At 48.1% G+C, this 72089-nt stretch overlaps 1 protein-coding gene across 1 annotated transcript; it reads right to left on the bottom strand.

Moving 5' to 3' along the window:
• Window positions 1-33457: 33457 nt before the first annotated feature.
• On the bottom strand, window positions 33458-67395 carry LOC122537119 (LIM domain only protein 3-like). The gene is made up of 6 exons (XM_043670081.1): window positions 67384-67395; window positions 59485-59576; window positions 45500-45611; window positions 44922-45185; window positions 36485-36725; window positions 33458-35637 (listed from the first exon to the last, which is right to left on the bottom strand). The coding sequence occupies exons 3-6, from the start codon at window positions 45586-45588 to the stop codon at window positions 35482-35484; spliced, it is 750 nt and encodes a 249-aa protein (XP_043526016.1). The 5' UTR covers window positions 45589-45611; window positions 59485-59576; window positions 67384-67395; the 3' UTR covers window positions 33458-35481.
• Between the last annotated feature and the right edge of the window lie 4694 nt (window positions 67396-72089).

Here is a 72089-nt window from a genome sequence, read left to right as displayed (position 1 = left end):
ATACCGTATTCGAGATCTGTCGCGGTTATCGACGGCGACGTTTATTCAAATGTAATATCTCGTCCGCCAACGAAGATTACCTGCTTGGAAAATGTGTCCCACAGGTATCCATCGATTTTCCTTTTGCGCCGCGGCGAACGCGCCGCGCTTGTTTCGTTTCCCCGGCTCGCCTCCGTTTTTGATATACCTGTTCGAATTACCCTCTCCTGGACGAGCATTGATAAAAGCCGTGGCGTATCGACGGGTCTCCATCGGTCTCGTGGCTTTACATAACACGCGGATTCTTCGTAAAATACACACAGCACTCTCCGTGTTGGTCGGTGTCTATGGTTAACTGCTCAAGAACTGGAGGAGGAACATTCCGCAAGATTGCTCGCGGTTACACAATTGCTCGAACGCGCGAACAGAGAGAGAGAGAGAGAGAGAGAGAGAGAGAGAGAGAGAGAGAGAGACACACACACACACACAAAGAGGCTCGATAAGCACCAGGCATCTTGCCGATGAGGCTCCGAGGCTACCGATCTATTCGCGCTGTTATGTAAATCCACGGGTAGAGCCTTGTCACCTTTTATTTCGCGCCGCTTCCAAGCCCGTGGCTCTCCCTCTTTTCTGCCTCGTAATAGACGTTGTTCCTCTGAAGGGCTCGGCCACTCACACCGGCGTGTACACTCGCACACTAGCGTGCACAGTCACGCGCCAATGTGTCGGTACACACGAGCATACAGCCCCGGTGTTCGTCGTGCCTAGCACTTCTCGCGTTCCTTTCTCCCCCTTTCACCGCCCCGGTGTCCTACACACAGCAGTTCAAAAAGTTCTCTCGAGCCACTCTCGACGCAAGCTGTTTCACCAAGGATACTCGCGCCTTTTTCCAATTTCTTAAAGAGCCGCGACAATTTATGTGAAACGCGTTCATAAAGTACCCGCCAACCGCCGTCCCTCCACTCCGGTGTGAAACCTCGTGTTCCATCGAGTTCGAACGCCGCTGTGAAACCTGGAAACCGAGCAATCCTCCTCCCTTCTACCTTTTCGCCTCGCCCTTCCTTTTCTTCTTTCTTTTTCTTTTTTTTTTTTTTNTTTTTTTCTTCTCACGACGACGCGAGACTTCTTAAAAGTAACTTCGGCTCCGTGTTTCTTGATACTTATTAGCTCTGCCCCCGGCTCGATCGGCTTCTCGCACGTAGTCACCTTCGCACGTCCACGCGTTTTCGAGAAAGTTTCGCAATATAGAAGCGTGTGCGTCTGCGAACGCATGCGTCTACCATCCGCGTTACTTACTGGTTCTTTCAGAGTGTTGAGCGAAATTCCGAGGGGATAGGAACAGGGAATAATGAAACGAACGAACGACCGAATTCGAGTGAAATTTTCGTTTCCCTTGCGGGAAATCAGTACGATTAATACGGACTTGAATCCGTTTTCCTTCGTTTAGAGCGCGAAGGGTTTATGCCGAAGAATGACGATAACTGCACGACGACGACGTTTGTGCAGTTTGCACAAGAGCGAGGCAAAATTAAGAAACACGGTGATTCTCGGAGGGAAGATCGTGATCGTATGTGGATACTTTAGGAAATTGATTACGGGGGTGGTAAGGGGGTGGCTAGATGGTTTATTGTTCCTCCGCGACGTGGCAGCACCCGTGCCTTGCTACGACGGAATCCATTTTAAAACGATCCTTTAAGCAACTCGAACGTTTCGTTATCTACCTTTAAACAGTGAATATCAATTCCGACACCTCTCGTCCACCCTCTACTTTCGTCTCGCGTAAAACCACATTTATTCCGAACGAACTCGTTCCAACGCAAAACCATGATTTTCGATCGAGACAAATCCTCGAGGTGTGCAGTGTCGAAAATTAACAAAAATTAACAATTCACGAGCGCGAGAAAAGCAAAGAGGTTCCTTCGGGTGTCCCGATCGAGTCAATTCGACGAAACAGCCGAGGGTCGGTGGAAAAATGAACGAGGCAGGCGAAGTTGAGGCAGGGCCGATATCTCTGAATAGCTAATACCGTGATTTGCCTAAGAGATTCAGCAGATCGCGATTAATCGCGAGACTTAATGGGCGTGCTTCTGGCCGCGGGCTAACCCCGGTGAAATCCTCTCATTTGGAATTCCCTGGCAAACCAAGGAGAAATCTGCCACGGACACCGGAGGGACCGCGAATCACGCGCTGTTTCTACTGGTTTTCTCCTACTGGAATCGGAGGGAGGACGAGGAGAAGCCGGCTGTACGTTGGCTGTAGCCGCGTCAAGAACAAAACCGGACAAAACCACCCAACGGTTGGATGCGTCGGATTCGCAACGCACGCTTCTTGAACGCGAGCGCGTTTGCGGGCCGCAGGGTGCGCCGAATAGAGCCGGCAAGGAGGGTCTCTACTCCCTTCTTTTCCAATTAAAATTCAACGCCCGTCGGACAGGCCGCGTAATTGGCCGAGATCTCTTTAAGCGGGAAAATTACCCAGAAGGGCTTGTCGAGCGGCGAAGGTTTAACAGAGCGGCTGCAAGATGGAGAAAGATGGAACGAGTGAGAGAGAGAGAGAGAGAGAGAGAGGGATGAGGCCGGTCAGGCATCTGCCTCTCTCTCTCTCTCTCTCTTCCCGCCGACGACACCCTCGCCGAAGCAAAAATCCTGCCAATAAATAAATTTAAATACATGAATATCTAACCCATCCTCCCTCCAGCCTCTGCGGTGGCCTGATCGCGCGGGCTTTACGGGTTCATCCGGCAGATACCGATGGATCGGTGGCTCGATCGGCCTCGTTCGATCGGCCACCGTCAGTGACGCCGTTCCTCGCGGACTTTCTCACCTCTGTCTACCTGTCTTCTTCCGGTCGACGGACATTGTACGAACTCGGCTTCGGAATTTGCTCGGCGTTCGAACGAACGTCATTCGAGAGCACGCGCGCGACGACGATCGTTTCCATCGTCGGTTGAACGGCGACACGAGCGTTCCGCGCCGAGTAATTAGCGCCCGACGATTTCCCATCGACGTCGGGCGACGTGGTTTTTTCCGTGAAGGGAGCACGCAACATCACAGGGCGTCTCTGAGAACCAAACGCGTGCCTCGATTGACAAAGTGCGCGCCTCGTCTACGCTCGCGTCGTGTCGCGGAGCGAATGAAAAAGGGAAAAAGGGAAAAGAAAACGAGAAAGAAAAGGAGGAGAAAAAAAGAGTGGAGAGAAAGAGCCAAGAGAACAGAGGAGACCGGCGATAGAGGGGGAAGGGAAGGAAAGGGGATAGCGAGGAGAAAACAGGAAGAAGAAAGAAAGAACGAAAAAAAAAGAAAGAGAAAAAAACAAGTGGAAAAGAAAAAATTCCGCAACAACCCTTCCCACCGGAGTCGTGTTCGACTCCGATCCTCCCTTGCCGGAAGCTCAGCTTGCGCCGCTCGCCGCCACCGACGTCACAAACGTCTCTGAGCGTTTCTGTGCCGCCTCTCCCCTTCTGGACCCCCAACCCCCGCTTCACCCTTCCGGCTCCCCGGACACCGCTATAAAATCATGTAATTAGCTATATACCTCTTGTCCGTATTGCTCTGTCAGTGGTGCGGTGCGGTGCACTTTAGCGGCACGAGGAGGGGTGCAGAGACGCGAGGGTGGGTCGACGTACAGGAGAGCACACCGGTGGGACGGGGACGAAGAGGAGGAGGAGGAGGAGGAGGAAGAGGATGAGGTGGAGGAGGGGACGAGGGGGGTGGTGGCAGAGAGGAGAGGGTTTGGTCCGGGAAAGGGGCACGGGGTGGCTGGTGGGCTAGGCTGGGGCGGCGGAGACGGGAGGGGGCATGAAGTACCCGCTAATTAATACCCTTAATTGCACCGACCCCAGCCTACAGCGGCTGCCAGGGCTGTAGGTAGAGCTAGAATGCTCCACGGTGAACTCGTTTCAGCCGATCGTCGCTTCGCTTGTCGTCTTCGGTGGACTTTGTCGGTGTGGATGCGCTCCCACTCGAGGCCGGTTCAATTCTATTTGAGCCCCTGGCTTCGATCCGACCAGCCACCAGGGATAAGCTGGTTAGAATCTTGGCCGGATCGTGCCGCGCCGGATACGCCTAAACGATGTTCCCGCGATTCTTGCCGCCGGGTCGCTGTTTGCAAATTCTCGGCGATTCACGTTCCACGTGAAAATTCCACCGAGCGTTTCATATCTCGTTGACGGTGTTTAAGGACCGAGGGTCGAGAAGCAAAGATACTGTATAATTTATGGTATTTTATATCGTAATGTTGAACTTTAACGTTGGATTCAAATCAATCAGAGTATAGAGTTGGTTTCGTTCAGACAAAACGTTGTACAAACTACGAGCATGTTACGTACAAATGATTACAAATGAAACGAAACAGGTATACGTAATATTTCGATTTCAGTAAAACTGAGAATTCATTTTACCTGGTAATATTTTTGTCGTTTCCTTTGCATCCAATATCCACCACGACGAAGGTTCTTTCCGTTTGTTGTCGTAGCGGTGCGTGTCGACGGGAGCCTGTAAATCGGCGCGACATATTTCCATCGTTTCAGAAAAGTAGCGCGCGGAGCGACCCTTAAGTTTACGCTATCGCAGGTACGCGTTATGAAGGGACAGGGCTGAAATGTGGACGAAATCGAAAGAATGGTAGGGAAAAGAGTGAGAGAGTGAGAGAGAGAGAGAGATATGGAGAGACGAAGGAACGGTCGTCTCCCATATCGACGACGGCGTTAAGTTATGGCGCTATCGTGGCAACATGTCGCCGGGCTTGTTCGACAAACTTTTCAATGTCGATATATATTTTCCGCGGGCGCCCTTTTATGAGCTGTTGAGCTAGTCTTTCGAGCCGCTCAGCCGCCAGCAAACCGATTCAACGTATCGATCTTCCACGGAGAGCGGCTCTCTCTCTCTCTCTCTCTCTCTCTCTCTCTCTTTCCATGTCTCCCTCCCTCCAAACTCTTTTGTATCGTTTCGTTTCTTCCTCTCGCCTCGTAAATCGCCCATTGATTCGGCTAATACTTGGAGAAAACGTTTCAATTCTACCAGCCCTTTCATCTTCGGTAGGTGCGCGTGATGGCGCTGAATTTAAATATAAACGTTCGTCGATGATTTCTCGCGTTCGTTAATGGAGTGAAAAATTAAGACTCGAAGAAGTTCTATTTTCGATCCATCCAAATAAGTAATTCCAAAATTAAGCGCGAACGTTCCGTCGATTATTTCTGGCGTCGACGCGATCAAAATTAAAACACTGAATTTCTCAAGAATACCTGTGCATTCTTAATCCCAAAGTAATTTAGAAATCATTTAGAAAACGAATTTCACATTTTAAGGCGGTAATAAATATCTTCGACGCGGTCGTTACGAAGCGAAAAAACGGGTGTATCGGTTAAAATGGTTTGTCCATGGGGAAACAATGAGGGTAAGAGGGAGAGAGAGAGAGAGACAGACAGAAAAAAGGAGCGTTGCAACAGGGCGCATAAGTTGCAATTCGACAAACAACGCGGCACCGATATTATAGAGGCGGCGCGTTATGGGGCGTTTAACGAGTGCGGTTAACCAGCCCGCCGGAAAACACCGATGTCGTCCTCTAATATATACGGGTCGCGTTCGTGGCAAGCCTGTCTGAGCATATGTTGCCACCTTCCACTAGTCTTGGCGTCGTTCTTGCTTGCCGCTTTCACGCCGCGCCTCCTATTTCTCAAAGAAGATTCTAATAATCTCCGTTTCACTTGTCACGCGAGATAAATAATCCCCCGGTAATTGCGCGCTAATTAAACCGGAATTGGTTTTTTGTCTCGCGGCTGATATATCGCGGGCAAGCGTACAGCAAAGAAAAACGGGCGGTAAGAGCAAGAGTTGGTTATACTTGATTATATTTTTAAGGACGTGCAACATGCGAGAAGAACGTGACAGGTTGATTTTTATTAACTCCGAACCATTTGTTGTGCAAGTTTCTTTCAAAAATAAAACGATGAAACCCTGCGTGGAATTTTGCGAACGGTCAGCCGAGGCAGCATTTTTTGGATCGTTCGATGAATTAAAATGTTGGATAAATTTTTCCAAATTCTTCACGGGCACGCGGTTCGCGGATCCAACGAATCGCGCGTCGTTACGGTGAAAGAGTGAGCGGTTCGGCGGCGGTGGCCGATCGTTAGAGGATCCCTTTATTGGACGTGAATGTTCACCGACATTTTGATAAATTTGTGCGCGCACGCGTGCACGCGCACTCGCAGCAGACGCAATCAAATAGACACGATTAACGACGCGATCGTTAATTATCGTTCGGTAAATAACGAAAGCGATCGCATTGGCAAATTGTTCGAGGCGCTTTAATTGAACGCGAATTCATTTTCAAGTGCTTCGTTGGCCCGATTTTATTCTTTCCACGGCCAGTGTTTCACGTAATTGAATTTTTTACGGGGCGTACGTTCCCCGTACGTTCCCCTCCCGGCCCCTTCCACCGCCCCCCCCCCTCCCCCCGTGACGCTGCTTAACTTACGTGTGTGCTACCATTCTCTCCCTTAACCTCCTACGTATTCGACCAGAGGTGCTCGCACGCTTCAACCGGTGGGTGTTTCCTTCGACGACGTGGAACGACGTTACCCGGCGAACGTGAGACCGATTAAATTTCGCGTCGGTGCCCGACCGCGGCTTATTGTTCATGACCATGTGCGACGTTCCGTGTGCCCGACCACCGAGTTCCAATTTCTCGCCGCGACGAGACGACGCAGTGGTTGATTATTAATTAATCGTACGAAACGCGAGCCCGAGCCCGGTCAATTACGTCGCGGTCCATTGTCGGCGAAGAAAGATTCGAGTCGCGGAGAACGCAATTACCGCGAATCGATCGATGCCCGGTTGATTCGCCGATAGTTGGTAGCGGAGGCGTCGAGGCTCTGTAGGCCGCCTACGCGAGATTACCCCGGCAGTTCAGTTTCAACGTGCAAAGTGAATTCGATTTGCCGAGTTTCCGGCGTGAAAGCGAGCCACTGTAACTTCGCCTTCGTGTACATTATTAACATGTAATTGAATGGCGTAACTTGGCACTGAGTTTGTATACATGTGTACATACATGTATACGTATATATATATATATATATATATATATATATATTTATATAATATATACATATACACATATATATATATGTATATATATGTATATGTATATATATATGTATTCCATTGTACGAAGTCGCGTGAGCGCCGCAAGTTAATTAAGAGTCTCTAATGAACCAGCCGCACCGCAAACGACGGCAGCCCGACGCTGGCGTCTCGATCGATTAATTAAAAATCTTGCACAGCATCGTCGGCAGGCGACGCCGCAGACGCGCCAGCCTCGAAACTTGCCCGCGTCGCGCATGTACCCACGGCCAAACGATAATAAGGATGGTCATTAATCCTGTCGGTCTGTCGTCCGCCAGCGTATTCGGCCGGCACGCTCAACCGCGAAAGATTCAACCCCTTGCCTCGCTACGTCCCCAACCGTCGCCACCCTCTTTCATTCTCCTCGTCGTCTTCTTTCTCCCTTCTTTTTCTTTTTCTTTTTCGCTCGCTCTCGGCCGCTAATTACGCGAACCTGTGTCGACTCCTTTGGGATGCGTAATTAACAATTGCGCGCGCTGCCGGCGTACGCCCGTAAACGCCGCGATTAACGATACACGCCATGCTGCGTCAGGCCATCGTTGAAAACTATTGATTCGACCAACTGCCGACTGAAAATCCTCTTCAGACGCAAGATCCCGCGTTTGCCTCTCCAGACGCAGAATCGTCAGTGCTGAAAATAAGCGGCCTGCTCTTTCGTTCTTTGCAACTTTCGAACGTTGCATCTGCATTCTCCAGAGCGGCCAATTTAAACGACAAGATTAAATTGAACTTAACAACGAAATTAACGTTTCAAACAAGAGGAAAAAGCCACGTCAGCTTCTTTTCACGCGTGGCAACATTCAACGTAGAATCGCTGTATTAAAAAACATGTCTCTCCATCGTATCGTATATAAACACGTCGAACGTTCATAGGAAATCCCAATCGAGCACGACCGGTTGCGTATATGCTATTTTTACGTACGATGATCGCGAGATCTCGCGATGGAGGGAAATGTCGATGGATAAACGGGATGCATTTACGAGGAGAAAAGTGGTAGCAAAGTAGTATCGATCCGGATAATCCTATATAATTGGAGCGATAGGATCTGGCGAGTTAAGAAGGCTAATCGCGATTGTCACGCGCGACCAGACGAATCGATGCGCCCGGGCAGCCTACGTGGTAACGCGTTGGAACGTCACAGCCGACGACGGGGCGAACGTCTCTCGTTGGCCAGGAACGATCGAGGACTCGAGAGAGCGAAAGAAAGAGAGAGAGAGATCCCTGCCGGAAATTTTATTAGGCCAACCCCGCGTACATGCTTAACTCCGTGAACTGTTACACTTTTACGCGCGGTTTTATCGCGGCAATTTCCAACATTCGTGCTCCGAACCGACGAAGATGGAACGCGCGGCCTGGCCGAGAAAATTCCGGAATGTCGGAAGAGGCCAGTTTTACTGACCGCCGCCGTTGATAAACACCGTGTTACAACGTAAGGATAGACGTTTCACAGTGTCTTTACAGGATTTAACAACGATACTGTTGTTTGAGGCGGGTTCGCAATGGGAAAGATTCATAGAGCTTGAACGATTCCTGTTGAATTTTCTATTGTATTTAATAAAGCAATCTGCCGCTTGATTATTTTACACGTGCATAAATTAACTAGCAAGCAGGAAAGGATAGATGAACGTCACCATATTATGAAACGTCTTTTCTTTTTTTAATACCCTTTAAAGAAAGAAATTATTCCATGTATCGCGTTTTGATTTAATTTAATATTTCTACGAAAGTAATTATAGAAATAGACTCTGTTGCGATTGATTTCGGAGATTTCTGAATATTTCGCGAATTTCTGATACTTGCAGTCGTTCATTCTCTACGCACGATGTATCAAAATATTTTAGGAAATCACAATTAACATTAGAAGATTCGTGCATTTCGACTGATAATCAGTGCAGAGAGCATTCTTTACGTTTTATTCACCGTCGTCTCGAAAGTACGCATTAGCACTCAAGCAAACGTACTGTCAGTCGCGAGAACGAAAAGGATTCGAAGAAAAAATTTGGATTCACTTCAATCCCGGTTGCCGTCGATTAACGAAAAATATCCCGACGAGGTGGGCGAGGCTCGTTCGGCAAACGCGAAACTCGTGCGAGATGTCAGACAATGGCGTCCTGCGAGACTGCAACCGGGGATCAAAGTGTTGTCGCGGAATTATTCTGGCAGCGGGCAAAAAGTAAGAATAGCGATAACTATGCGATGGGGGTGGCGAGACACACGCGGCGGGCAAAAGGTGAGGGTGAGAGGGCGGGAAGAGGAACGAGAGGGGTGGAAATAAAAGCTGGATGTAGCGGTGCCTAAGCCGAGCCAAATGAAGTAAATAGTCTGAATACCAGCGGTACTAATTAGTTATATAAAGGGCTCCTTACGGGACCGTGGCTTGGGTAGCTTATACCGTTAATTAACATACCGAGCAAGAGTGCCAGCGATGGCGTCACTGCCGAAGCCTTAACGTCAAGCAACCCCTTCAGACTAAAGAAACATTATCGAGAAGCAACTTTGTCATCGGTTTTCGTCGGCCGGCGAGATACAAGCGAATTCCCCCTGCTATCGCTGCCACCCTTATCCATCGCGATGTTTTTTCAACAACTGCCGCGCAACATGGCGTCTAATTCTCATCCGCTGTGTGCCTGAAACACTCGAGTAATTTTACTCGGGCGCGATTTGAACACGTGAAAATGTGAAATTGACGAATGTTCCCGGTGTTGATCATAAACTATATTCTTTTTTTTTTTTTTACGCGTTTGTGGGAAATTTGAAAATTTGTACAAAATATAAAGAAACGTATAGAGTATCCAAAGTGGTGCGTTTGTTATAATACGCAGTCGACGAAACGAATTCTTCAGTCAGGTGAACATAAAAGTATAAAAATGACCAACTGTGAGCGATCGACAGGCTATCGACCGATCAAGTCGACAAAACTAACCGATTTCCCCGATAATCTCCGTTCTCGTCAGAAGAAACAAGCGAACCGAATATACCGCATAGTAACGCGAAAAATATCGCTAGCTGGGAACGCCATCGAAAGCAATAGAGGGCCAAGGACGTCGATAGCAGGGCGACGAAAGACAGTTTATGAGTCGTGAAACCAGCTTCAGCCAGCCGGTGCATCGTCTCAGACGATGTTATCGAATATCGCGGGGCTCGCGACCGTGTCAAATCCCATCGTCGACTGGCTCTTTGTCAACCGAGTCGCGATATACGTCATAGAGGAGCCACTTTCGAGGCTTGTTCCGTATTCGATTCGTATCCAGGCCGCCACGCAGCCCATTCGAGAACAATGCGAACGCGATTATGCGACGGCGCGTGTCGGAGGTTAAGATGTCGGAATATCCTCGTAAAAAGTCACGAATAAGCTCGCCGGTCACTTGGGCGGATTTTGTCGATGAGAATTCGGGAGAATGAGGAATTCGTCGCCAAGTCTGTTACTTTTTTACAGAGTCTCAGAGGATGATCGCGCTTGACGCAAACCTCGTAAAACTTGCAAGAACGCTTCTTCTAGCGTCTCTCGGTTTCTTCTAGCTTCGTCGAGGCTAAATGAGAACTCTGCGAATCCTTGGAGAGCAATGCTCGACTAATCTCCGTTACGCGTGAAAATGAAACGAGAAAAGCGACGGGGGAGAGAACGTAGACGTTCACACCGAGCAAATAAAAATAGTTTAAAATTCGTTAATTCCGTGTGTAACAGCGGGCCAGGGACGCAAAGACCACAGACAAATTTCGCGCCCCGTGTCTAGGTAAAAATCTGCATAAAGCCGCTTCTCTTCTCGTAAGGCTGTAAATTTCGATATTCCGCGTGTTTGAGGAACGGATTTTTTCTGGTCGTGCTTCATGCTTCGCGCCACCGGCAAACGAGCGATATTTATGGCTGGACTTAAGCGTCCATGCCATACGTTCGAGAGATTCCAAACTCCTGTTTACACATTTTCTTTCTCTCTTTCTTTCTTTCTTTTCTATTTTTCATCTCTCGTCCCTTGTCATTCTTTGTTCTAGCTCCGTCTTCTCTCCGAAATCCGTGCCACGATCGAGGATATCGTTGTCGCGTTAATTGCGCCTCGTCGAATCGGAAACCCCCTCCGGGGGAAGATTATTGAAATCTAGTTACTAGTTCGTCGCGACAACTTGTTACAAGTTGCTCGCGTTGGTCGTTAAATAAAGCGGGACTCGCTGGACGGGACGAAGCTCGAATAACGAACGCCAATTATAATCCAGCCGAGAGTTTTCCCAAGGAGAAAGAAAGAAAGAGAAACAGAGAGCCGGTGAGTTCGTCTTTGTCGGTTTTTTTTCCGCGTCGCCGCCGTTGTGGGACGTCGAGGAACGCCGATTCGCCGGAAGTTGCAGACCACGAGGAACTAACGAGGCCTTAGTAGTAACTCACGCCGCCTGCTATAAACGTTGTCCGCAGAAAGTCTGGACGAGCCATAGTCTCTCTCTCTCTCTCTCTCTCTCTCTTTCTTCTTCTTCTTCTTCTTCTTCTTTTTTTTCTCCTGTTTCTTTTTCTGCCGCGTCCTCCACCCTCTCGCGAGAATCGTTGGATAACAATGAGACAAACCGGTCGTCCAACCTCGAGGGTTGCGTCCCACCTCGAGCACGCTACTTGATCGTAGTACACAGCAACTGCACGAGAGCGTGTGCACGGGCTGTAAGTAGGTTTTTGCGATAGCTCGAGGCTGGCACTAGCAGCATCAGCAGTAGCAGCCTGGTGGTCGACACACAACGTCAGGCAGCAAGAGGCGAACGCCTCGGTAGCTAGCGTGGCTGCAAGTTGGCATGGATTCAGCCCCTCTTGCTGTGCCGCCATTTACTGTACCTAAGAGCCTCGCAGGGGTGCAATGATCCTCCGCGAGATAGCGGTGTACAATCGTTGAGGCATGAGACGGTCGTCAGGTCGCTGGGGAGAGTCAAAAAGCCTGTTGGACACGTTGGTTCCGTTGTGGAGGACATGCCGGTTGTTCGTGCTCCCTCGCTCTCCTTTCTCTCTCCCGACATTGTGTACAGGGAGAGGCACGTCCGGAACACGCGGCGGATTAAGTTTATAAATCGACAATGCGAAGCGTCGCTTGGAAATTCCAATGGAGATTCACACTTTTGTCGCTGCGATTCGACGATCACTTTCTGCTTGTTCAACTTGGATGAAATCGGGCCAGAGAGCCCGACAATGGAACTGCAACAATGGAAATTTCTCGTGAGGATATTTTTGACACAGGCAGCGTCGAATGTCGAACTCCTAATTGTTTGTTTATAAATATTTTTGCGAGAATGATTCAACGTACTTTGTACGGATTCCACGCGTTTCTATCGTGGCAAGTTAGAAATTTTTCGCGAAAGCATAAAAGTCCGCAGCTTATTTATAAGTTAAACAATCCCGCTGTGCAATAGAGGAAGCGCGCTAACGAACGAAAGTCATGCAACCCGTGAACGTTGGAGTGCGATTTACTTACTTACCAAGTCCGCTATACGAACCGTTTCACTCCGCAATCTGAAACGTACTTGGCAATCACGAACGTCCGAAATTTATCGTTGCTTGTGTGATTTCTTAAAGACGTCAGCGTCAATCTTACGTAACGAAGTTGAACAATTAAAACAGTGTAGACCATCTACAGACTTCCAAGAGACTTGCAGATTTCGACAAAGAAGTTCTTTTCAGGCAAGAGAGAAATATCGTAGCCTGTGCCGTGACGTTAATAAAGTGAACGAGCTGACGAACGTCTCGAGAATAAGAGCGAATGAATTGGGTAACGTCGCGAGAGAACACGACGGTTCAGAAATGCTCGATATCCGCGGTGCGAGCCCCGAAGGGTGCGCGGCTTCTCCGCTCGTACCGGCACATACTCGGTCCTCCGCGGTAATCCTGAGTTATGGCGGATTATATCATCAATTTAGCCGACCAGGATCAGGTGCAGCGAGCAGCATCGGCAGCCAGGATATATCCGCGTGCCTATATGGAGCACGGTGCACCCTTCGCTTCGCTTCGCTCGCGCGGCAACCATGTATCGCGCCGTATCCAATGTCCCATAACACAACCGTAACGCGAAACAACTTAACGTGTTTCCCGACGCCAGAATTCCTCCTCCTCCTCCTCCTCCTCCTCCTCCACCCTCCTCAACCGCCTCCTCTTCCTCTCTACCTACTTCGTGTTCCATTGCGATCGACCTGTCTTTTCTCCTGCCGGCGAACGCGTCGCGCAATACGCCATCCATTTTTTGACACGTGAAATCCCTGCCGCGAATTGGAAAAATATCGCGCGACAATCTATCCGCTCGCAGTGATTATCCGCGGTGGTATCACGGGACGAGAGTGTGTTCCACGTGTGTACACGCGTGCCAGCAGTGGCATTCGATAATGGAGTTGACCGACGTAACGTAACGAGACGTATTACGGCTTAATAATAACGTCTCGTTCCCGTTGCTCTCGTTTCAAAAAAAAAAAAAAAAAATTTTCCCTCGTCGTGTATTTACTGATACTCCCGGTAATGTACTTTTTTCTTTTTTTGTTCCAGCATTCATGTAGAGAGAGGAGGAGAGGGGGAGTAGTGTAGAGAAACACAACGATAGAGAGAAAAAGGAAGAAAAAAGGAGGAGGAGAATGGGGAGAGCTCGAAGGAGGAATGATATGCCTGTCGTACGTTTCCCTGCAGATATCTCGGGGGATCGAGCCGCGGCGGCAGCCAGTGCAACCGGTGAAAATATAAATCCGCTAAAATATCGAGAGATTAGCGTTCGGACACGTCGCCCGATAGTCGGTTCAGGCTCAGGCCCAAAGCCAACCTCTCCTCTCCTTCCTCTCCACCCCTTTCGTGCACCGCGCGTTCAACCCTCTCTCCTTTATCCTTCCGCGTGCGTGCACACCGGTGCAGAGAGTCGTTACAGAGAGATAGAGACAGAGACAGAGAGAGAGAGAGAGAGAGAGAGAGAGAGAGAGAGAGAGAAAGAGAGAGAGGGAGAAAGAGCCGGTCAACGAAACGAAACGAAACGAAACGAAACGAAACGCGGTGCTGCGCCGAGGGGAACGAAAGGGGCAGCAGAGTGTGAGAGGCAGCCGCCATTTTTTCTCGTAACAATAATTTGTCGTTATCAAATAAACGCGGGCGTAGAGAGGCCGGCCGGTCCGGCCGGTTCGGCCGAGCGGCTTTACGAACGCGCCAATAAATGCTGGTGAAATAAAATTTTACTGCCGAATAATATCCGCGGCCGGAGTTTGTTGCTATTGAATTCCGCGGCTCTGCTTCGTAACGATCCCGGTAAACTATGCCCCTCTTTCCCCCCTCCTCGCCACATTGCTCCACCGGATTTGCTTCTGGCCCGCCGCGAATCCCTCGTTCGTTCCCCCTCAGAATTTTTAGCTTTGTTTTTTTTTCTTTCTTTTTTTTTTCTTCTTCTTCTTCTAAATCTCTGATTCAACGTCAATGATCGCGCCATTTGTTCCTCGATTATTCATTTCCATCTGAACAGTTTACAAGCATGTCTGACACGCGAGCATGACGGCAGCTCACTTTTGGTCACTTCTTGCCCAATTTGGGCATCGCTCGTGCTCGGCGAAAAAGAGAAAACGGTTTAAATTTAACTTTTTTATTGAATTTGAATTGAATCACTCCGTCAGCGATTAACGTTCTGTTGGTCTTTTCTAATCGCGCAGTTACCAAATTCTGTCTAGACCCGCAATTGGATCTTCAACTTTCCGTCCGTCTCATGGTATCTCTTTACTAGTTGGTCGCTCTTCAAGTAATTAAACGTTCTCGCGACGCGTAATGTCGACAACAGTCGTCGGGCCTACACAACGAAACATCGAATCGTTGAAAATGGAGCAAGCCACGAGCACGAGGACGCAAACGTTTCCCCGGCAAGAGTCAGAAATTTAAATGAGATCCCGCGCGCAATCGGTTTCTAATTACCGAGAGCGTAGGTTTCTGCGAAGGGAGCGAGCTTCGCGAGAGACACCGCCGAAGTGGAAGGGTTTCCGAACGCACAATCGAGTGCCTTCTGAAGGTGCCGTTTACCTCGTCTCCGGGGGGGGTCTCGCGGCGTGTGCTCACAGAACACAGAGAAACGGGGCGAGTCTACCGCGCAGAGAATAATGTTAATGAAATACAGATATTATCTCTATACAGGGGTCCGTGGCGACGGCCGTTCAACTATTGTCCATTTCGCCGCGCTCCACCTGCCTCCTCCATCCAGCTGCCGCTTACGAAACACCCCCGTGTGGCGCGCGCGCCGGGGTTAGTTTCACCAAAAGGGGGGGAAATAGTTTCTTCGGTGGTCGTGACTAAACGCGCGTAAACGCCAAGAGGCTGGGAAAAGGTGAACGGATGGCGAACGCGTCCCGTTTTCAGTCGCCGATCGACGACAATAGTTTCGCCGGGGCAATCTTACGTCGCCGAGGCAAGCTAAATAACGTGTAAACCACATCGCGCTCGATACGAGGAGGTTATGAACCTGCTCGTTCCGACGATAAGAAGAGAGAGAGAGAGAGAGAGAGAGAGAGAGAGAGAGAGAGAGAGAGAGAGAGAGGAGAACACGGTACTCGCGAATTTCGACGATCGTGGCGTGAGAATTTAATGGGGCGTGAGCATTCGCCAGGGCGAGAAATCGTTCTCAGGCGAGAATCACGGATTCCGAGGGTACCATCGCGGCAAGATAGAGGTGTACGCTTTTAAAACGTGACGCACGATCGGTTTGCTTGTTACTCGTGTTACTGAATATCATCAAACGAAGAATCTCGTCTCTGCGTTCAAATATGTCTCGTTGGATCTCGAGTAACGAATCTGTAATAATCTTGACAATGTCTTGAACGACCTCGAAACTGACTCGAGCTTGATCAACGTTTTCTGGTTGTATAATATGTGTATAATGTCACCGTGGTGGAATGCGGACGTGTCTTGTTCAACCGAACGTGAAATTAAATTAATGAAAACTACTAAGTTCGCGAGATACTTAGAGATTCAGATATAACGATTCTGCTGACGAAAATTGAACCGATTTTTTACCTTCGATTGGTTACACTCAATGAAAATTAAACCGTCCCTGCAATATCTTTTCCCCGATCACTTTCTCGAAGAGATACGCTTTCGAGATCAAAACATTCTCCATAGAATCGCATAGAGTACAATCAGATTAACATCGTCGTGTTGCGACGTGGCAAACGTGGCGTTCCTCTAGGAATTTTCCACGCGAAAACACACACGATCCGGCGATTGTTGATTCACGGCAGTGCACCTGATCGAAGGGGCAAACATCCGGTTCCGGGCATCAGACGATCAACGAGAGAAACGGATCGTGGCTCGTGCGGACCAAAGCGGCCACGGACGGCGCGGTGCACCGACTCACACGCGGTGACTGATTTCTTTTCCTCTTTTTCCCTTCTCTCTTCGTTTTTTTCAAAAGCGGCCTAATTAAAGACCGCCTGACAAAACGTTAATTAAAGCACTCGAAAACCGAGTGCCATTAAAGGAAGAGGGAAGGCAGCGGCCGGGGGAGGGCCAGGAAGAGAGAAATTACAAGCGCGGCTGCCGCGCGCATAAAGGAGGACACGGAGAAGCGGGACAGAGAAGCAAAGGCGAACAATGCGAAATGGAGGGGATGGTTGGTGTGCCGGTGAAACGAAGAAAAGAGAAGAAAACACGAGAGGGAGAGAGAGAAGGAGCGAAAGGGGCAAGAGAAACGTAGCGAAGGGCTTAAAAGTTGGAGTACGTCCGTGCAAGTAGATATAGCCTGGTTAGGGCGGACGAAAGCAGCCAGCAGGCAATTCCTAACGGCTGGAAAGATATGCAAATGCGCGAAAGGGAGACCGTCGCGTCGGCTAATGTCTAGCCTACCTGGCCCGACCAGGGTGTTGGGACGCAATAATCATTAAAAACTAAAACGCGTGTCTCTCTCTCTCTCTGTCTCTCTGTCTACGGCTCGCGGGGACCATCGGTTGTTCGCGTCTAGGGAACGAGGGCCGTAAGCTGAAGGACTCGCGAGTACCTCGGGCAGCAAGGGGAAGAGATCGCGAAGGAAGCGCGGAGGAGCGAATGGCCTGGCGGAAGCACCGAACTTAGGTCGAGCTTAGGAAGTTGGAACTTCTCTCCTCTCCCAAGGAGAGAACAGCCTCGAGTAGAGGGGCTTCCCGCTAATTTCGCAGTCGCGCGGCGAGGCTGCCGGCGCGGCGTATCGAGCTACGACCCCCATGGGATCGTTCAGCGTTGCACGCGTGTTCGATAACACCGAGAGATCGATGCCGGAGGAACGGCGGCCGACTCGCGCTGCCGCCGTTTCCACTGGCGCCAAACGCTTAACCACTTACGCGTCGTGATATCACGCGGGGCCCTCCGACGTAATCGAACTAATATCATTAGTGAAATTTTACCAGTTACCAGCTCTGCGACTGCTGATAAATTTCCTCGCGCAATTGGTTTGACAAAACGAACGAAATTGCCAAATTGAGGAAATAGAAACTTTTCTTTGCTTCATTTCACGACGAATAAAATGAAATTGTACAGCGAAATATCGTTAGCGAAATTTTGCCAGTTACAAGCTCCGCAAGTGCTGATAAAGTTTCCTTGCGCAATTGTTTTAATGAAACAAACGAAATTGCCAAACTGATAAAATTAACTTTTCTTTACTCAGATTACACAACGAGCAAACAAATAAAATTTATTTAATTTTAAATTTGGAAGGACTGACTTGTATGTTCATCGATATTGTCAACTGTGAAAGAGATTCAAGATCGCCGATGAATGGTTAAACGTAATTGCCTAAAGATTCATCTCACGATAATATTACTCACAATTACGATACAACTTGTTTCGAATTTGATTTTGTAGGCGATGATGTTGCGTTCATACGGCCTGAATATACAACTCGTTCAAAATCGATTCTTTCGATGAAATCGTCACGCGAAAATCACGTAAGACGATTTGAAAATCCCATGTCAACGCCACGCGGTAACTTTATATCGGTTTTCAAGCCGCTTTGCGAAATTGGACCGTCGGTACTGTCCCCAACGAGTCTGTAATTGTACGCGTAACAAATTCTATTGTAACGCTAATTTATGAATATTAACTCAACGAGGAAGCTGCATTATTAACGGTCCGTGGGTCCAATTATCCGGCGCCAGCCAATCGATACGCTTGGAAAATAATAATTAATAACAGAAAGTTAACACAATACGCGTCTTTGGGAAATCGTGCACGGTCGCTTGGCCCTTTAATTGCCGCAGATGGTTTTATAATTGAAATTCCACCACTGTCTGTAAATCTGATCCACGTCCATTTAACAAACGAAACGTGGAATTGAGAAACGACACGATAAGTAGGCTGCCTCGCGTGTTGCAAAATTGCAGATTGCACGTACGAAAATACTGGAAAACATTACAAGATACAGTACCATGCAAGAACAATTTTTTTATCAATATTCTATCAATAATTACAAATTTCCAAAAATAATTGTTTCGAGAACTTGTTTCTTCGTTATCGATAATGGTTCGTCGATATTGGAAGATCGTAAAAATGCTTGTTCTCCGAAAGAAGAAGAAAAAGGATCGAAGCGCAAATCGAAATCGGCACGTCGAATTCCACGCAAGATGAGGTCTAGATAGACCTCGAAACAGGTCGAGCGGTAGAGGCAGAGGGAATAAGAAGAGAAAAGAGAAACGGCGAAGATCGGGAACACATGAACGCGTGGCGTTGGGGCATTAAAGCGTCCCGCTCTTCCGAGGCAACTTCATTTAAGAGTCCTTGTTTATAAACTGAAACAGGATGCGGCGGAATTATATTCCGCTTCTAATTACTCTGAGTGCTTTGCTTCTTTCATGGAAAGTGAGCCGTCCCATGGCCAGGGCGGGCGCGGCGAAAGTTTCGTCCGGCCGTGGAAACGCGCGGATCCGATCGGCCGGCTGCTCGCTTCGGACGATTGTTGTGCAGTCGCCGCCATAAGTAAAAACTTAATAAATAGCCGGAAGAAGGACCGAGACAGGAAGTGTGAGCGCGAACGAAGAGGAGAGGGCGAGGCTTCGCAGCCTTCGGCTGGCAGAGAGACGAGGAGGACGATAGCTAGGGAGGAGAAAGGATTTACCGGGGGAAGAAGGGTGAAAGAAGTAAAAGAAAACAGGAAGAAAAGCTACGGAGCGAGAGAGAGAGAGAGAGAGAGAGAGAGGGGGGTGGGGTCGAAACTGGGGGGCAGAGGGAAGGGGGAGAAAATTCCCTGATAATTAAGACCGTTTTAAGGAAAAAGAAGCGGGGCCGGTCGTCTCTCTTCGTCGCAGCGTTCCGCTGGCTTTCTTGGCCGGTCTTGGTATCCTTGCATCCTCAAGAAGGCTAATTAATTTAATTACCGCCTCCGCCAGATTTAGCCCCGCGCCGCCTCACGGATACTCCGTGAAGACTCCAGAATGCCTCTGTGTTCCTCGATTTTGCCGAAGTGAGTACAATGATTCGGCTGCTCCGGTCGAACTCCGTTACGGCACAGAGGTGGGGGTGGAGGGCGGCGCGAGAGAGGGATCGGTGAAATAAAGAGGAAACGATTCGATCGACTGACTCTCCCCGCTTTATCCGCTCGATTTCTTCGTCGAGCTCGAGGCTCATGAATGACGAAAGCGACGAGAAAAAGGTTAACTATCGAGCGCATATTTATGAGAGGCCGCGTCGCGGGGGCCAAAGGAAACGGGCCGAGGCCTTCGAGGAATTCAAATTAACGGCACCACTTACCATTCTTAATTGAACCGATATTCTTGCAGACAGCTCGATCCAATTAACACTCGTCCTTCTCCGCGATTCGGCCGGTTCCTGTTCACCCTCCGCTCGTCGCTGCTCGTCGGGCGCGTTCGCGAACGCTCGCGGATACGTTCGCCCGTTCGTTCCTCCGTTTCGTCCTCTCCGTCCCCCGACGCGTGCACGATCGAAATTGATATCGCGCAAACAGGATACAGGCGGGAGGTATTAGGAACGGGACGAACGTGAAAAAACAAAAAAAAAAAAGAAAAAAAAAGAAAAAAATGGAAATGAAAGGAGCGATATTGCGTAGCGAAAAAAACGGGCAGCGTTTCGCGTGTCGGGAGGTTTTTTTATTAGGTGTGCGTGGCGTTGCGCGTTTTCGAGAGGCGGCGGCAGCGACGCGCTTATAGACCGTAACGAGTAGTAACGGCGTGGCTGGAGCGACCCGTTAAATTTAATGTTTATCGACGACAGAGGGCGTAAAATTTAATTAATCGAAAAGTGATTATGAGCAAAAGCACGGAGGCAGAACGCTGATTCTATCGGTCGCGATCAGCCCATAAGCCCACGGATGGCTGGCCATAACCCTTCAAGTCCATTTTACTTCACTCCGTGGACCTGACGTAGCAGCCTGCCGCCGCCGCCGCGCCGCGCCGCGCCACGCCGTTACGCGACAGGCTTTCGATCGGTTCACTGCCGCCCGGAGGCCTGTACCGACCTAATCCGCTCGTTCCTCCGATTTCCTCGTTTTTTTCCAACCGCGTCATTTTTCCAACTGGCTATTAGTTCCCATCGTCCTTTGTTTATTCAGAGTTAGAAAATCTCCTGCAGCGCGTAATTCACGGCCGATCGCTTCGAGTCCAACGATCGTCCGGAAATAACGAACGATCACCAAGTGGAAGGAAGTTGCGGGTTACGAAGAATTCCTATCGACGTGATATATATTAAGGAAACGGGTCACCGGTGCCTCATTGTCGGTCCGACATCGACGATCGATTAGCCGCGGAGAAAGAAAAGACTCTCTATTGATCGCTCGAACAATTCAATCAACCGGGCCAGCTTTCCCGATCCAGCTTTCGAACACTTTGCGAATTCGCCGATACTTTGCTCCACGAGATCTAGGGGACACGCGGGTTTTCGCATTCCTTTCAAATTCTCTAACTTGCGTAACAATAACATAAATGTTATTCAGCACCTCGAAAACACAACGTCGGATCTTGATCCGTTTAATTACCGCGAAAAATTCGAGGATCAGAAAAGAATACCAATCAATCATTCTCCGTCGTCCGACCTCCCCCCCCCCCCATCCTCGTCCCACCTCGTCCGCCGCCTCCGCGAAAATGTTCGTTATTGGCTTTCCAATCGATCGATCCATCCGCTCGAAAATATGCCCGCCAATTTAGTCGGCAAATATTGCAATTCATTTCGTCGGAGTGCTCGAAACGGATATTGTCGACGTGTGGAAGCCAATAAAAATTATAACGTGAACCATGAAGGATCGAAGTAAATAAAACGCCGCGAAACAAAAAAGAACGAACGCTGCCGACGAGCAGCGCCGGGTGCACACGCGCGTGTTCACGTCGACAATGGCCGAGACGCTCTCGTTCGTTAAGGACGAACCAGGCCGCGCGTCGTGCACGCGTCAAGTCACGCTCGCGATCCGTGATACCTACCATTCGCGAGAGCAACGGAGAATCGAAACGAGTCAGAAGAGAGAGAGAGAGAGAGAGAGAGAGAGGGAAGGGCTAGGCAAATTGGAACGAATTGATTTTCCACGGCGACATCTATTAAAGTGACGGAAGAGAATCGCGGTATTAACGAGCGTCGCAATATCGAAACGCGGATCCAACCGTATCGAGCTAGCTTTTCGGGTAAATTGGATTTTCGTGAGAAACATTATGACACCCTTCATAATCGCCGCGAGATATAGGTACGCGCAGCTTCGCTCGCGTTGCCGAACTAGCTCGCCTAGAAATCCGATAAATCTGCTTTTTCCTCCGTCCCGTTTATTTTTCTAACTCCATCCCAATAAATAGTGCAAACGACGCAAGTAATTAACACGATTGGAGGCAATTGGAGGCAAAGTATCAATGGCAAATGCAACAGGAAATTAATTTAATTGTGTTGAATTATAAAGTTATTAAATTAGTTTTCCTATCGTTTAATTTATCAGTGTTATTACTATTAGTTAATCTCCATTATCACCTTGTCGCAGAATGTCGCACCAACGTGATTCTCGTCCTAACAATAATTTATGAAACTTTTTAATAAATACAAACGATAATTATATTGTAGTTTAATTATCCGCGACGTATTTAATTGACTGTAATTTATTTAACTATATCGCAGAATTACGTTATAGTTTAATTCACCAAATTAACCGGCAAACTTGGGAATTATTATTCAAACGTCGATCACGGTGAAATTGCCTCCGCTGTTCCAGCGTGCGCTTATCGCCCCGATCTTCGATTTATCTCCACAGCCGTTTAAAACTGGAAAGTTCGCGCTGTATCGCGAGATAGCACGAAGATAGAAGGGAGCTCTGATATTAATTCCGCAGGCCTACCCGGTGATAATGCCTCCGCCGTGACGCTCCCCAGGGTGGCGTGAAAGCATTCCCTCTAACGACACCGAATCGAGCCGCTGGATAGTCGATGATTGTCTTACCGATTACGCGGAGAAGATCGGATAATTACGGCCCGGGCACCGATTTTCCTCCAGCCGATCGCCCATCCATCCGCACTTTAAGCGACAAACTACGCCGTTCCTCCGCAATTTCACCGTCAAACGCGATTTTAATCAAACGAGTCAGAATCACTTTACTTGCTCGACTCGTATTTCGGTCACGAGATAATCGTCGTCACTAGAATAAAAAGAAAAATTACGAAAGATAAAGACAGAAGTTTACGCGCATTTTTCTTTCTATTTTTCTAGACGAGGGTCGAGGAGGCCAGGAGGGAGAAATCGGTGGCACGTACGAGACGTTAAAATTAACGGTGCAGTAACAAAGTATCGTAAGTCTGTCGAGCAGGGTGGCTCGAATCGCGTGCAGAGCTGGCGTTCCGGCTACCAACGAGCAGCAACGGTGGCTCATTGAACGCGAACGCGTTACGGCTGTGCGGGGGTGGTAATCAAATACTTAAAACTCGACTAGCGACCGAGAGAGGGAAAACCAACCAACGTTGGAGAAAGTTTCGCTCAGGGGTTTCGAAGGGAAGTCTCGTACGGGGCAAACTCCGATCCTTCGGATCCGACAGCCTCGTAAACCGATTCGTCTTCGCGCCTCTCGTCCCCCTCCACGTCCCGCTGTCGCTTTGTTACCCGTATAATCTTCGATTTAACCGTCGAACCGTAGAAAAGAAGTCGTGACTCAAGGTCCGTTAACGACCTGGTGGAACCGCAACGATAAAACCGCGAACGTGAAGCTCCTCTGATTGTGAGCGGTGCATCGCGGAACAGGAGGAGAGGTTTCCACGCAGCATCTGCGAATTATCAAAATTAATCGTGGCTCGCTGCGGGGAGAGATTGAGAAGGAGAGAGGCGTGAAAAAAAAGTTCGCGCGACTGCCTAGGATCGTAATACGGCCGGTAATGCCGGTGCTTAGCGGCGTATAAATAAGCATTAAATCCGTGCTTAGGATACCTTAATCTGTATTTTTCTTTTCCTTTTTTTTCTTCTTTTTTCCTCCGCCTGGCTGCCGGAATATATTATCACCCCGGGGGATTTTATCGCGGCAACGATAATGCCGTTAACGCGCGAATATACTCGAAAGAACTTTTTTAAAGGAGCAAGTTACCGGTCGACTGTGCCCCTCTCTCTCTCTCTCTCTCTCTCTCTCGCTCTTTTCCCTCTCCTTCTTCTTATCGGGAACAAGGCCTCTTGGTGCCTCATCGACGAGATGATTCTTTAGCCAGATTTAGTTCGAAGAATAACATGCTACGAGAGAAAGCTATATCTCTGTATGATTTCCCACTCTCGCGGTATTGCTGGAAAACTTGGACACTTGGTTAATTAATGAGTAACAGCGAAGCGTCGCGCCTGTCATTTAATTCATTAACGCCTTCTCGGTTCTCTGCCCACGTGTGCACGTATATATATGTGTACATGTTTCTTGATCAGCGAAGACGCGGAGGTAAAAGCGTGGAAAAACGGGAAAAAATCGTGCGTTTCAGTTATTCTCCACGTTATCTTCGCCTCGCGTGTGCAAAGACTTTTTTAAAGTGTTTTAAAAGTGATATTTCAGAATTACGCGAATCCTCTGCCTCTGTTTCATAGAGTAGCCGCCGTCTTGAAACTTTAAAACAAAAACGTCGCATTGTCGTTTATATCGGACAGCGGATTTTTATGCAAATTTATACTTCTGAGAATACAATTGATAAAACAGTTGTACGTATTACAGAAAGAATTCTTTACGGATCTTATGCAATATATATATATATATATAAAATCTATGCGTGAGAGACAAAGACAGTATAAATAATATAAGAATACTATCCTTCTTCTATCATGTCTTTCATACGATAATTTTACAAAATTAAAATTAAAATATCTCCTAAACTAATGATTTTTTAAATAGGTTAATATAAATAAGTTAATACTTTTTTGTAAAGAATATCAACTGATGCAATAAAAAATATGATTGCATTTAAAAAAACGTTAATGACCTTCGTATGTTCTCTACACATCCATCTACCAGAAAACTAGTATCATCAAGATGCACTCCTTTCGAAACCATTCAACTTCATCTGAAACATTTTTCACTACGCGTAATAATAATGACGTAAATCAACATGGCAATATGTGATGACTCACCCATATATATATATATATATATATATATATATATATATATATATATATATATATATATATATATATATATATATATATATATATATCAATTTAATTATATCACGCGCAAGTGTATCACTCCCACGAAAAGAGAAAATATCCGATTTGAACACCGGTGTCAAGCGAAGGTGTTTAACGAATCGAGTGTTGGTCGGGTGGCAACGGGGCAAACTGGAGCTGGAAGAAAGGAAAGAAGCGACACGACGTCGGGTCCAACGTTTAACCTTTGACAGGGGGATGGCGCGCGCTATTAACGGACCGTTTCCGTGATGCACGGACGTTTCCCGCACGCTCATCAGCGTCCGCAGACCAGCGGCGGGTAACGGAGCACAGATTTGAATTAGGAGACGACGGTGCTGCATGCAGAGGAGAGGAGAAGCGAAGCGAAGCGAAGCGAAGAGAAGAGAAGAGAAGAGAAGAGAAGAGAAGAGAAGAGACGAAACGAGACGAGCAGAGGAGAGCGAGAAAGTCGAAGGTGGGGTTGGTGGTGCACGAGGTTGGTTGCTAACGACCGTCGCCAGACCAGGGTTGTTAACTGCTGCCGGGTTCGGTCCTCCCGCTGGATGTGGTGGTTCTTCTCTCTATGTGGGAAGAGGTTTCGCTGGAGTGGGTGTGAGGGTGGAAAAGGGCCACGCCGGGGGTAGAATGGCTAAGCTATTCGGAACAATGTCTTGTTAGGCGGTTTGCTTTGAGGTAATCGCTGGGAAGACCCCGGCAGTCGTTAGACTTTCCCTCGCGGACCTGTTTGTTTCGCGGATAATTGCCCACCGATACTCGACTCTAGTCCCTCGTAAAATCGTGAACGATCCCCGTCGGGCTTACGAGCCACGGTGGAGCGGAGGGGACCAAGGGAGAAACGCGCCAAGGAGACGCGCCTAGTAGTAGCCAAGGAAGGAAATAGAAAGGAACCGGGACGTACGTACGAACGAACGAAAGAGAAGGTTCGTTCTCTGTTCTTTCTTGGGTCGGTGGACGACGTTTTCGACGAGAGAATCGTCTTATTACCACGGCGATCCGCTCGTTCTAGACACGAGGAATGGGCGGTTACTGATTAGTCATTCGATTAGTCAATTCTTTCTCTCTCTCTCTCTCTCTCTCTCTCTCTCTCTCTTCTTCTTCTCTCAATTATGGAATCGAGAACACGCGACCGCACAGCCGAGTTACGACAAAAAGGAAAGCCTCGGTGGCAAACGTGATCTGAAGCGAGCGCGGACGCGAGAACCGAACGACGAGCGGCGAAACAGTGAGAGGCGGCACATCGACAAGAGGGAAGAGAGAAAGAGACAGAAAGAGAGAAAGAGAAAAAAAGAAAATGCTTTCAAGTTAATTAGCGTAAATTACATCCGCGCGAGGACGCGGTAATTACAGATTTTCTATTCCCGACAACTCGTTTCAGCATCAGAAACCTGTTAAATAGCCTCGCTTAAACGAGACGCATTAACGTATTCTACTTTTTCCGCGGCCGGGGAGGGGAAAAATAAGGCGAACGCCCCGCCTCGAATCTTTTCAATCGCGGGCGACACGCGCGCAAATTGCTCGGCGCGCGGCTCGTTTTATTTGGGAATAACTGGGACTGGAAAGCCGGACGAGATTTATACGAATAACGAGAGAAACATCGACGCGCGAAACCGGCTGATTCCTACGCGTCGATTCTCGCCGAGTAGTTTCAACAGATTCAGTTTTGCCCGGATGTTTTCGAACGATCCGCCGCGAGAATGACGACAGGGCGAGGACCTGTGTTGTCGAAGCGTCACGGACGAACGATAATGAAAATATCGTCGCCACTTTTCTCGTTGATTATATCCAATTCGCAGCCGGCGGCTGGCTCTTCAATCGCGTCGGAGCGTTTCGCGCCGCTCGCGCTCTATTGATTACGCAAACGAAACTCCTGTCCCCTAAATTCGGAATATATTCGAGGTAGTTAACATCGACCGCGCACCCCCGCTACGTATCGTCGGCTAATTAGCATGTACCACTTTTCCCTGGAACATACTTTAATCGGTGTGTACGCATCGAGCTGTTCCATTACTTGCGCAAACGTGACCGCTATTAAAATTGAAATATCGACGCGTTTAGCGTTTGCTCCGGGGCACCTTGCCGTTTATCATCGAACAGCCGATTTTTCATCCTATTCTTCGAACGATTCCCCCTATCCCGCCACTCCTGTCTGGCTAGACAGAGCTGGATTCGTATTAAAATTCAATTTCGATTTCCCAATTTGACTAAGTATATTAGGGAGTACCCATAAGTAATGTCATTTTTCTTTTGACATTAAACAAAATTGTATTTTATTTAAGAATTAATAGTTTTAATCTATGATATGATTTAACAATAAGCACACTAAATGTCGATATATTTAACTAGAATATAGGTTATTAAATTATTGTCAGTAGATGGCAACGTTTATTAAATTTGAAGAACACGACGTTACTTGTGGGTACCTCTAATAGTATCTAAGACAAAGTATAGTGCTTGCTTTTCCTATGTTTTTGCTGTAACTACGATAGTTGATGCTACGTAAAAACGAACTACAGGATGCTTCACGGGAAAATAATAAAGTGGTACGTGCAAAACTGTAGATGATTGATATTAACTATTAACAGTGGGAGCAGAATCCTTCGCCATAAATCTCAAATTGGCAAATAAACCAATGTAAATCTCTTACAGATTCTGGATAAATTACACTTGCAACAATCTGACACGCCACTGTATATAATTACAAGAAGGGGATAGTCACGAGAAAGGGGATTAATTGATAACGTGAAAATTATTCGAATTTATTCGAGATATTTCCTAGTCAAGCTGAACGACATAAATCAGCCGGTATTCTCGAATCGCCCCCTTATATCTAAACTTAACCCTTTAGCAGGCGAGAACGTGACCATTGTCGCCTGAAATTGAAATATCGTGGCCGTTAGCATGGCCGCGTAATTAGTACGTGCAGTTAGTGTGCCCTCCCGGCGGTAATATTCTTAGTTCAATGCTGACGCCGATCTCGCGCCTTCGTGTTCGTATTCTGGTGGTTAAGGGCTACCGGAAGTACGGAGCCGCGTCGAAACTTCCTCCGCGATGGCCCACCGCGCTAATTCGTACTTTGGGGCTTACGGACAACTAACTTACCCTTAACGCCCTGCTTACGCGCGATTATTGCCTTCGACCAGTTCCGAACAGTCGAGCGCATCCCATAGATAGATTCCCATAAGTGTCTATCCCTAAACTAGAACGTCGACGAAGATTTGTTGCCTCTTTGTTGCCAAGAAAAATAAAAGTAAATTACCTGAGTTCCCGATTTCGAGAAAACCGAATTTAGAAATCATTAAAGTGCATAGAAGTACAAGTTGCAAATACGCAAGGTGATTCTACGAGAAGATAAATAAATTGAAAAAGAAAGAATAAAACTTTTTCGAGAGGATCTACCGTAAAATTGTATCCAGCAGTTATATCTAATATAATCTTTTATTTATGAAACCATGTCAATGAAGATACAAGCATTGACCAATTAAAAGAGAAGATTGTTCGAGCATTTGACACAATAAAGCACCACGTTGCACACTGTTTATAGAAGCACAATGGTGCATTGAACATGATGGGAAACATTTTCCAACAATTTTTGAAGTAATAAAATTTCAACGCATTTCCACGATATTGGAAATATTTATGAACACAAGCACTGACAGCAATATTAGTTTACTACGAGATAAAATTCATAAGTCAAGCCGTATTCAAACGTGTAGCGTCAGATAAAACTTTGAAGTTGATTTTTTCGAAAATGAAGTGTCAAACGAATAAATTTTATTCTTCCTTTTCGACTCTAAATATTTCTTCTCCTAAAAATTGCCCTATACCCCTTTGCACCACCCTATATATTTGTAGAATAAAATTTTTTTCGTTTAACCTTTCTCATCTTGCAAGAAACAAAGAGAATTTATAATGCTTTAAGAAGACGTTTAACACAAACAACTTCAAATGAAAAAAAACTTTCCTAAATTTTTGTTTCTGCGTGTAATTAACACCATACGCGCGTGTCGTATATCGTAAATTCGAATCACAAAAGTCTAACGACGCGAAGAAAAATATCGAGAATCGTCTCTAGGCACGGAAGAGTGTCGGTGTACTATAATTCCTGGCAACGGAGGCAGTTGGCCGAGTCAGGCGCCACAGATCACGGGTATCATCCGCAATTCGGCGCAAGATAGTTCATTCTAACGTATTGCGGGATAACATCGACGCCACGCGCGATCGTTATTTATGTAATACAATTTATTGATCTTCCGTGGTGCCCGCGGCCGAATTATTTGCTCGCCGCCGCGACGTAACTGGCGAATAATGTATAAGCGTATATTTAGCGGGGGTTGCGAGCAAGAAGAGGAAGAAGGAGGCTAGAGGCGCCACGGTGGCAGCCGTGAACAGAACCGTGACTCGAGAACGACGTCTTAACCGCGTTCTCGCCACCGTTCACCCGTAACCGATAAAATAAGCGGATCGTTCGTGGCTGAGGAAGAGTTCAGAGCAACGCGACAGCCACCAAACGCGATCAGCAGCTAAATCATTTACCCCGATTGTGTCTCGTTTGCTCTCTCCTGTCATTCATTTTGCTTTTGCTAAAGGCGACATTACGATTTATCTCTTTCAGCTCAGACGACGATTTTTGACACGGCGAGAGATTTTGTTGATCAAACGAAGAATCTCCAGGATTCTCAAACGTTGCATTCGCTACGGATACACGCATGCATACGCGTTTGATGATCGCCAATGGGAAACTCTACCTTTAGAGAGGAGAGGGTTGAAGAATGAAGAGCCGGCAAGATGGCGAGGCTGGGTTGATTCCTTTTGAAAGCGGCGTGCAAAGTAACTCACGGAAGCAACGGGGCGCACGGGAGCGCGCCGTGTTATGATCCGGACATCCTTTCTCGGTTCGAGGCGAATAGAAGTTCGACCGGCATGCGCGCTCGTATTTCAGGTTTTATCGCTCGAAAACGCGGAGGGTGGCCCTCGGTGTCGTCGTGCTCGACAAACCGTGTACCGAAAAGTGACGCGGTACGCGGTTCCGAAGGAGGTCGGCTGCCACGACTCGCGCCACGATTCGCCTCCCATTCTTCCGAGCAGTGGATCCTCAGCAGCTTCCGGTTGATCGACTCGCTCGGCTCGTGCGATCAACGATCGATCGCGCGTCGAAAGTTTCAATCATTCGCGTTTTCGTATTGTCTGCAAAATCTCCTTGTCTGACGAAAAAAAAATGACGATGAAAGAATCGAATGGGAACAAAGTGGAAATTCGTTGGGAAAGGGTGACCAGAGGAGGAATAACGAGGTAATATCGGGTGAACGGGAGTCGGGGGCGAGGAAGGATGGCGCGCGTAACTGTCGTTGGTCGAAATCGGAGTCGCTTTATCCCGGTGTATTGTCGGCGCGCATCCTAAAGCAATCACACAGGCGACCGGCCAACCCACCATTACACGATATACTGCCTTAACTTTGGACGGAGAAGCGACGTTGGCGTCGCCCTGCGTCGCGCCGCATCGCGAACGTTACGTATAGGGTGTACCGAAGGAAATAACCGTCATCTGTATTCGCGATAACATCGTAATTGAATGCGGTTGACGGGGATTTGCTGTACGGCAAGCGACCACCAGGCCCATAACCGTTCCCTTTTACCTCGGCTACCTTCACCCTCCGTCATCCTTCTCTTTTTTTTCCCCCTCGTTTCTTCCTTCTGCTCCCACCCTCTCTCACTCTCTCTCTCTCTTTCTTTTTCTCTCTTTTTTTTCTTTCTTTCTTTCTTTCTTTCCTCCCTACTTCCGTTCCGACTTCTTTCTTCGTTCCAGTTTACCTTCAACTTTTCCACCCCCTCTATCTTCGTTCACCCCACCGACACCCTCCTATCTCGCAGGGATATTAATCATATCGAGGTGCGGAAAAATCTACTTCGCCAACGTTCGCAACCGTGTCGGTGGTAACGTCACGTACACACTCGCGCACGTGTAACGCGAACGTGCACGCGCGGACGCGTGCGAGTTTTCGGCACAGGGACAGGGAAGCTGAATGGCGATACGAAGATAGCGGAACGCGTAAGAAGGAAAGTTTACGAGGGGTGTTTCGTGAAAAGGGATTTTATATGTTCCCGTGTATGAAAGTGGACTAGCCAGTTTGCTTGTCCCGGCAAGAAAAGAAGTCGCTGAACTCTCACCCTCGCGCGCGAACAGCTCCGATTTCTATCTCTCTTTATCCTTCCCCTCATCCTTCGTCTTTTTTTTCATCCCTGGCTGTTGCGAGGAAGAGAAAAAGAAAAAAGAAACAAAGAGGAAAGAAAGCACGTCGCGACCAAAGTACGGGAACATCGCGATTTCAATTAGTCTCGAACCCTTTTCCCTCTTGGTATCAACCCCGTTAATATCGTAGCTGCCGATGCTGCGGGACCATTTCCATGGATACGCGACAAAACGCGCGGCGCATCATAAAGGAGCAGCCTCGTCAGGGTGTATCGGAGTGTAAAAAATCAATTAACAGGAAATAAAAACACACTTGGCCGAGATAGGAGGGATTGTTCGAGTGCATCGATACCCGTTATCGGGGCTGTACAGGGTCGCTAAACGGGCAAGAAAGAGGACGAATCGTTGGCTATCGGAATGGCGAAACGAATGGTGGCTGAGTTTCGCTCGGCGTCGTTCGCGATAGACAGATCCAACCGCGATGACAAAGTCGCTGACGAGAAATATTTGTTACCTCGCTACTGATCACGAGACCTAGTCAGCGCATAACCATCGAATTTCGCGCTCTATTAATGATCGTGCCTCTAGTCTCTCTTCCTCTTTTGTCTACGGAACGTCGCAAATTTGACAACCTCAAGAACTCGCCTGTGAAGAAAATGAAAACGTGCTTCATCCAGCCGAGAAATCTCCGACACTTACGGGTAATCTCGCCGCTCGATCCTGCTGCGTCACGCGACACATTGATACTCGGCAGTCGATGCGCGCAAATCGGCTTTGCTGAACGTTGATAATTCGATCGAAACTTACCGATACGTCGTGCCCAACGTGGTGAAACGTGGTTCCCGCCGACGAGAGTTGCTGTTGCGGTGGAATAAAGCGAAACTTTCACATCGCGTAACATCGCGGGCGGCAAGTGGGGAGTGGAAAAAGTACGAGGGAGATTAATTGGAATCTTCTTCGGGCGAAACAGAGTCGACGAACGTGGAAGAGGAGTGAAGAGGAAAGACGAAGCTCGGTAAGAGAAAGGAAGAGAGAACGGACAGAGAGGAAATTGAGAGGAGATAGAAAAAGACGGTGGCAGGGAAAAGAGGGGGAGGGGAAGGGGGAACAGTGAGAAGATGCGCGAAACCGAGCGAGAACGAGACGACGCAGAGCGTTAGGATAGCTCGGGGAGAGGGGGAGGGTGGACCCAGAGCTTTTTGCCGAACACATAATGCATAGCGAAGGATGACACTCTTATCTCGGGATCTTTAATTCCGTGGGCCGCCGCGAGGGGGTTGCCGCGTCGTCATTTGTCGGTTGCACCGCGCTCGAATCAGGGATGGCACCGGAGAGAGTGGATGGATAAAACCGCCGGCGCTGTTAACATCACCGTTGGCTACCAGGGGCTGGAAATTGCCTTGGCTGATTTCATTTCGGGCCAGATTATTTTAAGGGGTTCTGTTTTTCTTTCTCCTACCACCAAGCGGTGGTTACCCACCGCGCGGCCGCGTGATTAATGCGATCAAGCGACAAAAGCGGGTGAGGAGGGGTGTTGAGGCTGGCCGGAAAGCGTCACCGACGATCGGCGACTCGTGTCACCTTCTGCTTATGAGCTGATCGATTAATTCGACGCGAGAGATTGCGATGCAAATCGTCTCATTGGGCTCTCAGGGTTTTGCTGTTTAACTACGTTTTTAAACATGTAAAATTTGTTTCTTTTCCCGTTTTTTCCTTTTTTTTTTTTTCATAGGAGAAACTTCGTGTTCGTTTCTCACTAACATAACTTGCAACGAAAACGTCCGCAGGTATCTCGTTAATTAAAAACGTAACGTAATATCACGTGTGTTAAATAATACTTGCGAAGGAGAATATTTTCTACACGCTGTTACCAAAGTTGATAAAAATAACATATGCACAGAAGGGAAAAACAATGTTTTCTTCGTGTGAAAAAGATATGCCAATGCTCGGACAGCGATGGAAGATGATCCACGCGATTCGCCCGATAGAAAGAAATCGTTTCGAGGTTCGTCGAACTCTAAGGCGGCGAACGGCGCGGGCCGTGCCTCTCAATTTTTGAGTGTAACGAGGAAAATCGTTCGAGTGTCGGAGAAGTGACGAGCCCTTTTGCCCAACGAGGGACAGCGCAACGAAGCGGCGGGGGCTAGAGGATCCGCTCTCCGCGAGTTTTAAAGAGTTTCAACGTCCTATTATAAAGTCTTCACCGTGCATAATAACATTCAACTCCGTGGGCTGGAAGGCATTAGGGAAATCGCGTTGCCTCCCCCTTGCCTGTTTCACTCTCACCCCTTTCCTTCGTTCCAGCCATCCCAACCCTCGGCTCTGTCCCGTCTCTCGCCTCCTGGCCGCCTTTGCCTTGCTGTATATCGCGCGGACAATACGGCCCGCACAAATCAGTGGATTTCTTCTCACGGCGTGCCGCGATTTCTCGTCGAAGAGAAACAGATTGGACAGGAGGAGAGGGATGAAGCGAACGTCGCGCGTGGAAAAGGCCATAAATAGAGGAGTAAACAGGAGGACCGGGCGTTGTGTATAATGCTCGGCGTTCTAAGAAACTGGCCGCTCCTGGAAAGAAACGAGAAATGAAGACACGCTTGAAACTCACTGCTTGCTTGTATTTATAAGAATGTTATATTTTCTCGGTAGTAATAGGAGCCCCTACAGAGGCGGTAAATATATTAATAGTGCGCTAATAAATGATATTTATATACAGATGGATGAAGAAGAAAAAAGAAGAAGAAAAGAAAGAGAGAAAGAAAGAAAAACGAGAGGAAAGTGTGTTCGGCTCGCGTCGCGCGTATCGGAGCGCGTAACACTCGTGTAGGTATTCGTCCTTACTTCACCCTACGTCCTCTTCGCTCCCGCGAGTTGTTCTGCTCCTTACGCCCGCTTCGCAGCACATTCTCCTCGCCGTAACCTCTCTTTGTACTTAATCGATCTGGTGGTTTCGAATTGTTGTGTCCTGTGTGGAATCAGCGCGACTCTTCGGATCGACCCGCGTGACCCGTTCTGATCGAACGATCGTCGTCGACTGTTGACGTCCCATCCGAGTCTGTTCAACAGAGGGGCGATGAAACTCGTCGTCCGTGGAAACACACACGGGGTCAGCCGAATCGCGATCGTGGCGCGTTTCGGTGATTCAAAACGGATCGTTTATCAGCGCACGCAACGGTTATCGGATTTTCAGCCATATTTTGATATCGATGTTCGCCGTTTTACCTGATTCTCCCTCTTGTTTCTTCTCCTGCTCCTCCTCAGCTTCCTTCCATCTTCGCTCCTTTTTGTTTTTTTTTTTTTTTTTCTCATCGCCCGGACCGTTTTTCCGCTCGTCTTTTGGCGTTAAAGCGTAAAGCCGCGACTAAGCCCCCCGGTCTCGCAAGCTCTCGATCGCAGGCCGCGTTAAACGCGCATTCATTCGCGATGCTCGGCGAAGCCGCCGTGCAAACCGTCGCGGCTACATTATCACCGAGCGAGGAATATTCGGAATTCGAGACGTTGACTCGCTCTCCCGAGGGGCATCGAAACTTACATCGTTAATCTTTGGTATCAGCCATCGTGTACGCCCTTGCTCGCGCCTCGTATACCGAGATTTTGGGGGAAATTCGTCTCGGGATTCGTCGCATTCGCGCCACATCCAGATTTTGCTCGAACAGAACGGCGCTGTGTCTCTCGGTTGCAACTTTGGCCGTTTCGTTCTGCCAAGTCGGATCACGGACTAGAGCCGACGACAAGATTGAAACAAAAAAATAAAAAATGAAAAAAGAAACAAAGAAACAACAAACAGTAACTTACGAACAAATCTATGACGACGACTCCCTTCCACCACTCTGCCGGGAACTCGTCTTCTCGGATCGGCCGTTCGAACGTCGAATCCCGACGAATCGCGAGGAAACCGTGAAAATTATTCATCGATTGGTCTGCGTATACTGATAGTCTTTCGGTAATTGCAGAGTCGACAGATACAGATATTTACAGGATAACTCTGCGCCATTCGCTCCAGCTCTCTCTCTCTCTCTCTCTCACTCTGTCACACCTTGCACCCTTTCGCTTCACGCGCCTCTAATCGTTCCTCACCGCGCTAGAAACGTATCTTACATAAATCGTCTATTCTTTATCGTGTTACGTGTTGTACCGTATATTACAAGACGCTGTACGCGGTCATCACGATGTCCACACGACGTCCCCGTGTGCAGTTTCTATCCGTTAGCCATTTCCATAAATTTATTCATATAATTCGCGATCACAGTGATTACTCCCCCACCTCCGAGCGAGAATTCTTGCCCGAGGAGAGAAACGGAAGCATCCGATCGTCCGATATTCGAAGTATCCTCGAGATGCTTCGCGAACATCGTCCTCTCTCGTTTCTCCTCCCGTTTCTGTTTCTCGCCACGAACGACCTCCGTTTTCTCCCAACCCTCCCCCCTCCGCATCCGTCTCTCTCTCTCTCGCTCTCGCTCTCTCCTTCTCTGTCTATCACTCAGGTTTCTCGCGTTCACTTTCGTCACGACGTTTTAATCTCTCCGTCCGTATATCTCTCCGTCCTATCCGTGTCTCCCGTTCGTCTCGTCGGTCAGCGTCAATAGCCTCAATAACCGCTGAGACATCTGAGCTTCTTCAGGGGGGGTGACACCTCGTTTCAGCTGGTCGGAGCTTGCATAGACATCGGCGGTGGCTTCACCGGTCCGAGGGCTGGCCCCGATAGCCCGTTGTTGTTCATGTCACCCGGTGCTCTGGGTCCACCGACGCCTATGGCTGTCCCGTTCACCATCGGCGTGCTCCCCGACATCTGTCCCTGCGTTACAAAATGATCGTTTCCGGTGAGAACCAAGGACGTTAATCTTCTCTTGGCTTTCGTGCTATAAATTGGATTGATCGTTGTGTCGATCAAAGCGATGGATTTGAAATTAAGTTGTCAGGCTGGATTTAAATTTTTTATTAATGGAATGTAGAAAAATTAGAAGTTTGATGAAACATTATTATACTCTGCAAATGTTATCACAAACGCTGTAATTATGTAAAACAGATAGGGTATGAAAATAATTTACTATTCGTAGCTGGACAATTAATTAGCCAATAGAAAGAATAGAAATTTAACTGTTTTACAAAAACACAAAATAAAAATATACATGACATGACATGTGTATATTTTTCTAAAATAACTGCAGAATTTCTATCAATTCATACTTTTGCTTTTCGTCCCTTTCGCACTACATCTTCCGTACAATCTTTCGCGTGTAAAACTCATCGCAGTTTCGAAAAGAAAAATTTCCAAAGAAAAAAAAAAAAAAAAGGACCCGTTATCTGAGAACCGTAAAGACGATCGAAAGCACGGGAATTTCGCGCGTCGTCCTCCCGTTTGCCACGACGAGCACAAAGTCGAAAAACAACAAACTGGACAGAAAGGATATCGGAGCAAAGCACGGATCGTACGTTCGCTGGTCCCTCGGGTCAGGGAACGAGACCGATCGCGCGACGAAAGCTTCCGGCGTGCAGCGTTTCCAATTAAAACATGGCCGACCTCTCCGCCTGTCGTCAGGCCTGGCCGCTGACATACGAACGACTAAGGCGTCGATGCTTTTACGCACGCGTGCGTGAAACAACCCGTGCTTCAAACGGTAACCGATCCTCTCTTAACTTACGTTCGACACATGATTATGTTGACCCACCGACTGGCCAAGTCCCTGATGAGGTTGCAGCGGATTGTGACCCGGATGCATGTTCTGGCCAGGCGGCGTCGGCGCTGGCGGCAGTTGCCTTTTGATGTACGCCAGCGTGGCCGGTGTTTGTACTGACATATTGGCGAACGCGAGCCTCTCCTCGTAGTCGAACTCGCACAGGATTTTGTTCTCGCACAGATAGAACCGATCGCCCACGCAAAACCTGCAATGATAAAACCACAGTGCTACTGTGTTATATAGGCGTCGCCAATCTCTCACTCGCAATCAGACCACGATCTCTCGCGAGATCTCCCGCGCGGTGGCACCCGTTCTCTCTCTCGCTTTCTCTCTCTCTCTCTCTCTCGCTCTCGTCACCTGTTACGTTTGCGAGATCCGTCAGCCAGCTAAAAGTAGAATTTCTCGTAAAGGTCAGACGCGCGCCGTCTCCGCGCGTCAGAGACTCCTCCACTTCGGCCAATCATATTGGCAAGCTGATTCTCATTTTTATGAGAAAATCCGTGGTTCGATTATCTACCATTTCCCTTTGGCGTTCTCTTACGACGTTACGCGCTTTCTATCTATCGCTTCGAACATTCGCTGCAACTGAACAACTAACCTTTACCTTACAATTTTCTTCTTCGCCTTTGGTAAATTGATATCAGTTACACATTTTATAATACGTTACATTATGTCAGATGTAAAGCATTATACGTAATTTGTTATTTATGAACTTTCAATTGGAAGAATTAAAATTGAAAGTTTAAATTCATATTTGGTAAGATTGCAATTTCCTGTTTCTTTCAAGCCGAAACCTACGAGTGTAATCAGATAATAACTTGAAGGGTTAGACAGTACTCAGAAATAATTGTACCTTTTAGTTTAGGGAATATGATTTTTGGAGTGACAGAGATATTCAAATGTTACAGGAAAAAAGAAACACGTTTCTTCGTTTTATCAGAGCGTGTGTTGGTACTAGTTAATGTTCACAGGAAATCCCGCTTTAAAAGAGGAAGGTTTATATTTTCTGGAAATTCTGTGGAGAAACTCGGGACTTGTGTCATAAATTCGTTGAAGTTGTTTTATAAATTTGTCTGATTCTGCTAAATAAACGAAACTATTTATCCGATTCTCTGATGCGTGTTTCGCGCAGGTCTTCTCAATTTCTATGGTCTCTTATTCGCCATTCTCTTTGGTGACCTCTTTGACAACTGCTACCAATTAACAACAGGTAAATCTGGCATTATTCGGCGAGAAAAACGCGGATCGAAAGCGTCGGTACAAAAATAGCGGTGTATACCGATTCTTTCGTTCGCGTAGCCGGTATATAGCTCGTCGATAATCGGTTGATCGTCACAATGGGAGGGGGCGAGAGACAGAGAGAAAGAGAGGGAGGAGAAACAAAAAAAACGAAAAGAGGGACTACAAAAAAAAAAAAGATATAAAAATAAAAACTGTGGGAAGGGGGAAAGAGGGAGGAACAATGACAGAGGGTGGCAGGGGGAGAGCGGTGGATAACGAGCGTATCGCAACGTGTCGGACAAATAATTATTATCGGGCTTCTGTCCGCGAGTGGTCTCACATCCGCTTTGATCCCGGTAGGAAATACGAGAGCGAAATACGAGAGCAGCAGAGTCTGGTTCGAGGTAGATACTCTCATAATCGTACGGCAAATAGAATTATCGCGTTGCGCGCGGCCATTCCCGACGAGCACAGCTTATACCGGGTTTCGCTCGTTTCCCCCATTATACGCGTCGTCTGCTAAATGACGCTGTACTCTGATCCACCTCCACCACCCCTCCCTTTCTCTATCTCACACACACACACACACTCTTTCTCTCTCTCTCTCTCTCTCTCTCTCTCTCTCTCTCTCGCTGGGCTGTCTGTCACTTCTATAGCTCTTCCTCGCGTTCCTCTCTACATGGTATTCAGCTGATCGTCACCTGCTGGTTTCTGGCTTGCGCCACACGAGATCGTCTCTCGTTGCGGGCTTACTTCCTACTTTCAAGGTGTTGCCTCTCGGCTACTTATTTCGTACGCTTTCTGTACGATTATGTTCGCTCTTTTCATGAAATTTTCAATCTTACTGACCGGACACGTGATTCTGACATCCTCGATTACTCTACGTTTACTCTAGAAAACGAGATTTATCGGCACGTTGCTCCTAAAAGTATGAAAAAATTCTGCAAGCATTCGGCTGTCTATTTAATTCATATACTTCTCGTGTTAATCCCGGCGCATCCTCGCTTACTGGTAAACGTCGCGGCGTCGAGACAAGATTGGTTAATCAATTAATTAATTCGTTCTTTAATTAGAAACGTCGACGATATCGCGAAAATTAGGAAACCAGATTCTATAATGTATAAATCTATCCTATAATGTTTCAACGTATAATGTATAAATGTAACATGTACATCCGGGAGATTACCAAGTCGGACGACAAGTTAAATTTGGCTGTCTGGTAACCAAACAGTTATCACATTTACCGAACGGCGAGCAACGCCTTTGAATCTGGATCGCTCTGTGTCCTGGATCCGTTCTGCTTCTGATTCGTGGCAGATCAATGTTTCATGTGACCTGTTATCACGACGAGCTACTAATCCAACGATCGTGCATGTTCGTGATTAAAGAACGACCTGGTCAACTGATCAAATGATCGATTTGTTGCAGGGAAAACGCAACTCTCGAGTATCCTCTGGATCGTGTTCCTTGCATTCGAGCTCAAATTCGGGATCAAAAATCTCCGTCTATCCGAGACGCGATTAAACGCGTAGTCTATCACGGATACGGAGAGTCGATTTGACTTTTATGGGTCAGCAATACCGTTCGAGAGAGAGTTTGAATACTACTTGACGATATTAAAATTCTCGTGCACGTGCTCTTTCTGTAGTAATATGCCGTGAATGCGAGGCGACAAGTACGACAACGGATTCGCGTCACATTCTTTCAGCCGGGTACCTCCGCGGAGCCTGGATCGAAGCAGATATTCACATAACTACGATCCCGCCCGGAATTATACTGTTGCATGAGTACACTCGTTCCACAGCGTCTATTATGATCGCGCGAATAATACCGCGTAAATCCCATTCCTCTAATTCTCGCGACCGGTGCAGCTGTCTGTCGCGGCACAATACCGCTCTGCGCGACACTCGCTGATTTTCCGCTTTCATCTAGAATCTAGCGTTTTCGACGCACTGTTTAATCCTCCTAGCTGCTAATTGTCCGCGTTATTATTACACAGACGTTACGCCCGCGCGTATGACACGGTTCGACAAATGGCCAAACCTGTGCGTGACAGCAGTCTGTATCTTTGAGAAGAGGGGGAAAGAAAAAAAGGCAGAATAAAATATACACCCTCCTCTTCTGCAATAGTAAAGTTACGTAAGAATGTTCGATTTGATTCTCCTAGTTGCGTGCGAAGGGTTTCAACGAACGATCGAAGAAAAAAGAGAAAATATGCGAAGGGTTTCTTACGCGAAAATATCTTCTCTATTAATAAAAGTCGCAAGAAAATCGTTCCTGACGTAACTTTGGATGGTTGGAAGAACTGTTCTTTTTAAAAATATCATTTTTCAATGTTTTTTCGAGGCCACTGGCAAATGCGTATTTTTTTCTTCTCTCTTCCACATAGCTCACGAAAAAATACATTACTATACGACACGTATTTATGATACATTTATGACATGACTTTCAAATAACCTTGGACTACAAAATTTGTAAATCAATGTAAAACTTTGCAAACAAATGCAAATTTTCAACGTTGCGTCGATCTCTGAGACGAAACCAAGCGAGAAATCACAAATCCCCAACATAGTCAAAGAGAGTGAGAAAAAGTGATAAAAGCGCCAAATAACAGAATGCTTATCGTAGCTAAAGAGACACGCGTCCTCTCAATAAATCTTCAACGTTGCATTGGGAACGGTCTTTGAGACAAAGCCAAGTCCAGCAGGGGCAACGGTGAACCGTAACAACAAACCACTTAAAATATTAAGCTTACACGCGGTGCCGAGAGCAGAGGAGAATCGATATAGAGCGATCCAGACGCAAAGACACGAGGTGATCTTGGTAGTCCGTCTCGCGTGGAAAATTTCAATCGGGGAGAGGAGAGGGGAGAAGAGTCTCTCAGATCGCTACACGGCTGAATGTTTAACGAGGGTCGCCGGAGCAGTCGCGGAAGCCAGAAGGATGCTCTGGACGCACGAGGATTCAAGAAAAATCGGGCACGTCCGGCTGCCGGTGGGAAACGGACGAGCAGAGCCCCGGAAGCTAGCTATCGCGTAAATAAATAACGTAACCAGTGCCAATGCGTGACCCCATTAGACGGCCGGCTTTACGGTACAGTGTTCGATGCAGTTGTAACGTTCCACGGGGCGTCCCGATCCCGGCGCACACAGCGGACGGCAGCGAACGCCCAGCGAAATAAAACATTCACCGGTTCGCCGCTGCGCTCTGCGAATCTGTTTCTTTTGAAGGGACACACGGGTTTCTTGAATAAAATTTGCATACGCGCGGCGTCGCAGTGTCGCGATCGCGCGCCGAGGACCCGTGCCAGCGTTACCGGTTTAATTTGCGCGTCTGCCGCGCGACGGGACGAGTTTCCTCGGCGCAGAAAAGAGGATTAAACAGCTCTCTTTCTTTCTTTCTTTCTCTCTCTCTCTCTCTCTCTCTCTCGTCCAGCTGCAAGGCGTTGCCAGGCAAATTAAGCGTATCAGCTCGAACAACCGCACCGCGCACGATTAATGGCGTGCTCATGCTATAAGTACAGGTTTTTCGAATCTTCTTCCCTTTTCCTCGCTTTATCTCGTTTCTTGTGGTCTTTTTCGTCGGGCAACGGAGTGGTTCAATCGATACCGGGTACAAATGTAAAATCCAAGGATCGGACATCGAGTTTAACTGGTTGGAAATGCGTATCACACGGATGACCGTGGAAGGATCGTAAGGCGACGGTAGTTTTAGCTAATAATCGTATTCAACCGCGGTTATACCTACGCACGTTTCAATAAAACAGGCTCTCACGTCCGTTTCAGTGTCTCTAGTAGTATTAATTTAACCGTCAGTGACGCGTTGGAGACGGACCGTCTTCTGCGCGACATCGTATCAACATGTCCGCTCCGTACGCGTAGTTTACGATCATTGTTCTCGTCGGAGACGAGACAATTTTCGAAACGACGGTGATTTCAATTTTTCGGAACTGGGACTGTGGCTGCTCGATCGGGCGATTCGATACGGCGCAATTCACGGAACGCGAACAACCGGCCAACGTCGAATTAGCGACGCCAACGAGGCGAGCTGCAATTTTGTAGTTCGAGGCGAGGGCATTAATTGGGCGGTCGTTAAATTTGACCGGACGTCTTCTCGAGAGAGGATCGAAGAAACGTCGAGAGGGGACGCGTATTCTCCTCCCGTATTCGTTCACGCGCCCGCCGAACAAACGCGCGTAAGTGGAACGCTGCCTCTACTCGCGCGCGCACGAGTGCAAGTAGATTGTCCGCGTGTTGGTACAGGGCACGAGGAGAGAGAGAAAGAGAGAGAGAGAGAGAGAGAGAGATATCTAATTGGATCGGTAAATCATCCTCTAACCAGGAGGATGGTAGGCTAGGCACCGCCACCGGCAACCCTTTATTCTGTGTTATTACAGTCTAAAGTTACCCCGTGTAATTGTTGCTGTTTAATTGCAAACTCTAAGTCGTCGCGTTACACGTCGCGGCGCCCCGCGTATAATTGCCCTCCTCGAGTTCACCCGCTCGTTTTTTACCGACGAAATAATTGGAAACGATCCACCCTCTCTCTCTCTCTCTCTCTCTCTCTCTCTCTCTGTCTCTCTTTTGCTCACACACAGTTTCTCCACCCCTACCACCGGGAAATATCTAAATCCAACCGAGAACGCCCGGAATCGTTTCGATCCGGGCCACGGAACGTTTGGGGCTTCGATCAAACGAGAATAATTGGCGGGATTGGCGGTACGCTAAATTACCAATGAAATCTAATCGTCGGCAATCTCGTTTGGTTAAAGTGAAAGACAGTTTGTAGGTCTTGCATTCTCTCGGATATACACGGAGGCCATTTGTTTAAAATATCCCGTCGTACCGGGAGTATCGAACGAAGGAACAACGAGATGGTTCGTCCGACATCGAAGATATAGAAATTACGAATTGCACGAATATCGAGAACACGCGTTACCTCGCCTAGCCAGAAGTTTGGATATTGGCCACCCGTCAAATATATAGATCCACTAACAATAGCGATTTCCCTGCTCAGAATGTTTGCACTGCATCGTGAACACGAAACGAACGTGTCTGCCGTTTTGCAATATAGCGGCCGTCATTAAACTTAAGAACGAAATGCAAATCGAAACTTTTGGCCGTTATTATCGTATTTCGTTCTATCGTGAACGAGCATCGCTCCAACGACTACGGCCCCGCGGACTGCGAAGCTGCCATCGAAATTAGGTTGGAAACCCGCGATTCGTTTCGAAACGAATGGCACCGCGAAAACGAGCAATCGCGGAGGCTATTGGTTACCGAGGGTTCCCAGCGAAAAAGCTCGCAACGAACCGCAAGAACGCGACTGGTGTGCAACACACTCTCTGACACGAGGGGGCAGGGGGGGGGGGTGAATCACGGGGACAATGGCAGGTTTTCGTTGATTCCGTTGAAGTCGGTTGAACCGCGATGAACGCGACACTGCTTTGGGCAGAGCGCGGCGAGCGCGCGCGTGCGGCTCCGTCGCTGCCCGCTCGGCCCATTGTCGAAGACAGACAATGCCACGCGATAAAAACGTAAAATTGATGCTCTTTTGTTCGCATTGTTTGAGAAGCTGTACAACGTTTGTCGCACGCCTGGACGAGCCACTGTTATTGGCTCCAAACTACATTCTCCTGTTCCGTTTCGTTCCTTCTCTCTCTCGTTTCTCGCGCGCGCCGTTCTTCTCGACCTCTCCGCTCCTCTTCGCCCCGCGTAGCTTTCTCTCTTTCGCGCCAAGCCTGAGATATACCAGCCAGAGACCGCTGCTAGAGACCAGCCCGACTTTTGCTACCCTCGAAACCTTTCTCGTCTCGTCAATAAGCCGGCATTGTGTCTCGCCACGGTCCCATAGTTTCACCGTTTTACATTGACCGTCCCGCTTCCATCGAGAGCTTATTCTTTTCCTCTCCCCTATCTCCGCTATCTCGTTCTCGTTTCAGCTTCGTCTGCCTCTTCCAGTTTCTATCTGCCGCGATTTCTTGCCGCGGCTGCTGCGCGTCTCGTGGCTCGCGAGAGACTTTCCTCTCTTTCTCTCTTTCACTTCGAGCTTCCATTCGTACGTTCTCTTTGTTTGCAATTCGCAGCGAACGTCGAAGGCACGGTGAATCGCGGCACGGACCGCCAGAGACGATGGGCGGCAAAGTCGCGAAATTACTCGAGCCTCGTTACCAACGGCAATAAAATTTCGCATCCGGGCAAATTACTCGCCGCTCTGTTCGTTGTAATTTACGCGTCAGATGGCAGAGACCGGATGATCAACCCCGGTGGGAAGGGAGAGAGAGGCAGAAAGATCGCTTTGAGCCAAATTGCGGAACTTTAATAAAACATGACCGTCGACGGCGAGGACGAGGACGAGGACGAGGCGAAGGGTGGTGATCGCGAAAGACGAGAGGAGAGCGAACAATAAACGAAGCGATACGAAATGGATACCTCCTCCCGAGTGATTCCGCGATCGAAACTCATAAAGGAACGTCGCCGACTCGTTCGACCTACGAATTTTGTTCTCGTTTTGTCCACCGCCGCCGCAACCTCGATGCAATCGGGAGAATAAAAAAAAAAAAAAAGAAGTCACGAACCTCCGGTTCGACGTTTCAGTAGAGAGTCGGCGTCGTCTCAGTCTGCCTACCTGCCTGCCTGCGTCGAGCAATATGATACAAAAATGTCAGCAGTATCTGGATAATTACATAACTGGTCTCGGGGGCCGGTACCAGGCGAGGGGGTGGACGGAACCACCCAGCCAGGGAATAATACGACGAGAAGTTGACCTCCTGCTGTTGCATGGAATGCTGGCGCAAGCGGAGGAAGAGGTCGCGCGACGGATAGAGCACAGGGTGATTTCCCAACTGACCTGTAAAGCAACTCCCGAGCGGACTGTGCCTCTCGCAAACCAGCGTTCTCGCTTCTTTCTTTTCGTCCCCTGTATTTCTCTGCACCCCCTTGTACCATTCCTTCACCCCCAATAGTCTGTTCCCTGTCTTTGTTACTTTTGCATGCGCGCTTTCGCAGCCCCTTGTTCCCTTTCGTCGCGCGTCGTCGTTCATCTCGACGAGATGAGAAACGTAAACGAAAGCCACGGAGCCGAGCGGGAAAAAACGAGCGATCGAACGCGCTCGACGACATTTTTACGGAATTTTGCGTAAACCGAGAGTGGATGGAAAGATTTTCGTGCAACAACTTACCGATGTGTACACTGTTGACAGGCGAAACAGTCCAAATGATAGACGTTCGATCTGGCCTTCATAACCATCTCGAACGGTGGTATCTGTTTGTTGCATGCCGCGCAGTGTCCCGGATTGCCGAACAGCCTGAGGTAGTCCCGCTTGCAGAGGATAAGATTGGCCCTGGTGAACAGACTAGAACCGACCTCTCCTAACCTACAGTCGCAGCACCCGCACTTCAGACAGTCCTCGTGCCAGAATAGGTCCATGGCCTTGAGGAGATACCTGAAGAACCGACCATAGTTTTCCTTCTTACCGACCAGTAGCCTATCGTGCTCTAGAGTGATCTTTCGCTGCGATTTCCGGAAGAGGCTTGCCTCTTTACTGACAATCACGCAATTTCTTTAATTCTTTTTCTTCTTTTTTTTTCTTTCCTCTTTTTTTTAAGTGATTGTGATGCGTTAGTCTGTCACACTTTCGTGTTTTATCTGTTTATATTTTCTTTTTGGTGTCTTTCTTCTTTTTTTTTTTTTTTTTTTTTTTTTTTTTTTTTTGATAATAATAATTGAATAACAGTTGAAAACTAATCGACATTTTACCTTTCCGTGATCGCTTTCCCGCATCCAGCGCACTCGTGCTGCGTCGCGCCATTTTTACTCGGCTCCGACTTGCTCACGTCCATCGTCATCGTGATTTCGGCTAGAACGCCGTCTGAAACATGAAACGAAAACGTTGTTTCGTTAAATAGATCCGCGATGTCGTGAATCGTGTCTCTCCAGCATTGTGCGTTCGTAAACAAGTTCGACCGATCAAGCTAAAAGTCGAACCAGAGTTTGCAGGATTTTTCTTACGGTTCGTTTTATACAAAAACATGTTATCCCGCGAATATTTTCACAAATTTTTATATTGTTCTAAAGTTGAAAACCTGCACAAGTCCGATCGTTTCCATCGACCGAGTACTACGCGTCGTCTACAACGCAACGATTGATTCACTTTTGTTGAAACGTCCGACGTTGCGCGCCATATCTCTCGTGTTCGCGATTTTCGATGGATCGATTCTATTGTTCAACTTTAAAAAAATCTCTTATTAATACACAGTATGTAATAAGAACAACTGGAAAAATTAATTTCACACATCACAGGTTTCAGAAAAATTTGCGAAGGATTCAGATTTCGATCGATAAAAAAGTGTCGATACGGGCGCGAGGGGTAGTTGGGCCGATAGACGAGCCGGCGCAGCATTAGGTGGCCGCGTTTCAAAGATCCACGGAGAAGGGTGGATCGATCGTTCAAACCGATTTGGCCTGGCGAGGGTGAAAAGCAACGCGAACAGGGAGAGAGAGAGAGAGAGAGAGAGAGAGAGAGAGAGAAAGAGGGAGAGAGAAACACGGACAACCACATTCGCAGGAAGGAACGAACGAACGCGTTCTAAAGGCGATCCGAGGGAAGGAGGACGGCCGGCTAAAATGGTGAGTGGCTGCACGGCGAGGCGCGGGGGCTTAATTAATTAGCCGGATACTTTGAGTAACAATCCATTATTACATACAAACATCCTCGGCCCCGGGGCCGAGCTGTAGCTTTATGCTGCTAATTGGCCTTCTCAAAGCTTGGAGACCCGGGCACGAGTTATAAACGCCACTCCTCTAACTCGCCAGCACCCCCGACTCCATCCCTCCCCGCCCTCTCTATCTTTCTTCTTCCTTCTTTACCCACCCCCCTTCCCGCTGGTGCTACCTTCTCCACACTCTTCCCTATACTTCTCTGTCTCTCGTTTCCCTCTTCCCGACAGTTTGTCCCAGCGTTCCTTTCCCTTTCTCGCCGCCGTCTCGCGATGCCACCCCTCTCACCCGCCGGTTTCGACCACCCATACAAGTTCGGCGCGCGGATACGGATACGCGAACGCGGCCACACGCGTGTAAAAAAAACGAGGGTGACAGAGAGCGCGGGTGAAAGGCGAGCGAGCGGATGTGGTGGGAACGAAGAGAAACAGCTCGATTGTCTCTCTCTCTCTCTCTCTCTCCTTTTCTGTCTCTCTCTTGGCGAAGAGGGAGAAGAAAGAGGTGGAGAAGCGAAGTTGGAGGGATGAAGAGAAAGAGAGAGAGAGAGAGAGGTGGAGGAAAGGAGTGTGGGAGATGAGGGAGAAGGAGGAGCAAGAGGAACGACGGATAGCGCTAATAACGCGCTCGTGGCGCAAAAAAAAAAAAAAAAAAAAAAAAAAAGGAAAAAGGAAGGAGTATAATTGCCAGTCCTCGTGGCAGGTATTTTTCAAATAGGACCCCGTCCGTTAATTGGAGGGCAAATTAAAGAGGCGCCGCGGAGGAAAAAAACATCATCCCTCTGCCGCGTATCCCCTTGGCCCCCCCTCTTAGCGCGCTCCACCTACGCTGGTATCCAAGAGGCGCCTCGTGATTCGTCAAACGATCTGTGTGCTCCATTTTTTTCTCCGGATTTATTTTTCCCTCTCTCTCTCTCTCTCTCTCTCTCTCTCTCTCTCTTTCTCTCTGTTCCTCTCGGTTTTTTCGCTTCTTTCTTTCTCTAATTTCTTACGACTCTCTCTTTTTCTCTCTTTCTCTCTCTCTCTCTCTCTGTTCGATTGATGTCGCGATCATGGATCCATACACGATCTGCTCTCGATCGCGATATACGTGTGCACCCCAGTAGCGTCAATAGTACGGAAGTCTCTGAGCGCAAAGCGGGCAACGCGTGCCGATCGAACTTTTCCTGGCTGTACGTTTATTTGTCGGGCGCGCGTAATATCCAATTCTGTCACGCGCATCCGTTATCGAAACTCTGGGCCCGATGATGCGTTAGATAAAATCGAATTAATCCTGTCAATTTGCCGTCCCATTATTTCGCGACAATGCACAATGAGTGTATCGGCAACCGACTGACCGCGCCAGGGGGTGAGAAAACTCTCCGCGGGATGCCTCGATACCGGTGAAAATTGTTCTAGCGCGACAAAAAAAAAAAGAAAAAAAAAAAGAAAAAAGGAAAGGAAAAGAAAAGAAAAGAAGAAACGGCTGCAAGGGTGACCGCGCGGGATCGTAAAGTGAAAAGTTGATTTATGAAGCGTGACGCGGTGGGTAGGATAGGCGGCGTGCTGGTGGTCCTGCACGCGCGATACAGGATCCCATGTCGTCGTTTCCGCGCCGACTGTCTTTTTCGTGGGCACGGGCCGGAGAAATGGAGCGAGCCCGCGCGACGCAGGGGTCGGAAGCCGGACGCGCGTCGACCATCGACGAATAAGCGGCGGATGCGACTTTTTATTCGCTCGATATAGAGGGAGACACCCTCGCGAGATTACGAAACTACCCTAACAGCAATATGGGATATGGCGAGCGGAGGTCGTGCGCCTCGTGCCACCGTCCCCCTCCCCGCTCGCCCCAAAACGCTCGCCGTTCCCTGAGATACGCGCGCTGTCGCAACTACGGACACGGACCGGGTCGCTACCGGCTGGGTTTAATAAAAATGTCAAATATAAAGTAGCCAGCGGGGACGGACGTTTAGGAAATAAATAAATGTAAAAGAAGCGGCGTTGGAAGAAGGAAGAAGAAACGGTTTTGATGTAGTGCGGAGGGGGGTCCGGCCGCGCGGCCACCGTGGAAACGGTATTATCCCGGAGAAAACGAAACGAAATTTGTCCGTTGTATAATAATAAGCGAGAGAGAATGGAACATGGTGTAATATCCCGAGGGTTGCCGATGGACTATCGTACGGCTCGAAATATACGCGTTTCGCCGTGCGCGAAATTAATTGAGAAGAGTCGAGAGTTGAATATTCGCCGGTCTCGTTTCGGATCTTGTCCGATCGTGTACAGATGCAGGAATATCGATAGGCATTAATTAAGAATAGTCTGGCGCGCCAGTTCGGATCTCTGGCGCTAGTTCGTCTAACGTCGAAGCAATTAGACGAGTAATCTCTCAGGTACTTCTTATTCCGTGATACTCGAATCTCTGGAAGAGATTGGAAGAGATACCGGAGCGAATAAAGAGAGAGAGAGATATATACCTAACGTACAACAGTTGGAGGGAAAAATAAAAATGGGAAACGAACAGAGATGAGAGGAGAAAGAAGGGGAGACAAAAAAGAGGGGAAAGGAGAAAGTTGCGTACGAAGGGGGAGGCGAAATCAGAACGCACCCTCGTCCTCGTCGAGTCACGTTCCGCATCTTGCCGCGTGTCCTTCGAGCGGTGGATCGAGCCTACGGTAGTAGCATGGGTAGCGAGCGAGAGGAGCGAGCATGGTGCGTCGTACGCGGGCGCCGGCATCGTTGAACAGGGCAGGGAATAGAGCGCAGGATAGAGGGCAAAGTACAGGGCACGAGGCGGTGCATAACACGAGGCGGCAGGCACGACTGCAATTTCGGGGTTTAATAATGATCCCAGCCGACGGCTCAAGGCTGTATCCCGTGTCATTATACTGTGAAGTGGAGAGGCTGCTAATTAGTCATTAGCGTAGGAAAAAGACACCTTCAACAGGCTTGGTAGGTACAGGACGGGCAGTCAGCAACCCCATCCGACGGACGGTGGTGCATAGGTACGGCAAACTTGAGCAAACAGGGTGTAGCTTCTAGCCTACGTCTAATTGGACCCTAGCGACGTAAGTTCTACTAATTGAGACCAGGCCTGTAATTATCAGCCGCGCGACAAGGGCCTTCGTAAATTCGCCGAGGATCGACGGTCGTCGGTGAATACGTGTGGCTATGTGTCGGGCACGCGCACCTACCGCCACCGACTTGCACCGACTCGATCTAACACGCGAACGTGCTCTCCCGGATCCCGGAGACGCGCGTACGTACGTACGTACATACGTTCGTTGTTTCGTTTCGTTTCGTCTCGCGTCTTGGAACGTTGAACCTTCACGCGGGAGAAGCTCTGTATCGCGCGCGCGTTTACTCGAATCTTTGCTCGTGAGAGGAGGAAAAGACGGAGACGGGGCAAAGGAAAATACATGTATGTACACTTAATTGAGACTTGTGATATCACTTGGCGAGCGAGTGGCATTAATTCAACGCGGGGCCGAAAATTTTTTCCTCGGCATAAGTATTTCATAAACGTCCGCCCGGCCGTGTACCACTAATTTGCATCGTGTATCTATGCATATATTTCATGGTCTAGAAGTTATTAGTCTCGCTCCAGTAAGCGCGATACAGTTTGCAACCTATGACTAATTGGAAGTCGGTAACGTAGCTGCAAGTTTCGCTAATTGAGACGACCAGTTTAGTAACTACTAGAGAGCGCACGAAGGGCGTTCTCGGGGAAAGGAAATTTCTCAAGGAGAATTCGAATCAACCGGCGAGCCTTAATTTCGCTTCGGCTACACACACCCCCGCGTCTCGGCCCCGTCTCTGCCCTTGCGCGTTCCTCTTCGCTAGTCCCAACCTAGCTACCACCATTCCCGACGTACCGCCACTTTCGTTCGTTCGTTCGTTCGTTCGTTCGACGTCGCGCGCGCGCGCCAGATTAACGTTTAATTAAGCATTGGCGCTTAACTACTGGCGGCCCCGGCGTTGATTTCACCGGTCATAGTTTCCGGTGATATAAAACGAAATCGCCGGCTGATACGGCAGCACTTTCGAACCGACTCGTCCAATTAACCAGCGCGCCCGGGAGGACGCGTTTAATCGTCCCAATTATGGCCGCGCGCGCCACCCAGAAATTTCGCTCAGCTCCGGCTTCTCTGGGAAATTCGCGCCCAAGACAAGATCGTTTGCCGCCCGACCACGGATCGTTCCTTCATCTTTCGATGACGCTTAGGTAGAAGCAAGAGAACGAAGGAAATAATATGCAATCGCGTTGGTTCGATGCTCGAGCACCGAACCTTTCTAAAGCTCGAATTTTCATCTCTCCAACTCACGGACGCATTTCTATTTGTACAATGGATAGCAAAATACTTTTTTCGTCTTTGCAGGATGAGACTTTTATTTTAATACATCTGTTAAAATTACAATTACAATTGACGAAGAACAACAAGGTAGTGATATATCCTTTAGTTCGCGAAATCTTCGAAGATTACAGAAATTTGACGAAGCAAGCTAGTCCGAATAGACACGAATTGAAATACGCTTCTCCTGTGAAAAACGCATTTTTAAAAACGCGTCCTCGATGCCTGTCACGATCTCGCGTTCGAACACATCGTCTCCGGATACACTTCGGAAGACGTATAAATTTCACAGCGGTCGCATAACGAATCCAGCCGGGTGGAAAGAAGAGGAGATAGCCAAAGGGCGAAGTTGAGAAGGAGACGCAGGGAGGAGACACACGGAGGACGAGGCAACGAGAGGTGAATGAAGTGGGAAAAAAAGAGAAGAAGCCTGAAGTCGGAACAGTGGCCGAGGAAGACGGAGGATGGCAGAGAGAGAGAGAGAGAGAGAGAGAGAGAGAGAGAGAGAGAGAGATGGAAGGGGGAGAGAGGCAGGAAGATAGGTAGAGCCAAATTTTAATTTCACCCCTAACAAGGGATGGTACGGAGTAGGGTGCTCCTCGGCCCCTTCGGGACCATGCTATTCCATCCTTCAGAATCATTATATCGCCAATTAGAAGATAGCGGAGCTCGCCGACGCCTAACAAGCTTCCTGGGGAGACAGATCTACTCCCGATCTTACCGTTATACGCGCTGGCAACCGTACGGCCGTTGCTGTCTTCGTAGCGAGAGAGCTCGTTATAAAATATTCTTCTAACCTCTCTCTCTTTCTCTCTCTCGTTCGTACTCCGGCGCGAATCTATCTCTCTTCAGCTCTGTTTTTCCTCGCTCTGTGTCGTATCTCAGCGTCCAGATATTTTCGAAGCCTCGCGCTAATTAGCCGGCAACTACGCTAACGATTATCGCCGCGAATTAACCGCGGAATTTCGTCTCGTCGTCGTCGTGTTTTATTCGAACGTTTCTCCGTTTAATCAACGGGGAAAGAGTCGTAAACGATGGCAGGAACTGGAATCAAAAACGGGGAGGCGAATCGTGCCAAAAGACGACGAGTTCGAGATCGAGATAATGGTATATCCGTGCGCCGACTTTTGAATTCCACGAACGTCGCGAGTCCTTCTCCCCGCAGCGAGTTTCGCCCGCTCGCTGAAAATGTACAACGCGCATCAATACGAAACGTTTCACCGCTTGACGCGGCTCCCATTAAACCATCCTCGAGGAAACAATGTTCGCGCAACGCCGTTGCTAGCCCGTGGAACGACGACGACGACGACGACGACGACGACGACGACGACATGTCGAAGAAAGCGACAGCCTTGAGGTTAGCTGGAGAAAAGCGAAATAGAATTGTTCGGTGATATACGAAGAATACAGGGATGGATGGTAGGCGGATGCACGTGGATGTCGCCATAGATAGGGGAGAACGGGGAATTCAATTTAAACTTATATTTTTGCCCCTGCCAGATTCGATATGATAAATTTCAATCGAGGTATAAAATATAAAATTGCTTTTTACCGAGCAATCATCGACGGCCGTGGGCGTCTGTAACTCTTTGCTCTGCGTACACACGTATCTATTTACTCGTGACGTCGTAGCCATTTTCCTCGTCAAGATTCCAGCTCGATATAATTTTCAGCAGTGGATCGCGCATAGAAAGGTGCATTGTAACGAGTTTTAACCTGTGTCTTTGTTAAAATTCATTTGTTAAATAAATTTCACACTTTTATTCCTTTCCTCCCTCCCCCCTTTTACGAGTATTGATCGTCCCTTTTTTATACGTGGCAAAAAAGTCACATTTTACAAATTCTTACAAAACTTGCCGACCCTGTCGGTCGTTGCAACATTGAAAGGATCCTACGGTGAAAAATTTTCATTACCACTGGATAGGAGGGAGGGAAGAGGAGGGAGGGAATGAAAATTCGGAAAACAGCAGCCCTCGTACGCTAGAACAATCACGGTAATCGTTTTCGAGTGGATGTACACCATTATTGGACGCGGGACTGTACGACCCCTCGAACGGACTGTATACCGGTGTAATGTTTATTTTTGCCACGTTTATATCCGCGGTAGAAAACAGCCCCGGGCCGAATATTCCGTTCACGTGGGTCGGAGCGGCCGGCCGGATGACACAGAGACGCGTGTTTCGAATTTCGCGACCGCCATTATCGCGCTGCGCGAGCAAGATATACCCCCGCGCATATTTATTAATAAGGTTTCTCTATTGTCGGCCGAAGGACCATTCATTTGGCGCGATGGCGGCACGGTCGCCGGCTGCACTCACGTTCGCCGCCTGTAATTAATAGTCGATGCCACGATAAAACGCAAAATTAATTACGTCGTACGGTGAAGAATAGCGCGGCGCGACCCAGCCGAGGTTTACAGCGATCGCGTCTGCGCAATCTCGCCGATCGCCCTCGGGGCCAATATCGCCGTCGAATTCCTCGCGTACACGCGGATTCTTCTCCTGTTTATTCGTTTAAACAATTGCCGGTGATTTGGTTTTCGCGGAAACCAAACTTGACATTCCTGTCCGTTTGTCGAGACGAGCAGAGACGAGATCGAATATCAGATCGGTGAAGGAAGAGATCGATGGGAGAGGTGGCGAACCGAAACGATCGAAATCACCGTAGCGACAGAGAGATGGGGCACTCTTCGATCGCGGGATCGGTATATATCGAGAGGTATCCCTCTCGAAAATCCTGCCCCCTTTTCCATTTCGCCGGCTCCCGCTAATCGGAACGACGAGAATGTTATGGAAGAAAGTTGGCGTACGCGTTTCAAAGTCCTTCGGAGCCGAGGCGAGGTAAAATCGACGCGGCGCGGCGCGATACACTTTTCTCGGTAGGCAATATTCATAAATCACCCTACAGCCCACCCCGGGCATTCTCCTGCCCCTCTCTTATATACGCTTAGAATAAGCACCCCTTTTCCTGATAGAGGGATGCAGCGTCGGGGTCAACTCCATTCTAGCGCCGTCCTTCTTCAGCGAAAGAAAGCCCGAGCCACCGAAGAGGGACAGCGGCAACGACTCTTTCTGGCGGAAAGAGGAGAGGCTCTGCACGATGGAAAGAGAGGCCCGAGGGAAGGGTGAAGACGGGGGAGACGAGCGAAAGAGAAAGATGAGGAGCAAGAGGGGGAGAGAGAAGGATGGAGAGAGAGTTAGGAAACGAAGGCTACGGAGCCTGTAGCCGAAGACGGCGTTACTCCGTGCTACGGGACTCGCTGAGAGGGGGTGGTCTCAGATTCTATTAAGATCTCAGTAAGTCTTGTTACACGGAGAGGCCACGCCGCAAATCTCGCAATAAAACAGCCACCGGTATAACACCGATTCCGAGGGACCGTCTCTCGAACGACGAGTCTCTCTCTCTCTCTCTCTCTCTCTCTCTCTCTCTCTTTCTCTTTCTCTTTCGTTGGTTCCTTCACCTCGCTAGTGTACGCGTGACGTCGACGACGATGCCGAGCGTCTGCAGCGTCGCCGCCTCCTCGAATACGCTGCCAAACAGCCGCTCCGCGTGGACGCGGCACGTACACGAGACCATCGGAAGCGGAAGTCTCGGTTAATCCGGGGAGAAAGCTGCGGCTAACGGTTATCCCCGTCCCTTTCCTCCCGAAACCGCTTTAAATCGCCCGGCTCTTTGATTCAAGCGACTCGCACGGGGCAAGTTTTTAATAGATTTTTCAGAAATCTATTACGCGACATAGAAGATTCCTTTTGCGCGAGAGATTTTTAGTGAACGGCAATTATAGGGATTGAACGAATTTAATTTTCCCATAATACGGACGGAAGAAAGTTCGAAGAGTTTCGGTAGAGATTATTACCAACATTTCAGACACGAGGAATTATTAATATTGGTATACACGCAGATACGAGTATCGGATTCTCTTTCTTTCGTCTGCCGTAAGCTCGGCGAGATTTCCATTCAATTCCTCGCTTTAATGTCGATCGATGTGAGACACGTAGACCAGCAAAGAATGACGGGTTTCTCCATAGAACAGAGAAACCGTCCGAAATGTTTCGATAGGTTAACAATATTCCAAAGTGACGAGCCAATTAACTAACCAAAGATACAAAGTCAACAAACGGAGGAGGGGGTCCGAGGCAAATCATCGAGCCAATTTCTCATCTGCAAAAGAACGTCTGCGTCTTGGGTAAAAGACCTCGCTGCCCGCTGCAAGAATAATCCTGGACAAATAACGCGGAACTGAATAAACGAGACAATAGAAGCTTAAAAGGTAAATATGAAGATCGATGACGCGGGCGCAGGGAGTAGCAGTAGCACCAGCAGCTGCGGCGGCGAGGCAAGAATCGTGCGCTCGAGGAGGATCGAACGCGAGCGAGGCGGAAGAGGAGGGCCGGCCTCCGGGCAAGGGTCCGAAATCAATCAAAACATTAATTGAAAGAGCCGAGAAGACAACGGCGCGGCGCCCGTTCGTCTAAGGCGGTAGCTACGGATACTCTTGATAATCGAAAGATATCCTGGCCAATAGCCGGCACGCCCGACCGACGACTACCAGAGAAGGAGAAATAGAAAGAGAAAGAGGATAGGTAAGGAGAAATCGAGAGCCACGGAGGGTGGATGGAAGGAAACAAAGACGGACAAACAGTGAGATAGACGGAGCGAGTGCTCTGGTGTGGTCGCGAGCAAGAGGAAGGAACTTTCTTCCTTGTTCGTTTATGTTCAAGATGGGTCGAGGAAACGTACGGGGGAAGAAAATTCGCGGCACGAAGAGAGGGGAGAGAGAGAGAGAGAGAGAGAGAGCTGTGGCGACGACCGATAGCGAACAGCCGTGTCGAGGCGATAGGAGAAACGTTTAACAAAGGGAACAAAGTCATTTTAACCCGGTGACACGAAACGAGCCGTCATTGTTCGCGGTTCAGAGTGGAGGAACTCGTCCGTAATCCCGCGAATCGGAACGAGATCGGGCGGCAGGGGGCAACACGTAGAAAAGTTATAACGAGTGACGACGACGACGGCAACGACGACGATCGCGTATGATCGACCGGTAACCCTCCGTCGAGAGAGAGAGAGAGAGAGAGAGAGAAGGGCACGGGCAGAAAAATTGTTTATCGGGCTGGTAAACTCGATCATTCTGGTCAGTTGATTCGATTCGTTCGTAATGTACCGCAACCGCTGCTAATAGTACACGGACAGTTAATGAACGCGATCTCTATTCAATTGTGGACTGGCGTTATTAGTAGAAGCGAGCGTAGCCGCTTTATTAATTAATGAATCGATTTTAGTCGGTGGCCGGTTAATTATTCAACGTCGGTCGGCATCGGTGCAACTGCAAATGGTTCTTTAATGATCAGGAGGGGGAGGGGGAGGAGGTGGTGGAGGGTTGGAGAGGGGGAGGGAGGGGGACAGACCGATATTGCGCGTTTCCACCGACCGGCTCGGCTCTCTCTTCGTTCTATTCTATTCCATCCTGTCTTCGTCCCGTTGCCGCTTTGTCCGCGCGGTTAACGTGCCTCCTGGTTTTGCGTGTATGCATGTTCGATCGAACGTCGCGCGGGAAATCTTCGCCACCGGAAATCGTTCGCCGGTGCTCGCCGCAAACGATCACCCGGCTCCGTAGGATCGATCGACGTTGGCGAAATTCGCGTAATCCGCCGATTACCTCTCATCGAACGGCGAAAACAGGATGGCTGGCTGGCTGGCTGGCTGATTGGCGAACAGAACGAATTAAAGTTTCGGTTGTAATTGTATTCGCATTCGCGTGCGACCGCGGACCGTCCCTTTCCCCTTCGCCACCAACTCGTCCGCCCGCCGCTCCGCTCGCGGCGAACGGAAGAAGGTGGCACGCGAAAAATTCGAACGAACGCGACCGCCGAGACGGTCGATTTCCCAGGAACGTCGAACGCGGAGAATCGCACGCGGATCGCGGAGAAGATATTCGAACGTTCGCTGAAAAATCTCTTGCAAATGGAATATCGGGGGCCGACGCCCAGAAGGACGAGAAGGACTAGAAGGACGAGGCACTGCCACCTGGCGGAGTGCCTAAGGACCCACGGGAAGCTTCAATCGTCGTAAAAGCAACGCCTCTGGATAGGGACGGCAGGAAGGAGAGGGCGAAAGGGGAAGGCAAACGGGTGTGGGGTTAGAAGTTAACTTAGAAGTTCGCGGGTGAATCGCCGTGGACGGGACGAGGACGGAGAAACCGAACATTCCCTCGAAACTGGTAAGAGACGGGGGCGTAGAGGTTCGAACGAAAGCTAGAGAGAGAGAGAGAATGAGAGGGAGAGAAGAAGGGAAAAGGGAAAACGAAAGGCGGAAGAAGAGCAGAAAAGGATAGCGCACGATGGTCAGTCCCGGAGATACACGTTCGACCGGTGCACCCGACTTAAGAGGATTACATTTGATATTTCGATCGGGCAAAGTGGCTTTTTATTGGACATTCGCCTCGGAATTATCGCTGACGCGTGTCGAAAGACATTACGCGTGGCCGGTATTATTAAATTATATCGCAACTGACGCGGTCCCCTATAACCTTTTTTTCGGTAACGACGACATAGTATATGCCTCGTCGCGAGAACTACTTTTGCAAAATCAACATTCGATCATCTACATCGTAATTTCACTGTATCCTGTCTTGACAAACAGAAGCGTCGTTGCCCATTATACCGGTGCAAGTGCGTCTGATGTACCTTAACGCGAACAATGAAGAACGAAAAGGAGCGAAGAGCGAAAGGTGCAGGAAAGAATCGAAAGAGCGTTAATTGCGGCGTTATCGCACAACCGCTGCAGATTCAATTCCAGCGGCGTACAAAAGCAACAGACAATTGCCGCGAATATCAACCGCGCGTCTCTAGGCTAAAACGGTGAAACGTTGTTACATCCACGTGGCGCGGATAGCTGTCGTTGCTGCAGCAGCAGCAGCAGCAGCAGCAGCAGCAGCAGCAGCAACATCGACGCGACGCGACACGACACGAGTCGCGGCGTCACGGTCATACTTCTGCTTTTAGCCGGAGCTAATTAGCTGCACCAATTTGTCGGTGTAAAATAAACGTTTGCCTCGCCCGACCGTCTCTCTCGCTCCAGTTTTCTCAATTTATTTGTGAACTGTGTGCGCAACGGAGCCATGGCTGTCAACGTACCGTACGTACAGCACACACAGAGACGAGACGATCGCACAGCCTGGCTGTTCATCGTCCAAAAGCCTCCTCCGCCTCCTCTGCCATCGTTTCAACCACCGTCAAGCCTCCATCTTTCTGTCTCCGCTCCTTGTTCGTCTGCCGCGGACTTCAAACGAAATAATTAAGTCACTCCGTTCGGGAGGACGACTAACGAGATCGCCGCCGCTACTAAAACTGGCGCCAATTATTGAAATTCAAACGACCGGATAACCTCGCATTTCTCGGCACGACCAACGGACAGCCCCTTAGGTATCCGGTCGCGGTGGATCGCCACCACGTCACGAGCGTCTTGCCAGAGGGAGAAAGACTAACCGAAGATATAGAGTAAAAGACAGACCGACAGATAAGAGGTTCGATCAGATACGATCGATGAACAAACAGAGGAGTTACTCCGAGGAAGTCGTAAAAATGAATTTCGACGCGATTTCAACTGTCCGTCTGTTACGCGTTGAATGTCCTGAAATTTCATTTACAAGCGAACGTTGCGTCGATCCCGTGCGTGAAAATAATTAAAAACTGTAGACTTTTGATTTCGAGATCGATCGTCTACGGTAGCACGCCGTTTCATGAATGAAATTTTACAGTTTGCGCGAGGAGGATAAACATCGGCTGGCGTTGCGTATCAGAGTCAATTAAAGTGAACGGTCGGCGCTTCGTTCGTAATAACAACGGGTTATTGTGCCGCGAACGTGGAAACGTCGCGTCTCGCGCGGTAATTCCACTCGCGTTGATTGAAAAGAATTCCCTGGTTATCCGCGAGCCAACAACAAAGTAATCGAGCGCCACCTTGACGCTGCGAGCGTTAGCGCAGCAATGTGCCAGCATTTGACGGGATGCAGATTAAGCTCGCTTCTAAGGAATCGGTATCGCTAACCGGCAACCATACGAACGCGCTGCGTTCCCTTCGATGCCAACGGCGACGAGGACAGTGTCAGCGATGATGACTAAACGTCGCGGTTAAAACGCGCCAATCAGACCGACGAAACACACAAAAAAAAAAAATCAGAGGCGATAATAGCAGACCGCTCGCCTGGTCTAACGCGCGATATATCGAGCTAGCGTGTAATTTCTACCTTCCATTTGTCTCTCGTTCATTCTTTTTTTTCTTTTTTTCTTCTCTTTCATTTGCCACCTTTCGCATGCAAAGCGGATTACGCGGAATTTTATAACAATTTTCGAACTACGCGGATTGAGCGGGAACAACGAGCGCGCGCGCGCACGTTAATCGCACCACTATGGAAAGGGCAAATGCGGTTTTCACCGGAAGTCCCTGTTAAATTGAACGTGTGATCGCGCTCGGACCGACTGGACCGACCGAGTGGAACTTGTGAAATTTGAATTACACACCACATTTCCAATTCCTCTCTCGCGTTTCGTTTTTATCACTCCAATTAGCGATTACATTAAAAAAGAGAGAGAGAGAAAGAGAGAGAAGAAAGAAAAGTATGTTAAAGAGAAGATGTAACGACTCTGTCGAATGTAAAAAATCATTATTCCGCGACGAGTAACGAAAATGTTCAAAAACTTACCTAAAAGAAATCGAAGCTCGAGCCAGTTTCCACGGGTAGCTTGTGCCGTGCACGGTTCTCCAGATTCCCTCCGTCACGTGACACTACACCAGCTGCACAGAACAACGTTCACTATTTGTCATTCGCCTCCCCATGAAATTCGTAGCGCGAAATTCGTTCGGGTATGCACACGGGTCGTCGCAACGGGGACGTTATCGCCGATCGCGAAGAAATCGTGGTTATTCTATCGCGAAACGAGTCATGCCGCGGTTTCCTTTCAACACCGTTGAACGAAGGGACTTTGGAAGAGGCGACAGGAGTCACGAAACCGCCTGCTCGGCGGTCAATTGTAAACTACCGAGCACCGCGTGCGACCGCGGCACGCCACCGAAAGTGATAAATCCCCACTTCTCCCGGCGCTTACCCCTCCGGCCGCCCCACTCTCGCGCTTTCGCTCCCACCGAGCGCCAGATTTCCACCCCGACGTCACTGCTTCCCCGCCGGTGACGGTCTTCCCACTCCACGTCAGTCACACTCGACCGTCATCGCACCCGTATATACACGAACCCGGGGAACTCGCGCGCCAGCCGAAACCCGTATTTGCACCCGCCATCAAACGCAACCCGCACTCGCTGCCCCCCCACTCCCGCCTATCATCGAACCATTTACGCTGCCGCGCAGTTTAACTGCTACTCGAGCGAAATTCTTGGCAACGAGGAGGTGGTAGGGGGTAGGGAGACTCGCGTTTCAAGTCGATTAAGACGATGATCAATGCATCGGAGTGGTATCGGCCCCGGAATATGTTCCCACGAGTCGAGTGCGCGGACTCGATCGGACGAGAGAAATAAGGGGATCGTAAGTTTTCTTGTTACCGTTTTTTATTCTTTTCTTTTCATTCTTTCTTTTTTTTCTTCTCCTTCTTCCTCCTTTTTTTAAAGAGGACGATCGACGATTCGACATTTGACTTGTATATTCGATGTAAGTTAATTAAAGGCGGGAATAACGAAGTCGGCCGATGCGGGTCGTTGGAATGGCAAAGGAGAAAAGAAGCACGATGGAATCGTTTCCACGATGCGCGACTCAATAACCACGCGGGCATCGCTCGTAGGAACAGGAGTGTCTCTAATTACCGTCCTTTCGAGGATAAACCAACGAAGGGATCGCTTTGAATCGTTGTTGAAAGTGTGGGTGTGCGTTTCTGTGTGTGTAAACGCGCGCAATGGAGCTAAATGGAAAGAGAGGCCAACGAAAAATGAAACGACAGAAGATAGAATGGATGGAAGAAGGGAGTGATAGTAGAAGAGAAAGAGAGAGAGAAAGAAAGAGAGAGGGAGAGAGCGGAAGAGGAAGGGAGGAGAAAAGAGATCGTGTGGTGGATCGCAACCCGAGTCGAGACATAGCGACGGTGGATTAACCACCGAAGCGGCGTGCTCGCATCGTAGAATTCCACCCCTAAAATCGCCCCTACGAATACCCTACCATTCCTCGACGCGAGCCGAACGCAGGGATGGCATCCCTACTATATGTCCGGTTCTCCCGGCGGGAGACGCGTCTACCACCCCTACGAGGCCACACCTCCCATTACAAAAATTACACTGGTCGCTGATTTAGTGTTCTGCGCCGGTTCTTGGGGGTGTCCGCGGGGCAAAGCGAGGAACAGAGGCTCGGGTGCTGGCGCGGTAGCGCTCGAGGGTACCTCGTGAGTCCAGGGTGGGGACGTAAGTAATGAAAGGGTTGCCGCCAGCTTCGAGAATCACGGAATCATTCGCCAGATTAAATTAGAAAGGCTACGACCTTTTTTTTTTCCCCACTCCCATCACTATCCACACCTACGGAGCCACCCCGAGCGAAATGGATTAGGCCATGTTTACTACCTACCATCGACCATGGGGTCTCCTTTTTTAATTACCGGCTGATTTATGACTGCCCTCTGATTAAATCAGCGAGAAGAGTGGATTACTCCCGCGAAATGACATTTCTCTGAAACTTGTTCGATTCGACGTTTTATACGTTTCTCCGTTTCGTCCTCGATTTACCCGCTCGGTCTTCCGCCCACCGAATTCGCCCAACCCCACTTGCCCGAGCGTTCTCGATCGGTGCGCGGCTAAATTTAACGTCCGCCAAGTTTCCGGTTCACGGGAAACGCGCCGCTCTATTTTTCGAATCGGGATTTCGACGCGTCGGTTTACAATCCGCATCCACACTTTTTTTTTTCACCCCCACTGCTCCTCCCTGCCTCTCCCTCCCTGTTCACCGACATCACCGTCATCGCTGTCACACATGCACACGCACACGCACACGCACATAGACACGCACGTACAACAACGCTCCCTTTCCCTCTATTTTTCGCGAGAACGGAACGAAATTGGGGCGATTGCCAGGTTTCATCTGCAATCTGGAACGAAACTATGTTGAATTTAATTTCGTAGAATATCGCGGGGTGGTCCGACAGCCGGGATGCTTTTAACTCGCGGTGGTCAACAACGAAACGTCCCCGCCGGGGCGAGAACCTCGTCGACGGGAGTCCCGTGTCGCTTTGCTCGCTCGAACAAGCGACGCTCGCGCGAGGGACGGACACATTTTTTTCAAAATGATGAAACGCATCAAACGCACAGGCGGACAGTTTTCGACAGAGATCGGAGACGAGATCTTTCAATCACGTCCATTACGAGTATTTGAAAAGCGTGGCGCGTTCGCGAACGACGAACTCGTGATCGTGGCTAGGTCAAAGATCGAATAGATGAAAGATCCGACGGAATAGAGAAGCGGGAAAGGAATACGAGGAGATAAGAGGGGGACGAGTAACGGAGGACGAGAGAATGCGAGACTGGGGGAAAGATCAGAATGAAGAAAACAGAGAGAGTGAGGGGGAAGGTGGAAGATGGGAAAGGTACTAATCACTTCTAGGGACTTTAATGGAGGTTTTCTGTACGCCGTCTACTTTGTCCACGACTTATACTACTTCGAATCGGTTGGAAGTAGAGTATTTGGGAGAAAAAGCAGCCGGAGAGTAGCGTTACGTGTATTAAACTAAACGGCACTCGGCTAGCTAGCTGGTTAGCTCTCTCTCTTTCTCTTTCTCTCTCTCTCTCGTCTGGCCAGACTGGCGAGCGCACGCTCTCTTGTCTCCCGAAGAAACGTTCCGTGTCGATGCCGAAATAAATTCTACGGCTGCCAGCCGCAAGCCCCCGTGTGCCCGACCCATTCGAGTTTCGCCCCCTGAAACGGATTTATTTAGCGTTCGTTAATTAAGAGAGAGCCCCGCGCGCTGGTTTCAACTTCTAAATTCGATCGAGCTTTTCTTCGATAAAACCTAAATTTCCCGTAGTCACGCGATACACCCCTTCGTTCCCCCGGGGTAATTGCCGGGATGTTGCGCCAAAACAGGGAACGCGATTCGACGCTCGTTCTCGTTAACGAATCCCCAACGATAATTACGTATTTGTTTCTCGACGTACCGGACGTGAAAATTTCTCTTTAGAAAAGTCGTCGCTCGTATTTTTTTCAGAAAGAGAGAGAGAGAGAGAGAGAGAGAGAGAGAGAGAGAGAGAGAGAGAGACTGATACTCCAAAATACCAAATTTCCAATGATTTTCGCGTTTATTTTCCGCGCCGAACGTAAGAAGCGAATTTGCAAAAATTCGACTATGCAAGTTTGACCAAAACGCAAAAAACAGAGCCTGGATATTGATATCCTGGACGGAGGATGATTCTCGACGAGCAAGAGGACATAACACACACGCGCCAAGAGAGAGAAACGTGCCGAGCCCCGTCTTCAAAGTTCCCACTCGACTCGAAGTGCATCCTCGCTGTCTGTGTCCCGCTCTCAACGTCCAATACGGGCGAAGGTAGCGCGCGTGTTCGCGCTCCGCACGCTCCGCTCTCGTGGATTTATTATGCATGGGCCTGATGTATCGGACATCGGCCGGACAGCTACGTGGAGTGTGCCCGGGCGTGTGTATTAGTGCCGCTCAAGTGGCGTTGGCCATCAACGGAGGTAGACGTTATTCTCAAGAGTGGACCGGGAAAGGACGACTGGCGTAGGATAAAAAGAAAGATCGTGCGACTCAGTGGGAGTAGATGAGAGTAGCTCCACTACCTCCGACTGACTCTCCTTTTTCAAAGCTCCTCTCTCTCTCTCTCTCTCTCTCTTTCTCTTTCTCTCTCTCCTGTCCGTCTGCGAGGCAACTTCTATTCGTCTACCTCTACGAATCTTCCATCTTTTCGTGACACGCGAGCCGACGCACACGCGAATCGAACATATTTTCATTACGGTCGATCGTCCGTTCCCAATTAGTCGTTAATTACTCCCGAACGTCTTGTTCTCGTGCCGTGAGTTATACACGTGCGCGTGCGAACGTTCGCCCGGTAGTTCGCGAGATCGCGCGTCGTACCCTCTTAAAAATGCTCGGCCCGTTTTGCATCTACGCGGAAAAATATTTACGCAGCGAGAGCGCGCTGTTCGCCTCGTCGGTGTTGCTGCACGTAACCGTCTGCAACGCGAGCCTCGTACACGATCCGTCCCGTTGCTGCCCGTTATCCAAACACGTACGTATCGTGGCCATCCTCCGTGCAACGTCAAATATTTTTTCGAGCGTGAACTCGGCAAACAACCGGTCAGTTTTTTCGCCTATTAGGCGATACGCGTCGCGCCAACCCCGGGGACAGGGGGCGGATCGATCTGAAAAAAAAAAAAAAAAAAAAAAAACGGAGACTGCCGAACTCCTCGTCTTTCGTTTCTTCCGTTCCATCTCCGCGAATAGGAAGCGGAAAGAATTTCGTCGTGACGCGCAAGCCCAACAGTCGACGATTAATTCAATTACGCCGAAATAGACTGTTGGGTGGTTTGTTCCCTCCCTCGGAGATTTCGCTTCATTTGAATAATCACGGGGCGAGGGGGGGCAAAGGGAAACGAACGCGCAACCAGTCCTCGATTGAAACCTCCTTAGCGATATCAGCGTGTAATTCAAATCGGTAGCTACCGTCTAGCGATCTCTCTTTCCTTCTTCTTCTTCTTCTTACTCTTGCTCCTGGTGTATTACTTTCGTCCCTTGTTCTTCCCCTTTTTCTTTTCCACGATCCTCCGCAAAGGTGATTATGAAAGCTCGGTCAGGTTAAATTACTTTTGGTAACGTTAACTGCCGGCTTGGTGCTTCGATGAAGATAGCGCTTACAGGGGTTTGCCGGCGGTACGGGGGCGGGTTTCCGCGCACCTGTCGAGTTTCCCACAATTTTGCGCGCCGGCTCGCACGTTTACAGACATTTCGAGAGGGCGTGCCAGCACCGACTGGAAAAAGAAAGCCTTCTCTCTCTCGCTCGCTCGCTCGCTCGCGAGAGGGTTCTCGCATCGGGAATCGCTGGGGTCCATTTAATGCGATTAGAGCATCCCCGCTATCATCACGGCCTGTTTGATTCGCCTTTTTGCCGCGAGCCTCGTAATGTCTCCGTTCTTCTCGTCCGTCCATCCCCTTCTCCCTCCCTATTCGTGGCCATTTTCGATCCTACTTTCGCGTTTTTCGCGACTCCGTCTCTCCAGGCTTTCCTTGCCAGTTCGTGCTTGTTCGCGTTAATGGCCAAACGATGCCTGGTTCTTCGAAACCGCGTTGCTTTTCAAATCTCGCTGAGTTCGCTCTCGTTCGTCTTTTTTTTCCTTTCTTTTCTTTTTTCGTATTGTGTAGCGAGGAACTTGCTTGCCATTTTTATCGAGGAGACTGCTACACGGCTCGAGAGGCGACGCGAGCTCGAAAAAGTGGCGAATAATTCGTAATTTTTCATTCGCGTAGTTTCATTCGATACCGTCACGCGACGGGGGTTATTAAGGTATCTATCATTCAATGGACGGCGTACATCTTCATCCTCCATTCGAAGTATCGATCGAGATAAACCGATGATAGATGGGCGTCGATTGCGAGACAGATGAGGTGGCACAGTAACCTGATTGCAACTGTATGCGATATCCGAATGGTAAAAAAGGGAACGTGCTTCCGGTCGTTTCGCACGAACTTTCTTGTAACTTTAGTAATCGGATTGCCAGTTAGTTAAATTTAGGCACTTGGCATTTACCTCGTCGCTCTATCATCCTGCGGTAATTTTAACCTTTTTTCCTTCAGAAAATCCAAAGGATGTATCTTTCGAGAATAATACTAGAAACATTGTATTTTACAATGTTACATTTGATTGGCCAAAAAGTAATTTTGTTCTAATACATTTACATCTTAAAATGCGTAATTTAATAAGAACGATTGTTCAAACTTGTTTTAAAAAGGATAACAAATGTCGGTTTCAACACAGAGAATCAAAGAGCAAAACAAAATATTTTCGTCATGTTTTTACTGTCTTTGAAAAGGGCAAAAAAAGATTGTGTCAAGCTCTGACAAGTTACAGCAGTGTCAGAATTAATTTGCCAAATTTCACCGCCAACGAGGATATCAAATCATTCTTGCAATTTATTTTTTCTTTTTTTCATCGAAGAAGAATTTTTTTTGAACGTGGCAGAGAAGGCAAAAGTTAATAGAACAAAATGATCGATATATTAATAAAGTTTTCGTTTCTCGTAAAGAAAAAAACTTTTTAGCCAACCTAATATCGCGCGAGTCTCGCCGCGAAACTTTAATTAATAAACTTTTTTTAATTAATAAAATTCGTATCTTTTTCGACAAAAAAAAAAAAAAGAATGAAAGTTTTAAGAATGATTTGATATCTTCATCGATGGTGAAATTTAACAAACCAATTCTGACACTGTCGTGATTTATCAGATAACTTTTCATAAGCTTGCATAGTTCTTTTTCTTTTTTTTCTTCTCGGAGATAGTAAAAATACGACGAAGGTGTTGCTTTTTGATTTTCTATTCGAAGCGCTTATTTTAAGATAATCGTAAAGATAAAAATATTCCCGTCTCTTCGACAACACTTTACCACTTAACGTGCTGGCCAGTTAAACGCCGTTATATTTAACGACACATTCTCACAGCGCTTTTTCTCTCTCGTTTCGGAGATGGTAAAAATACGACAAAAATATTGCTGTCTGATTTTCCTTTAATTTCGAAGCGCCCATTTTAAGATCGTAAGATCGGTAAAGAATAAAATATTCTCGTCCCTTCAACCACACTGAACACTTTACCGCTTCACGCGTTGTCCAATTAAACGTCGTTATATTTAACGACACATTTTCACAGCGCTTTTTCTCTCTCTTTTCGGAGATGGTAAAAACACGACAAAAATATTGCTGTTTGATTTTCCTGTAATTTCGAAGCGCCCATTTTAAGATCGGTAAAGAATAAAATATTCTTGTCCCTTCAAGCACACTGAACACTTTACCACTTAACACGCTGGCCAATTAAACGCCGTTATACTTAAACGATATATATTCTCGCGGTGCCGGTGTTTCACTTTATTCGCCGGATTACCGTTCGCGATGTTAATTACAGCCGCGACGCTGTAGCCGTGCATTTTTCGGCCTGGTTTCTTCGCTGTTGGTTAATTGTTCGGCGGCGGCGGGTTTAAGCTTGCGGTGTTCCGAGACACAGAGGGAACGCAATTTCATTACGTTTCCGATCCGGCGTTGTTGCAGACGTTGCGAGCGGCTCGCGCGTCCAAATCCAACGCGGTACAGGACCGCGACTATTAATTACGCCGTAACACGGTTAATTACGCCCGATTCGAAACTCCGCGCGAGAGCTGCACGGCCCCGCGCTAATGAACGCAATAACGGTCGGCCACGCAGGGATCGAAACACGCGGGGAAATCGCGGCGAAGAAAAACGAACGGCAGAAGCCCGGCATGCGCGGCTCTTCTCGTTGACCTAATTCGACGGTCAGCCGTGCTTACACCTTCCACTTCGACGCAATGCTACGACCCGTTTCCCGGGCCAGTTCGTTGACAGACCTGACAGATTTTAACAAAGAGAGCGATAAGTTCGTAACCGATCGATGCACACACGGCTCACGGTATAACATTTCTCTCCCGCTACGTCTTTGCTGACACGAGTGTGGCTTTGGTACGAGAAGCATCGAAGCACCCCTCATCGATCTGTTAATTAATTTGATTAATTAGATCAAAGATTTGGCAGAATTTTACGCACGACTGCGCAAAATGAATTTCGGCACGTGTGCCAATTATCTCGTGTAAATATTGGCACACTCGTCGAGCGTGTGACAGCAATTACGTATTAATTAATTAGATCCGAATGCATTTCATTTCGCGTTATTTAATGGTAGGTCCGTCGTCATCGTAAAAAAAATAGAATGTGGAATTTGACAAGAGAACGCGTTTTAAAGAGTTGGGAAATTACAGCCTCCGTTCGATATGTTTCGCAGCCGATTTTCGTTACTATTTTGCGACTCTTTTAACGAAACGTTTTGAGAAAATAAAATCTTTCCTCGCGGAGGGGAGGCGGAAGAAAAATTCTACCGTGAGCGTAACACATAGAACAGCTTCGCCACGCGAGACTATTAATATTTTATCGACGGGCTTTTACTATGAACAATGTTGACAGGGGATATTTTCAGAAAATAGGGGGAAAGATTGATCGTTTCCCTCAAATTGTTTTCCGAGAGTTAAACGCAATATGAAATTGCGATATGAAAAAAGCATGATCATTTCTCGCACGACGAACACTGCCCTTTACAACGTACACGAGTTGTTTTTACAACGCGATCTAATCAACTTTGCTTTATTTGTCACAAGAACGTAACGTAAATAACTGCAAATTCCGCTGCTTTCGATATCGACGTTGTTTTGTTATTTAATTAATATGACTCGGTACGAGCCGAGATATTAACTCGACGAATTTGCTGTCGTTGTTAATAACAGCGTTTATCGTCTGCCGTCTGTGAAGCATCGACGTCCAAATTGCTCGAATGCCATTAACTCGGACGGCGAAATCATCTCACGATACTGATAATTGGACTGCGAATATTTTTCATTGAACGCCTTACACATTCTGCGCACTTTTCAATCTTCAAATTTCCCAAATCGCAAGCACGGAGATCCCAAACAGCGTGCCAGTAATCCGATCATCTCGACTACTCGCCGTTTAACCGTGAAACGAGCCTGATCGCAATTAAAACGAACTCGAGGCATCTCGCATTTGACTCGAAGGCGTTCGATTTCCACGATATCGATTAATTCGCGTTTCGTTTGCGCGCTGCGTATATTTCACGCTGTTTTTCTTCTCCTTTTTTTTCCCTCTCTTTTTTTTTCTCTCTCCTTTTTGCAGAATAAACGTTGCAGGATACGAGGCAATCGAGGGGAGGTTACGGTTACGGAAGTATCAACAACAAGCTACTTGCTCGATCGTATCCGCTTTGATCAAGCAATTATTAATTGCCCTTCGGTTACCGGCAGTTAATTTTATCAGCGGCGGTGCGCGAACGTGTAATCAGCCTGTAAATTGTGTCGTCTCGTCGCCGCTTGCGTGTCTATGGAATGTCGGAGGTGAGACGCTCGATCAAACCTAAACTGCCACCAGCGTGCGCGTCCGCTGATAATCGAAGCGACGAACGCGCGCCTCAGATGTGAAAATGGCCGCGCGAAGGCGTGCTCGAAAAGCAACGAAATCGACTGTAAAGAGAGGGGAAGAACATTTCGTCGAATATATTCCTTCGACGCGGTAAATACGTGCTTGTTACTTATTCGAAATTAGAATGGAATGATCCGCGATTAATTCCCGCGAGTGATTCGCAGAAACGGAATCGAAAGGCTAACGCGCGCTGCGATTTCCGGAGAAGGATTACCGCTTGAAATATCATCGAGCATTAAAAGAGATGTTTCATTGAGTTTGATCAGTGAAATACGAACGAGTCTCTTATTCCACGGCGATGGAAATTCAGAGCTGCGAAAGCCAGCCGGGCGGATCGATTAAAAGGATTTTGTGCCCTACCTCTCCTTCTCTCCCTCCCCCACCAACCCCTTCAAGCCTATCTCACCGTGCACTTTGTTCCGGGTTCGCAGCACGCGGGGATAATTAAATTAGTTGGGCGAGAAGACGTCGCCGCGTGAAATAATATGCGGTCCGTCGTCTTCGCGATCTTCGTTATTCCTTTGAAGACTCTCCTCCGTCAGACGGTCCCGACGGTATAATACCGGCTATCGATCAGTCGCGGCGATCAATCGGAATTAAACGGAATTAAACGAGACACGAGATTCGATAGGAAGGACAAATAAACGAGAGGAGACTCGGAGAAATTGAACGTTGGCTCGATGACGACCGACTGGATTTTAGTTTTGCGTGCGAACACTACTTTCGAGTATTTTCAGTCATTTTCGGATCTATGAAGGGTACCTAGAAGTAATTTCGTTTTTTCTTCAAATTTAATAAACATTGCCATCTAGTGACGATAATTTAAAAAAAGATACAATTTAAAAAAAAATAAAATACAATTTAAAAATAAAATAAAATACAATTTAAAATACAATTTTTAAAAAAATACAATTTAAAAAAAAATACAATTTTGTACAGTATTGTGGGAAAGGGCCCAGAATTTTCTCCAGTGTCCGACGCCTGCAGATGTTCCAAGTGATGTAGCATAAATAATAGAGAAAGTTAGACCTGGGGCTTGAGATTGTTTATGGCTAGTCCTCTAGGCCTAGCGTTTAAGATATTAAGGATATGGATGCGTTTGTGTGTATGTGTGTAAGAATGACGAATTTTGTACAGATGAGGAAAAGAGGCAGTGAGTGTCGAGAAGCCAGAGAGAACAGAGTGAGTGTCGGGACGTCAGAGAGAGCAGAGTGAGCGTGCCGTAAAAGAGGGAAGACAGTGAGTTGAGAGTTGCGCGAGAGAGAAAAGAAAGTGAATTGAGAGTCGCGAGTCTAGCGAGTTTAGCAATTAAGAAAATAGTGTAAAACGTCATTTATAATCATCATTAAACAAATTTCCTTTATCTAACCTAAAATAAACAACCATTCTTTCATCAAAATTCTTACAAATTGGGATCTCAAGCCGGGATTCCTACAGTATCTAGAAACGACATTACTTATAGATATAATAGACGAGATATAGTTACTTTCCCCCCAATCTGGAAATTGTTGTGTAGTAATAAGTTTCTCTGAGCAGACGATCAAGCTTGAAGTAGCAGAGACACGCGGATCAACTGACGATTGATAGTTCTCGTGACCGAGAGTTTGAAAGAAGAATGCGTCGGAGCTTTAGAAAGCAACAGACGACTGATAATTCAATGAAAGCTGCTCTAGTTTGTCACTAGAGGCAAAAGAGTTACTGGTCATCGATACGAGGACAGTTCGCTATTGTGAAATTTCGCATGACGCAGGAAGCGTAAGGAAATGGCAACGTTCACTCGAATTCCGTTCTGATTTTAATATACGCGTTCCTGAAGCACAAAAGGCGGCCGAGCACAATTCCTAGAGCACAATGCGAGACAGCAGGTTGGAGGAAACAGAGAAAAAGCGAAATACACGCGTTGAGAGAATTTGAAATCTTCTTCACCGGCAGTGTCGCGTTACTCGCGTAAGAAAACACCAAGTCAATCTCGATTATGTATTAATCATCCACTGGAAAAAAAAAATCTGGACAACGACGAGTTATCAGATCAAATGCGTGAAGTTCACAGTTCTCTCCGCGTTTTCGGAATTGAACACCGCGACACACTTGACCTCGATATGGGCTAGAAACGCAGCAGGCAGTTTCAGTGACACGCGGAAAAGCTAAAGCGCGAACTGTTAATTGAACATAACCGAATTTCCTCGGCGTTTCATCGTTACGGGAGGGAACATACTCCAACGTACGTGTGTACGTTTGTACGTAGCCGTGGCGTTCGCTCGCTTTTCTATTTTCAGCACGATTAATTATGCGGCTTTCGTTGATATTTCCACGGAAATCCTCGAGCGCGAGCTGAGCCTTCCACCCCTCGCGCGGTGCAACGCGCGGCGCACTTTGCACTTTGTCACGCGGAGTAATTTCTTTCTGTCCTTTGCCGCTGCAGCGGACAGCTCGTGAAACTGCAAACAACACGTACGCGGTAATATTTCAGATTTCTCGGCAGGCCTTTTAATTTCTCGTCTTATTACCGTCCCCGGACTTTACCCACTGTCCTGCTGTGTTCTGCGAGCATTACGGCCAGTGAACTCGTCTCGATATTTCATTCTCGACTGTCGACTTGAAACTGACGTTTCAAATCCGTACATTGGGAAAGTCAGTCTGTACTCGCATCTTCGTTTAGAAGCCGTTTAATTTTTGACGAAGGCAGTATGTTTAACTATTCGTAGACTTCGAATTTCAAATTTTATCAGACTTCGAACATGAATTTTAATATAATACATTAAATATTTTCTTTATTGTATAAAGTAACAAATTAAACGATATCCTCTATTTTCCTTTTTCAGCAATAACGTAATTTCTTTCTTCAGTTCTGAAACATTTATAATGCTTGTCCAAAAATATTTGATCGGGAACGCACTTCACAAAAGTTCGTTTAATCCTACAAAAACGTACTGTCTACAAATCTACAAAACTTCCACTTGTGGAATTATTTTTATGCATTCTTTAATTACAACGTAATTAACTCCGCTCAGTAACATATCGTTAAGATCATATATTTCATACATAGTGATTATGAAGAATGAACGTCTTCAGCACAAAGTGTTTAGACTCGATTTATTTATAAACGTA

This window comes from Frieseomelitta varia, unplaced genomic scaffold, assembly GCF_011392965.1.
Source record: "Frieseomelitta varia isolate USP_RPSP 00005682 unplaced genomic scaffold, Fvar_1.2 scaffold_886, whole genome shotgun sequence".
Lineage (NCBI taxonomy): Eukaryota > Metazoa > Arthropoda > Insecta > Hymenoptera > Apidae > Frieseomelitta > Frieseomelitta varia.
The sequence above is the reverse complement of the archived record's forward strand: the minus strand, read 5'-3'. Positions and strand labels throughout refer to the sequence as shown.

Bases quoted from the DNA above. Each gene is read 5' to 3' on its own strand.
- LOC122537119 (XM_043670081.1), bottom strand. From the start codon at position 45,588: ATGACGATGGACGTGAGCAAGTCGGAGCCGAGTAAAAATGGCGCGACG. The intron at 45,186-45,499 runs GTAAAATGTCGA...TCGGTTCTTCAG, and splicing joins GGGAAAGCGATCACGGAAAG to GTATCTCCTCAAGGCCATGG. The intron at 36,726-44,921 runs GTAAGTTGTTGC...TTATCATTGCAG, and splicing joins TGTCAACAGTGTACACATCG to GTTTTGCGTGGGCGATCGGT.